Here is a 72,089-nt window from a genome sequence, read left to right on the forward strand (position 1 = left end):
GAATAAATAGAAAAATCATAGTTTCTTTAGGACTGGTCTTTAAATAAAAACGAGATGAGCCTCGCTAAATAAACAAACAAATTGCGGGGCCCTGGATAAATGTTGTTAAAATACTTAGAATTCGGGATGGGCCGTTTAGCGAATTTCACGGCCCTCTCCAAAGATAATAACGCGTTAGTCTCTTTAGGCACGTATTTTAATAACATTACCTTCCTAAATACGGGTGCACATTTATGTGACCCAAATCCAAATCTCAACGAAGTTGAAATGTGTCAAAAACCGCGGGTGCATTTATGTGACGTGGTTCGAGACGTGTTTTCACGACGTTGCAATTCTCTAAAAATAATAATAATAAAGCAGTTCAAAGTTAAAAAGCACATAGGTCAAAACATGTACTAAAATCAAATAAATAAGCCAAATATGACAGTTGAGCGACCGTGCTAGAACCACGGAACCCGGGAATGCCTAACACCTTCTCCTGGATTTACAGAATTCCTTACTCGGATTTCTGGATCGCGGACTATTAAACAGAGTCAATAATTTCCTCGATTTGGGATTCAACCGGTGACTTGGGACACCATAAATCTACCAAGTGGCGACTCTGAATCTTAATAAACAAATCCCGTTGCGATTGTCCTTCAATTGGAAAAACTCCTTTACGCCCTTGCGGGTGTAGTGAAAAAGGAGGTGTGATAGCTCTGGCGACTCTGCTTGGGAAACAAACCCAGAACTTCGGTTCAGGGTTTAAGAATTCGAGCTTAGAATAATTGTTATGTTTGGCTTTATCTGATTTTCCTACATGTTTCCATGCCTTATGTGCTACATGCTTTACCGCTTTGATATTATGTGAACTGTATATATAAACTGTGCCGAAACCCTTCTCTTCTCACCTCCGGGGATGTGCTCACTGGTGGAGACTCCCTATTCTGTTAGTGTCATACCTTGAAATAAGAAAGAGGTCGGACAAGTTACTAAGCCGGAAGATCCTGCGGGTCCCCGGTACGTAGCCCCCTCCTCGACTCGAGTTGTCCGCTCGGGTACACAGTCTAGAACCTATACCCAGGTTTTGAACCTAGAATAATTTGACCTCATGCCGGATCCCTAGTAGGAACGCTTATTTGCATCACGTGCATTTTGACTTAGGGGACTCAACACAGGGGTTGGGTCCGTCTAGGACAGGTGTACACGGAATAATGGACCATCCTGATGCATCCTACTTGTGCATTTATTTGTTTTGGACTCGCATGCTGACCGGCTTTGAATATCTGGAAAAAATTGAAAACGAAAAGAGAAAAAGAAAAGATAGCAGTGTAGAGAGTTAATTACCTATATTAGAAAAACCAATGTCCAAGTAGTGCCGAAATGCTGCCGGATTTTTGAGAAAAATGAAAGAAAAAGAAAAAAACTTTGTTTTGTTTGCCAATGGAAAAGAAAAACAAAGAAGAGTCTTGTTTTCAAAATAGTTAGATTTATTTGCCCGAACTATGCAGGTTTGATTCTCACCGGATGTGAGATACGTAGGCAACCCTCATCGGGTCCAACCTCCCCTTTTCAAAAATAGCCAAAAATGACAAAAAATTTTAATTTCGTCATGAATAAGTCGGGTGCCGCCATTCTTGTTTAAAATAAGTCGAATGTCCCCAAAAAGGGCGCCGGAAGGCTGGTTTTGCAAGAACAATCACCCTGAGTCAATTTCAACGGTTAGCAGGCACAGCCTTAAAATCTCCCTCCCGGAAGTGCGGAAAGGTCGTAACTGCAAAACCGGCTGTTTGTTTTAAAATTGGAAATTTGAACAAAAATAGTGTCATGTTTTTTTTTCCTTTTAGGTCAAAATAAGTGATTAAATCACCTTAATAAATGTGCAGGATGAGCACGATTCAAAATAAGGGGAACTTGCATATAGGCCCGCGGCGAGATCGAACGATGTCTCGCGGGCACCAGGAGCTTTAATGTATTCATGATTGTCTTTTGAGTCTGTATTTCCTTTTCTACCAGAGTTTGTCTTTTGTCGTCTGCTATTCCTTTTTNTTCCCATTTTGTTCACATTCCAGGTATTTTCCAGCTTCAACTGATGTATGATTGGGCTGAATCAGTCGATGTGTTTGGTTTATTGAAGAAATGTCATAGTGCTCATGTTAACTTAATGTCAATCTGCTTGAAGCCATATTAGTTCGAATGTTATAGCTGTTGAAATTTATAACATAGTAGTGATAGTTGAGACTAGGATGATTAGAACATGTTATAATCTATATAATTTAGACTGATTGGGACTGATTGAGACTGTTGGAACGTTTGGAATTTGTGATGTTTCATTTAGTGGTAGCTTTAGTATAGAATCGTTTAATATCATGTATAGCTTGATTTTGTTTTATTGAAATGCTAGGAACTTAAATCGAATTGGAAATCACGGATCGGTTTTGTAACTAATATGGGATAATCTAAATCGAGTTCTGAATCTCAACAAATTCAGGTGTTTAGCCTTCAGATGTTCAAAGCGCCAAAAATTATAATGATCATCTAATATCTCTCATCCGCTAGCTTATTGATTTAAACTTGAAGTGACAGCTCTGGCGACTCTGCTTGGGATCGAACCCAGAATCTCTGGTTCAGGGTTCAGAATTCGAGCTTAGATATATTGTTGTATTTGGCTTTATCTGATTTTCCTACATGTTTCATGCTAAATGTGCGGAATGTTGCTTTTTACCGCTTTGATATTATCTGAACTGTATATAAACTGTGCCGAAACCCTTCTCTTCTCACCTCCGGGGATGTGCTTACTGGTTGAGACTCCCTATTCTATTAGTGTCAATACCCTGAAATAAGAAAGAGGCCGGACAAGTTACTAAGCCGGATGGCCTTTTGGTTCCCGGTACGTAGCCCCCTCCTCGACTCGAGTTGTCCGCTCGGGTACACAGTCTAGAACCTATACCCAGGCTTTGAACCTAGAATAACTTGACCTCATGCCGGATCCCTAGTAGGAACGCTTATTTGCATCACGTGCATATGACTTAGGGGACTCAACACAGGGGTTGGGTCCATCTAGGACAGGTGTACCCAGAATAATGGACCATCCTGATGCATCCTACTTGTGCATTTATCTGTTTTGGACTCGCATGCTGACCGGCTTTGAATGTCTGGGAAAAATTGAAAAAAAAACAAAGAGGGAAAGAGAGAAAATAGCAGTGGAGAGAGTTAATTTCCTATATTAGAAAAACAAATGTCCAAGTAGTGCCGAAATGCTGCCGTATTTTTTGAGAAAAAACAAAAGAAAAAAAAGAGTTTTATTTTCATATTAGTTGTTTAGTTGCCACTGAAAAAGAAAATATAAAAAAGAGTCTTGCTTTCAGAAATAGTATATTTGCCAACAAAGACAAAACAAAAAAAGTCTTGTTTTCAAAATAGTTAGATTTATTTGCCCGAACTATGCAGGTTTGATTCTCACCGGATGTGAGATACGTAGGCAACCCTCATCGGGTCCAACCTCCCCTTTTCAAAAATAGCCAAAAATGCCAAATTTTTTTTTAGTTTCGTCATGAATAAGTCGGGTGCCGCCATTCTTGTTTAAAATAAGCCGAATGTCCCCAAAAGGGCGCCGGAAGGCTGTTTTTGCAAGAATAGCCACCCTGAGTCATTTTCTAACAGTTAGCAGGCACAGCCTTAAAATCTTCTTTATGAAGTGCTGAAAGGCCGTATCCGCAATACCGGCTGTTTGTTTAAATTGGCAGTTTGAAAAGAGATTGTGCCATTTTTCTCTTTTAGGTCAAAACAAGTGATTAACATCACCTTAATAAATGTGCAGGATGAGCACGATTCAAAATAAGGGGAACTTGCATCGAGACCGAATGATGTCCCGCGGGCACCAGGAGCTTTAATGTATTCATGATTGTCTTCTGAGTCTGTATTTCCTTTTCTACTGGAGTCTATAAAAGTCAGTCAGTTGATTAAGTCTGTATTTTCGTTTAAAGAGGAATAGGGAGGATGGAGTCTGTAGTTCTTTTCTGCATTAGAGTCTGTTAGTTGTCTAATCTGTCAGTTTTGAGTCTTTGTAATAGACGTATTTTCTATCACTAAAATTGAAAATCCCAAAAAATATTTTGCTTCTACTTTACATTTATTCTGCAAGAACTACGCTCGGTCTGATTCACGCGGGGTCGTAATACGTAGGCAATCTCCATAGGATTCGACCATAACCAAAAGAGAAAAAAAAACGAGAAAAGAGAGGAAAAACCACAAAAGGCAAAAAGAAAAAAGAGCGGAAAAACAAAACTCAAGAAAGGAAGGAAATAGGAACGAGAGAGGACAAAGGCAGGAGTGAAGAAAAAAAAAGGAAAAAGAAGAAAAACAAAGGAAGAAAAGTTTGCAATTGGAAATAAGGAAAAGCCGGGATGACGCATGCGCCCGATCAAAAGCTATTACCAATGTGTTATATGCCCTAACGCTAACGTGATGGTTTCATTTTGCCATATCATTTCAGACAGGTGGTTGGTTTGTGGTTTTAAAAGTAACTTTTCCCTGCAACACAAAGGCAAAAGGCAATGGCAGAGAACAACAGAACTGAGTTGCTTGATACCGATGTTCGGCAACAGTTGGTGGAACGGGGTAATGGGTCGGTTGAAGAGGTGCGGATGCTGAGACAACACATGACAAACCTGTATCAAGCCTGGATGACTGGAAAGGCGCCACGCCCGCCACCACCAATTTTCCCGGACGCTACCCAGACTCCCAACACAATGCCGGATGATCCTCCATATTCTCCAGATACACCCGCTTATCACGCTCACCCCAACTACCCTAGTAGCTCCATCGCTCATCCTTCAATCACTTTTCCCCAATATTGCCCTCCGGTCATATCCGTTACCCTAGACAATGAACATCCNCGGGATGGGCCGTTTAGCGAATTTCACGGCCCTCTCCAAAGATAATAACGCGTTAGTCTCTTTAGGCACGCATTTTAATAACATTACCTTCCTAAATACGGGTGCACATTTATGTGACCCAAATCCAAATCTCAACGAAGTTGAAATGTGTCAAAAACCGCGGGTGCATTTATGTGACGTGGTTCGAGACGTGTTTTCACGACGTTGCAATTCTCTAAAAATAATAATAATAAAGCAGTTCAAAGTTAAAAAGCACATAGGTCAAAACATGTACTAAAATCAAATAAATAAGCCAAATATGAGAGTTGAGCGACCGTGCTAGAACCACGGAACCCGGGAATGCCTAACGCCTTCTCCTGGGTTAACAGAATTCCTTACTCGGATTTCTGGATCGCGGACTGTTAAATAGAGTCAATAATTTCCTCGATTCGGGATTCAACCGGTGACTTGGGACACCATAAATCTCCCAAGTGGCGACTCTGAATCTTAATAAACAAATCCCGCTTCGATTGTCCTTCAATTGGAAAAACTCCTTTACGCCCTTGCGGGTGTAGTGAAAAAGGAGGTGTGATAGGCCTCCTCTAAAATCATCTCCTAGAGCCCATCCACATTAGGCACACAAACTCGACCCTGCAGCCTCAAAACTCCATCATCTCCTAATGTAACCTGTTTGGCACCTCCGTGCTGCACCGTGTCTCTAAGGACACACAAATGAGGATCATCATACTGCCGATTTCGGATACGCTCCAATAAAGAAGAGCGAGCAACTATGCAAGCTAACACACGGTTGGGCTCAGAAACATCCAACCTCACGAACTGATTGGCCAAAGCCTGAACATCCAGAGCAAGCGGTCTCTCACCGACCGGAATATACGCAAGACTGCCCAACCACCTTCTCTGCCTCAAGTTTAGCTCCTTCTGCTTGAACAAGTATTGCAAACTCTTATGATCCGTGAACACCTCACATGCCACGCCATACAGATAATGCCTCCAAAGCTTCAGCGCGTGAACAATTGCTGCTAACTCCAAATCATGGACTGGATAGTTCTTCTCATGAATCTTCAACTGACGCGAAGCATAAGCAATGACCTTGCCATCCTGCATCAATACCGCACCAAGTCCAATACGAGATGCATCACAATAAATTGTATATGGCCCTGAACCTGTGGGCAAAACCAACACTGGCGCCGTAGTCAAAGCTGTCTTGAGCTTCTGAAAGCTCGCCTCACACTCATCCGACCACCTAAACTGAGCACCCTTCTAGTCAACCTAGTCATCGGGGCTGCGATAGATGAAAACCCCTCCACAAACTGACAATAATAGCCTGCTAATCCCCAAGAAACTCCGGATCTCTGTAGCTGATGTGGGTCGAGGCCAGTTCTTGACTGCCTCTATCTTCTTTGGATCTACCTGAATACCCTGTGCTGATACCACATGACCCAAGAATGCAACTGAACTCAACCAGAACTCACACTTCGAGAACTGAGCATACAACTGACTATCCCTCAGAGTCTGAAGAACCATTCTCAGATGCTGCTCATGCTCCTCCCGGATGCGGGAATAAATCAAAATATCATCAATGAAGACTATCACGAACGAATTTAAGTAAGGCCTGAACACTCGGTTCATCAAATCCATGAAAGCTGCTGGGGCATTTGTCAATCCGAATGACATCACCAAGAACTCATAATGCCCGTACCAAGTGCGGAAAGTTGTCTTAGGGACATCGGATGCCCTAATCCTCAACTGATGGTAGCCAGATCTCAAGTCGATCTTAGAAAACACTTGGGCACCCTGAAGCTGGTTGAACAAATCATCAATCCTCGGCAGTGGATACTTATTCTTGATTGTGACTTTGTTCAATTGCCGGTAATCTATACACATTCTCATCGATCCTTCCTTCTTCTTGACAAACAACACCTGCGCACCCCAAGGCGAGACACTGGCCCTAATGAAGCCCTTATCAAGCAAGTCTTGCAACTGCTCCTTCAACTCTTTCAACTCAGGCGGGGCCATACGATACGGCAGAATAGAAATGGGCTGAGTGCCCGGAGCCAAATCAATGCAAAAGTCAATGTCCCTGTCGGGTGGCATAACCGGAAGGTCTGAAGGAAATACCTCAGGGAACTCACGGACTACAGGCACAGAATCAATAGAAGGGACCTCAGCACTAGAATCACGAACATATGCCAAATAAGCCAAACACCCCTTCTCGACCATACGTCGAGCCTTCATATATGAGATAACACTACGGGTAGAATGACCAGGAGTCCCTCTCCACTCTAAACGAGGTAGACCCGGTAAGGTTAAGGTCACAGTCTTAACATGACAATCCAAGATAGCGTGGTAAGGTAATAACCAGTCCATCCCCAATATGACATCAAAATCAACCACGTCCAACAGTAACAAATCTACTCGGGTCTCTCCAACAGTAACAAATCTACTCGGGTCTAAAGACCCCCAATCACAACTATGCAGAATGATGAACACAATCTACCACAATAGAATCACTAGGCATGACCAGATACGATGCAAAATAAGATAACACATAAGAGTGTGTAGACCCTGGATCAGATAGTACTGAAGCATCTCTACTACAAACCAGAACAGTACCTTTGATAACTGCATCGGAAGCCTCAGCCTCAGGCCTGGCTGGAAGAGCATAACATCGGGGTCGGGCCCCACCACTCTGAACTACATCTATGGGACGGCCTACTACTGGCTGGCCTCCATCTCTAGCGGCCTGACCTCCACCTCTAATACCTCTACCTCCACCTCTAGCTGGCTGACCGGGCTGTGGAACACTCGGTGCCTGAACCATGGCACAGGAACCCTGATGCTGAGAGCTGCTCGATGCCTAAGGGCAAAATCTAGCAATGTGACCCATTTCACCACAAGTATAACAAGCCCTCGGCTACTGAGACTGCTGACCCTGACGGCCTGAATAAGTCCCTCAATGAACCTCCTAACTCTCTCTCTCTCTCAGTGGGAAGAAACTTCTCCAAAAGCAACTGAGAGATCTGATCCAAGTCAAAGCTGGTGATCCAACTGGTCTAGCCAAACGATAATCTCTCTACCAAGTCTCCGAAGACGTAGCTGATCTATCACCGATCTGTGCTGCTGCTCACTGAAGAAGCGGTACGTGACCTCGCCATTCACGAAGGAACAAGAGTGGAAGTACAACTAACATTGAGAAATCAAGTTGCACGACAGGAAAGAATAGATGTGAAGTTTTTCCTAACGTTGTAGCCTCTGGGGATAAATACAGACGTCTCCATACCGATCCCTCAGACTCTACTAAGCTTGTCTGTGAATTGTGAGACCTATGTAACCTATAGCTCCGATACCAACTTGTCATGACCCGGATTTCTCACCCTCGAGAGTCGTGATGGCGCTTACTAGAAAAAGCCAGGCAAGCCAATCAACTGAATTATTTACCTGGTTTCCATTTTTAATTGAGTAACAATTTAGAACCAACAATTAATAAACAACATAATTTAATAGGCGGAAGACTAAATTTCAAAGTTTTAATAGTGCTACCAATATCAATCCATAACAATCTACCCAAGACTGGTGTCACAACTTCACAGACTGTCTAGGAGTACTATAAATAAAGGTCTGAAGAAATAATACAACACTGTCTCTAGAAATACAAGAAATAAACAGGAATAATAGCTAGGAGGAGACGTCAAGGCCTATGGACGCCTGCAGGACTACCTCGGGTCGCCTGATGAACGCGAAACAGCAATCTCACTGCGGTCCGTAATCTACAGCACCGGGATCTGCACAAAAGAGTGCAGAGTGTAGTATCAGCACAACCGACTCCATGTGCTGGTAAGTGCCTAGCCTAACTCGGCGAAGTAGTGACGAGGCTAGGACCAGACTACCAAAATAAACCTGTGCAGTTAAATCATATACAACAGAACAATACAAGCAGAAATGTACAGCTAAGGATGGGAGGGGGAAACATGCTGCGGGGACATCGAACAATAACAGAAGAACAACGAATAAATATAAAGATCACCACAGTACAATTGAAGATAGGAAGGGGGATCATGCTGCGGGGTACAACAAGTATCAACAGAAAACCAACAATTAAATGTAGAGAAACCATAACTCAGTTATCAATAAAAATCAGGAAATCAAAGACAAGTGCACGACATCACCCTTCGTGCTTTAACACTCTCTTACCAAAACAATGCACGGCATCACCCTTTGTGCTTTACACTCTTCCTCACCCAAGCAAAAATCACAAAGCAATTTGGGCATGGGAATTAATAACATCACAATAAAATCAAGTAACAACAGGAAATTAGTAAGCATAAAGAACACCACAACTCAATTACCAGTAAAATCAGGAAAATCAAGGACAAGTGCACGGCATCACCCTTCGTGCTTTTACTCTCGTCCTCACCATGAAAATCAGTATAATTGGCACAGCATCACCCTTCGTGCTTCTACCTCACATAATCACTCATATAAAGGCATGGAATGGTACATCGTGCGGCACGGCATCACCCTTCGTGCTTTACACTCTGCCTCACAAAATCATACACGGCATCACCCTTCGTGCTTTAACACTCTCTCACCAAAACAATGCACAGCATCACCCTTCGTGCTTTACACTCTTCCTCACCCAAACAACAAACACAAACAATAAGGGCAAGGAAATAAATGAATCATAATAAAATCCCGGCAAGGGAACAACATCAAAACAACAACATTCCGGCAAGAGAACAATATTAAAAGCAGCAATGTCCCGGCAAGGGAACAATATTTAAAGCAACAATGTCCCGGCAAGGGAACAATATTTAAAGCAACAACGTCCCGGCAAGGGAACAATACCTTAATCCTCTTCTCTTTCTTTTTTTTCCACATTTACTTCACAACTCGATTCACAATTTGAGCCAATGCTCTATAAGGTTCAATTTCCAATTATCTTTCACAATTCAATTCACTACATGAGCCAACGCTCCTCAATGTTCAAATATCACCATTACTTCCACAAACTTAGCCCAACAATAGAAATCATCACAAAAAGGCATGAACAATACAAACGGTGTCATAATAATCATAATATAAGACTCACGGATATGCTTGACACCAACGTATAGATACTCGTCACCATGCATATACGTCGTACTCAACAAATAACACATAGAAAATAGGACACATCTCCTAATCCCTCAAGCTAAGGTTAGACCAAACACTTACCTCGATGTTACGAACACAATTCAAGCCTCAACTATCGCTTTACCTCTTGATTCCACCACCAACTCGCTCGTATCTAGCCACAAGTTACTTAATTATATCAATAAATGCTAAATGAAACAATTCTAATGCATGGAAATAAGTGTTCTAAAGTTTTTCCCAAAAAGTCAAAAATCGACCCCGGGCCCGCTTGGTCCAAACCCGAAATTCGGACCAAAACCCGATTACCCATTCACCCCCGAGCCCGGATATATAATTGGTTTTGGAATCCGACCTCAATTCGAGGTCTAAATTTCCAAATTTCAATATTCTTAGGTTTTACCCAAAATTCCCAATTCCACCATGAAAACCCTAGATTCTAGGATGATATCTTGTAAAAAGAAGTTAAGGAGTAAAAAAAATGAGTTAGAAATCACTTACTAATATTTTGGAGAAGAAAGGTTGTTTGAAAAATCGCCTCTTATGTTTTTGGGGTTTTGAAAAATAAAAAATAACTGAAAATCCCGTTTAAATATACCCCTCTCAGACCCCATGTGCGGACCGCACAAAAAGGAGTCCGGCCGCGGAGCTCACAATGCTGACTACAGTGACATGCTCTAGTATTTTAGCCATAACTTTCTCTACAGATGTCCAAATTGTGATTTCTTTACCTTTCTGGAAACTAGACACGAAGGGCTACAATTTTGGTTTTTGAATCATCTCAAAATTCCTTTTAGATCAAAAGATATAGGCTTCCGAAGTCGGACCAGTGAGCCTGTGCGGACCGCACAAAATCGAGTGCGGCCGCAAATCCCCCACCGCAGACGACACAAAATCAATGCGGACCGCACTGGCGGGTTCAAAGATCAGCACTTCTCTGAACCTGCAACAGCTATGTTTTAAGCCTAGGACATCTCGGAACCTACCCGAAACTCACCCGAGCCCTCGGGACTTCAAACTAAATGTGAATACTAACTCAAAAACATCATATGGACCTACTCGTGCGATCACATCATCAAAATAACATGTAAAACCATGAATTAAACCTCAAAACTCAACATTCTCATCAAGAACACTCAAAGTTCATAACTCATCAATCGGAAGTCCAACTCACGTCAAATAAACTCAATTTTTCACCAAATTTCACAGTTATCATTCAAATACTATAACAAGTTTGTACCGGGCTCCGGAACCAAAATACGGGCCCGATAACAATGGTTTCAAACATTAATTCTTTTCTTCATTTCTTAGATAATTCAGCAGAATAATTTCTTTCAAAAATTTATTTCTAAGGCTTGGGACCTCGGAATTCATTTCCGGGCATACGCCTAGGTCCCATATTTTACTACGGACCCTCCGTGACCGTCAAATTACGGATGCGGGTCCGTTTACCCAAAATGTTGACCGAAGTCAACTTAAAATTTATTTTAAAGTCAAAATTTATCATTTTTTACAGATTTTCACATAATGGCTTTCCAGCTATGCGTCCGGACTGCGCACGCAAATCGAGGTGATGCTGAAAGAGGTTTTTAGGGCCTCGAAACGCAGAATTTATTTCTAAAACAAGTGATGACTTTTTGGGTCATCACAAAAAAGCAAACTTCTTTCTGTTCCTTGGAGAGGTTTGGTTAGGATCCATATAACTGATGTTAAAACTAAGATCAATTTCATCTAACCCTGTGAAATATAGTTTTCTTTTGTTCCAACAACTTCTCGACTAGATTTACAAAATTTCCCTCTGGCACAATTGAACCTCTTGTCTTCAAAGAGGCAACCAAGGCAACTACTTTGTCCAAAACATTGTCAATCAAAACTTTGAAGCGGAGGATGAATTTCTAATGAAGACAAGTTTAAAGTCCTTAACTTCGAGTTCTAAGTTCAAAAGTTAAGGACATGTAGTCCTGAACTTAGAGTTACAAGTTCAAAAGTTAAGGACGGGTAGTCCTAATCTTAGAGTTACAAGCTCAAAAACTAAGGACAGGTAGTCCTTAACTTAGACTTACAAGCTCATAAATTAAGGATAGCTAGTCCTGAACTTACAGTAACAAACTCATAAGTTAAGGACACTTGGTCATGAACTTAGAGTTGGAAGTTCAAAAATTAAGGACACTTGGTCCTTAACTTAAAGTTACAAGCACAGAAATTAAGGACAGGTAGTCCTTAACTTCGAGTTCCAAGTTCAAAAGTTAAGGACATGTAGTCCTGAACTTAGAGTTACAAGTGCAAAAGTTAAGGACAGGTAGTCCTAAACTTAGACTTACAAGCTCATAAATTAAGGACCACTAGTCCTGAACTTACAGTAACAAGCTCATAAGTTAAGGACACTTGGTCCTGAACTTTATGAGCAGAAGGGTATTTTCGTTCGGGCGGGTAAAAGTTTATTAAAGCACTGGCTAAAGACTAAAGACATTGTAAACAATGGCTTAAAAGTAAATACATGTCTTATTACTGGCTAACTGTGCACTTCCCCCCCCCCCCTCCCCCCCCCCTAAATACCAATCCAAGAGTAGTATGAGCCCATATACTTGACGCGTAGAGAGCGAAATGCACAGATAGCCGATTTTAAGACCCCCATTTAAGTCATAGCCAGTTCCTAAATGTTTGCAAATTTAGCCATTTTAAATCAACTTCATACGCATGAGTTTAAAAATTCAAACATATGCGTTTGAATTTTGCTTGCCAAAGCCTAATTTTTGTCACGAACCAAACTGCAGGGTCATGACTAGCACCCAGGCCATATTTGCCGAGCACCAACGTATATTTTATCTAACCTTCCTTATTTTCTTTAAGGGCCGACGAGATCAATATAAATGGTAAACATGGATCATGAACAACAAACAATGAAAGATAATGGCATGAACATACATAACATGGGATGACCAGACAGCCAAGAAACTATATATAAGATACGAGCTACCACGCTGCCATGAAAGACTATACAACAAAAATCAGCCGACAAAGCATACCAAACTATACATGAGTTGACACCTGTCTATGAGCCTCTAAAGGAACATAAGTGCTGCAACATTGCCGGAACAAGGCCCCAACATACCCATAATATCTATAACAAAAATGCATACCAAGACCACGGCAAGTCCGGAGAAGGGATCTCGCCAATAACCGTTGAACTGGGCAGCCTACTGTGGTGAGGGAGCTGCGTATACCCGTCTATCAGGACCTGCAGCACGACATGCAGCATCCACAAACAAAAAGGACGTCAGTACGAATAAAGTATTAAGTATGTAAGGCAGGAAAGCATAAGTACGAGCAGTAATGTAAATAGGGATAGAGAATATACAACCTGTAACATCTAGGTACCTCTGAGGGCTACTGACATGAAATGCATGATACATACATATATATACATAAACTTTTAAAACATACGCCTCTGTGGGCATCATCATCATCATATCGTACCCGGCCGTAATAGGCTCGGTAAAACGTACCCGGCCACGTGGAGCTCGGTAAAACCCAACTGATCAGTGGTTGCACAATAGGTGCCGTACCCGGTCGTCTATAGTGCGGCTCGATAGAGTAATATATATATATATATANGTTACAGCATTCTCCCTTATCGGGACTTTATATCCAGTTAAGTATTGCCTTCTTCCAGTGAAGAGATATATATATATATATATATATATATATATATATATATATATATATATATATATATATATAATGCATGCTGGACTCATTAGAATAATATTCTGAACCTTTCAGAGTGACGTAAGGTCGGCATCCTGTGTACACGTTATTAGGACTAACTCTTCATCATGAATCTTATAAGAATCAGGAAGTACCAACAACATTGATAACATAAGAATAAGAGAAGCAACATCAACACCAATCGCTCCATAAGAAGGGAAACAATGTAAGTACTGCTAGCTTCTGAGAGTCGAGTATCTTTGGAAGCTCGTTCATTACATTATGTACAATCGGAGTCGTGTAAAAGAAGAAAAGGGATAGCCTCACATACCTTGTATATGTACTGCCCAACCTCAAGCTATGCAAATGTCCCGACTCCTTAGTCTACAATAAGAGAAATGACACTATTGTTATTTTTTAAGCGTCGTAACTATTATGTATCGATCACAACCTATTTTACGATGAAACGGATAGCACCTCCCCTATTTATATGACTTTCCACAAGTCAAAACAATCACCAAACAGACCAAACAACATCAATAATAATCATATTGAGCCTCCCAAAACAGTCCACCAACCAACAACACTACTACCAAGCCTTTCGATATATATTCCACAAGTTCTAGCTTCAACGACTTAGCCGCAACTTGGATAATCTTAAATACATGTAGAGTAAGAGGTCCCTTACCTTTAAACAGAAAGAACAACTCCAATTTGACCTTAATTAACCATGAAATATCCCTCCAATGCTGCCACAAGAACAAGGAAGCGAAACTAGCAATCAATTAGGGTTTTACGACACTAGAATCACTTTAGAAGACTTGAAATCACCTAGGGTTGATATTAAAAACTTGAGGGAGTATTTACAGAATATAAACCCCTTAAAAAAACCTCCCTCACGAGCTGGAACAACACAAAAATGAGCAACAACAAGAAGAGCAAGAAACTTACTAGCGCTACGGGATTCCCGACACTTGATTTGTGTTGTTTGCCCCTTGTTTGGGTCTTGGATCATGAGAGAAACTTGAGAGAATGTTTCTAGGGTTATAAGGTTTGAATATACTGAAAAAAATAACTTAAAACGGGTTGAGGCATCTTTTATATATATCCATATGTCTTAAACCGCCTATGTGGGGCCCATAGAGAGCTGCTTGGCGCAGTCTCGAGAAAACGCGAATATCTCTCTACTCCGAGATCGATCGACAAACGGTTTAATGCGTTGGAAACTAGACTCATAGATCTTCAATTTGGTGTGTAGATCATTCTATAATTCCAAGTAAATTGGGAGAAAAGTTTAGTAACATCTGACCTAAAGTTTAAGTAAAATTATGAACCTAAGTTGCGACAACTTTTGTCGACTTTTGTTTCATAACTCGTTTGACTTCAAACTTATGATACGGATATAATATGATTCAAATACCTTAAAACACGATCTTTTGAGTATATTAAGCACCTCTAGGTTTACCCAAAAATACGGGTTACAACATCCTTGATTCGTTTAACTTCTAATACTTGTTAACCACCCTTATACACCCTTGTATAATTTAAGACCAATAGGATTAACTTCTTATCATCTCAAAGATAATCTCTACTCAGATTTACGTCGACTACCTTATGGTATGGACTAACGTACGTGAATATGGGTTGTAACAATTTTAGACATTGATAATATGCCAAAACAGCAATAGTTTATATAGCCAATTTTATTCTTCTAATATTTTTAAGCTTTTCCTACGACACTTCTTGATTTAAACTCATTCCATATCACATCTTTCTATGCTCATTTTCCTTTTTAGCCTTTTCAATGTGCATACTAGAAAAAATTAAAAACACCAGACATATTTTCTGGACTCTATTTATAAATGCTGCATTCTTCTGATTCTTGGCATGCCTCTGGCGACTATGACTAGTGCCGATACTATTGAGTGGGGGATTAAAACTTCGCAAAAGATAAATAGCAGTATCAATTTTTTTTTTTGGTTTAAAAAGGTCATCAAGCACCACTAATTTGTGCAAATGCACAAAATGTAGGTACGGTTGCATTTTGGGCTACTGCTGATGCAAAATAAATATTATCTTTTGACGTGAAGATATCCATTTATGTAGGTGGTTTCCGTGCAATACTAACGGATCAAAATAAGCTTGTTGTGGCTGTTGGTGGCGTGACTGCTCTTGCAGCTGGAATATATACAACAAGGTATTTCATATATTTTCAAAATTATCAACGTAAAGTTGTTTGCATGTGCAATTCTCTTGTCTTCTAGTTTGAGGGGCGCCCAAATAGGGCGCCCCGTGTTTACCTTAACTTGCTATGGATGTAAAGTTTATTAAAAAGTAGCTGCGTCTTAAAGCAGAGTCAAAAGCCCAATGACCCAAGCCCAAGGATCGAGCCCATACTTCTTCCCTAACAAGAGGTGAAGCGTCAAACGTGGTCTGATGTTTGTGTATACTACATTGTTTTCCCCATAAACAGCTCCTACCTTCTTTCCGCATAGTCTCTCTCACTTGCCAGCAACTATTATAAATATCATTCTTGTACAAAAAATTCAGAAAGCTCATTCTTTTGCCTTTTTTTTTTTTTGTATTTGATTTTGGTCGCTTTCAAAAATATCTCTGACATTTCAAGAAAATGCAAGTAATACCCAGATGGCGTAACGTTTTGATCCTGAAGAATGCACTTATTCATTCCACAAAAGTTGTAACTTCTACGCAATCAGCAAATACCCATTTGGCTTCTTTCCATTCTACATCAATTTGCTCCGAGAAATGGAAAAATAAGTGGAATTCTGTGAGTTCTTTTTCTTCCGTAATAGACTTTGGTCAGAAACTGAATTCTGCTTTTTTGGACAATATCACTTATTCTGTAATTGATGTTTAATTAAGATATGACACACTAATGGAAAAATGGTTTGATCTTTCATTGTTGTAGCTGCAGAAGTAAACTCCTTTTTGGTTTTAGCTGCATCAGTATTTGTTTATTTCATTTTTTTGGTAGCTGCATAAAAAATATATCTCAAAGTTGTTTTAGATTATTGATTGAACTTGCTATAATTGGAGTAAAATGTGAGAGAAGATAGTATGTTTTTTTTTCCTTTTCCATTGTTAGTCAAAGTACTTGCTAGTTGAGTAATGAATACCGGATTGAGAAAAGAAGGAGATATACAGGCTTTAAATACTGAAAAAAGATTAGCTTTTTGTTTTGTTTTTTTTTTTTTGATTGTTGTGTTAGAAGCTGTTTTTTTTTTCTTTCTGCTAAGCGTTAGCTCAATGTTGATGAATTATATAATAGAAGAGGATTAGTTTGCAATAGCTTCAGTCATCTCTACCTTGTCCCTGATCATATGAAGAGGGAATAACTGGTCTTGCGAATTCGTGCAATTTTTTTTGGGGTTCAATAGTATGTATATTTTGCAATTATTTCGTCGGGGAAGTGCAAGTATCACCCTCAAGAGGTGCTTGAGGTCATTTAGAATAGCTTCACTGCATTTTTTTGCTTATGCTGAAATTATATGACAAAGTGAGATTTCATAGCGATTAATTTCCTTGTATCAGCACTTTTGCGGACAATGGCATTCATGCTTGTAAATTTTCATTTGCAAGAGATGGTAACCTTTTCAGTCTGTGTGTTCTGCATGTGTACAATAGTTTTTTTCTTATGTAGATCACCTATATTCTTCAAAAGTTTTGGAGAGCGCATAAGCTTTTACCTCTTAACAGGTTTAGAGCTAGGAAATAAGCAATCTTATTTCATGTGAAGGTATCCTATGATCTCTTGAGAGTTACCAGCTTGTGGTGGAATCAGTTAACTAAGTTTTTCTTGTCTTCAAAATGTTCTTCTGAAATGACTTCGGCAGAGACTGAAACCTTCATCTTTAAAAGTAGTTAAATAGATTTGAAATAGTTCAGCAATTTGACGTGCTACATTTGCCCCCTTTCAGTCTCCACTCATCTTTACTGTCTTTACACCCACACCACTTAGCCACTAAATCGCTTACCAAGTTGTCTCTAATTGATCTACTAATAGATAAAAGTTGCCTGATTCTATTCCTTGCACCAACAGACTGAAGTACCTCTATGTGAGAGCAAAGATATGTAGGTCTAAGCACCTGTATAAATTGTATCGCTTCAAATTAAGAAATATTTTTTGATATTCCGTAATATTCTGTGTACCACAAAGGAAGAGGCCTTGGAGATGGTAATCTGCCAATTTGCCTTCTCTTAAGTCAACAAGGCTTATGCTGTCAATTTATCGTGGTCTAGACAATCTGATCCTTTTGGTTAATAGGAACTCTTCACTCCCTTTATTGGTGCAAAAGAGGTCCGTTATAAACACATTGAGGCTTGCTCACAATTTTCTTCCATTTTCTTCCAGTAGTTATGAATCTTCGGAGGACACTGAATGATGTCACCTCACTTTAGTCACTAGAATTGCTCAGGCAATCATGCATAGCAGATATATACTCAGGACCTCTCTTTGCATTCTCCCACTCAAATTGTCTTATCTGCTTAGACTGTTTACCCATCTCTAGGGGCCAGTTCATTAGCCCAAATCAGGAATTTGTCAAGAAATCAAAGGTATAAGTCATATTCTATTCCCAGTTTCATGGCTGGCGGCACGGGTTGTTAGTATTAAGTGATGTATGTAAAGTGTATGTAATTTATAAATTGAAGTGGAGAATAAAATAAAATAAAAATCTCCCTCGACATAGTACAAAAAGGTTTTTGCACATTGTCTATTCTTCAAATTAAAAGAGATAAGATAAATAAAATCATTAGATATTAGTTGATTACTCTTTTAAAAGGTTAAACTAGATTGCTTGTTATATTAATTATCAAGAGTCTTGTTATGCTTCCATAACTTGAGTAAGGATTTCATCTTTTTTGGTGTAGTATAACTCTACTCTGCGGAATGCATCTATAGAAATTAGAGACGTGCATCAAGTCAATCACTCTTTAGAAAATATTTGCTTAAATTTCCACCAAGAATGGAGTATATTCCCCCCCCCCCCCCCTTTCTATGTTTCCTTGGTTTGGGATGGGGCGGAGGTGGTGGTGTTCTATATCTGCTTGTATATTAAGTGTCAATACACTCCCTTATCCCCAAAAGAATAGTTTCAATATGCTTGTTCATCGAGTCCGGTATATATTAGGAATTTGTTGTGTTTCCGAGCTCAGTTTTAGCATTTTCTTCTCATTCACCACGAATTTCCCATGCTTGTTACTTTAAATTTCAAGCAATATTTTTCTACAGTTCGTATGTGACTTCCATAAATTGTTCCTGCAGGAGTTTAGAGGAAGTCAGCAGCCAACTAAGGTAAATATCTTTACCAGTTTCCAGTAGTATAGGGAGTGAAATTTCTCAGGATTAGCGGTATCCTTGTGAGATTTTTTACTTACTTGTCTCTGGTCGGTTAGATACTTTCCTGTTCATTTCTTTTTTTCCCATGTTATATATCTGCCAACTTCTCTTTTCGTTCTCTTTTGCTTATTTATCATCTTACATTTTCTTTATTTTTCAGAATTATATTAGATATGCAACACGTCAAAAGCGTGCTGACTCAAAAAAAGCTTTGAAAAATCTTCTCTTTTATGGGGCATCTGAAAGCTCTTTTGAGGTAAATATTAATCTTTTTTCCTTTCAGAGATGAGGCAAATCTTAATCTTAGTCATAACACATCAACTGTTACTATTATGGAGTGATATTAAATGCTTTTCATTTAAAATAATTTCTTTGGATTAGATTGTTTTCTGAATTATTTTCCGATGTTTTGTTGGACATAAGGTAGGTGACCTGAGAAAACAATAGAAGTGGTATGGGGTATCATTTTGAGTATTGAAGGTTGACAGTAATATTTACTTGGTAGTTGAAGTAAGTGATATGAAGTAAGAGTTGAAATATTTTCATGTGGGGCAACTTACACTCTCATTTTCCCCTTTTGGTGTCTGTTATTTTTTTGGTTGAAACTTAGCATATGAAAATAACCAAATAGTACATATTTATCAAGGACCATCTTCCAAAAAGACATGAATACATCCTAGATTGCTACACGGACCTTAATCATTGAATGCAAAGTCATTTTTGTATATTGGAACACTGAAGATAAGTTTGGCTATTCTTCTGCATCCCCAATTGGAGTTTCTATGTATATTGGAACACTGAAGATTAATTGATTGTATTTTTTTGATAGATAAAAGGTGATATCATTAGATTATCACCAAGGTTGCATTCCCATGTGCACCGGTGTATAAAAGAAACAATTACTACCCACATTGTGAAGCAAGGAACCAGTTCCTCCAAAAAGTGAACCAAAGCAAAAAGTCAACTGAGAGAATCAACTAAAGAAAGAAACCTCTTCCAAGAAGCTAATGGCATCATCATGTAAGGAAAAAATTTCTTTGCACCAAACGAATAGTGTTATCAGAACCGACAACAAAAACTATGCTTCAATACAGAGCTAGTAGACTCAGCTATATGAATCCTCATAATTCATTTTTTGCTGTTTGCACCAATTTCATTCCAATAGTCAATAACTTAGAGGTTCTCCAACACTAATGGTTTTCTACAATCTCGACAAACACACCTGTAAACGGACTAAAAAGACTCTTAGCAAATATTGAACCTAATATAGGCACACCATCATGACTAAGCCTTTATCCCTTGATATTCCGTATTTCTTCCAGACATATACTCCATACATGAGCTTAGAATAATTTATAAAAGTTTTTTCCTCTTCCTGTGCGACATTGGCTCCAGCTAGCAAACAGCCCGTCACTAATAAAGGTGTCACCGGTGCAATAGAAAAACCACCAAGCAGCAGCCCAAGCTGACAGATTCTCTTTCCAGTAATCTACATGAAAATACTAACTTCGGAATGAACTGCAGGGAGATTCTGAATGTGACGTTTGAAGTCTCTGATCATGTAATGTAAGAACCTCTGCTAATCAACCACAGAAGCTTTAGTTAGCGTTTGGATATGGATTTGATTAAAACTTGGAAAAATAGTTTTTGAAGTTGTGCTGAAAAATAATTTTTGAAAGTTGAAGTTGTGTTTGGACATGCATTTTGTTTGAAGAAAAGTTGAAGTTTTGTGAGTGGAAGAAAAAATTTTACCCAAAAAAACTGCCCTAAACCAGTTTTTGGGAACTTGGAAATATTTCAAATTTTTTTTTCCCAAAACATGATCATATTTCATAAACAAGCATTGTTTTCAATTTTGAAAAAATTAAGACAATCTATGGCCAAACGGGAGCTAAGTCTTTTGTCTAGGATCCTCACTTGTGATGTGTCAGCTTTGAAGCGAATAAGTTATCTCCTTAGGAGGATTAAAGGAAGATATATTGGGGAACTCCTCAATTGTGCAATTTAACATCTAGCCATACAATGATCAAAGGAAAAGAGTCTCAAGGTCTAATGAGGATAAAACAAGTTCAGTTTAGTAAGATGAATCACCTAGTATATAGAAGGAAAAGATGGATAAAATATAAGCAATGTTGAAACGTTCGCTTATACCTCATTACATGTATACTTTCTCTTAGTTCTCTATTGCTTTCCCTTTCTCCCCCAATGCACCTTTTTTGTGTTCATGGGAAGTTTCGGTCGACTTTAGTGTACTGGTGTAACTTCCTCTGTAGTCCAAGGCATGAATGTCCACTTTTTTTGCTTAAAGCCTACAGGTTATGATGTGTTCAGCTTCTGAACTTTAGTACCTGATCAATTGCAAGCACTCTATTTATATTAGAATCTATTCTGATTTCACTTTACTTTACCTTAAAGTTATTATACTTATGGTATGCTATTTTCTTGTTGAACAATTTACTAGAATGAATCTTCAGCAATAAATGATAAATGGGATGTGGATCGGGATGATCATTCAGAGAAGAAAAGTCAATTTAAGTCCGCTGCTCGTCGTAGAGATCGTGTAAGGAGAAGGATGCGTAAGCTTGTACTCCCAATTCACTATTAGCTTCTCTGCTTTGACTAGCACTGTCTAATGAAAATTCTTATGTCTCCCTGTGATAAATATCAGTGTGTTTTAACTTTTGGCCCCTTCTAAAGATTCTGAAATTCCAGATGAACTAAAACATATATTCCTATTGGATTTTGGTGGTTTGTCCTAATTTATTAGGCCCTTCTTGTTTGGAGCTGGGATAGTATTTCCTAAAGCTCCTTTACTGCTTACTTGCTAGCTAGACTAGTGGGGTTCCTATGAATAGACATACTGAAAACCGTGCCTTTCGAATTAAACGCAATACTCGTCTTCCAAATAAAAAATGGCTTATTGGCTTTGGGTTGGTTCCTATAGTGCTGCATAAAATAGGATGGTCCTGCCTTGATTTACATTTTTTCCATGTAGGAGTTGTATTGCAAGACTTTGAGCTGCTCAATGTAACATTTGTATTTGTACTTCTTTAAAGAAAAGATGGAAATTTGAATTGTCAAAAAGCTTTCTTATTGTTAGTCTCTACTATCTTTACATGACTGATGGTGATACGCAGGTGAGAACTAATTTACGAAAGGATGTAGGTAATATATTTATTGACCTGTTAATTGTTCTTTTTAGGAAAAATGAAGAAACGGAGTTTAGATGAAGACTTTGATGAATATCCTGAGACAGTATTTCAAGCAACTTTTGGTAATAAGTGGTACACTTGGTCTTTCAAGCCTGGTAAATCATCTACTTTTGAAGACCTATTTTCCCGAAGACAAGAAACAGACTGGTCAGAAAGGAGGCATTGCAGATGGGATAATGAAACTGAACGTGAGACTGAGACAGGATCCAACTATGGATCCTTAAATGTAGGTTCTTACTCTGAAAGAACAATTCTCGGCTTGCCCCCAAAAGGTCCTCTGAAGATTGAGGATGTCAAGAATGCGTAAGTTCTGAAAGTTTTGTGCTCTCCTTAGTCGATACTCAAGATATATGGAAGACTAATATAAGACGCTATGACCTTCCCTTGCAGTTTCCGTTTATCAGCTTTGAAGTGGCATCCTGATAAACATCAAGGACCTTCACAGGTCAGCTTGTAGTTATATAATTCCTTTCTTTCTCCTCTTATGTGATAAACTTATTCTTGTAAGAACCAATCAGATTCTTTTAAAGTTTATTAGAGGAGGAGCATTTCGTTGGAGGTCAAAAGGAAATATATTGAAGTGTGTATAAAAAATGGTCAGTAGAGACATCATTGCTGTTCATGGATCTGGCTTGTGAAAACCCTTGCAAAATGAATGGTTGATTTTGTTGTTAATGTAATTGTGGCGAGGGTGATCCATAGAGTGCATTCTTGCTGCCTTTAGTTTCAAGCAACCCATCATCTGCTAGTCGGATTCATTGAGGGAGAAACATGTCATAAATTTGAAGCAACATATAAAGCAGCTATTTGACACAGCGTGATGGTTGTCTGTTCTGAGGCATTTCTAAATCCATATTGAATTCACTTGTCTAAAAACTGAAATAACTATGGCATGTTCAACATATTTGCGACTGCAAGTCAGAGGGAGGGACGGTAGGAGGAAGTAGAAGACTGCTAATTACAGATGTAACTTGCTTTGTAATAAAGATGTATCTTCTAATGCGCAATGCATCAGCCTATCCTTCTTTTTCGGTGTCAATGCCTGTGTATTGGAACTTTATTATACTGTTCTAAGATTTAGCTACTCATTATCGTATTCTTAAGAGCCCTCACAAGATAAGTCATTGCATATGTGCAGGCAGCAGCAGAAGAGAAATTCAAATCTTGTGTCACTGCATACAAATCATTGTGCAACGCGCTCTCCCCAGCTTAACGTTTGATCTGATACATTTATGGCTTCTGTTTTTCGAGCATCAGAAGCCAAAGTCAGCATTCATTCTACTAATAGCTCAGTGTTATGTATTCTAATTTAATTCTGTATGATAAACTTACTTACTCTGAATGAAGGCTGTCTTTCCCAGCAGAGCCATGAAATTTACTTACATATGAGGTTTATTAGCTCATTGAATGTTAATTCCCTCATTCTATTTTGGCATATCTTTTTTAACTTCTTTTGGTTGAGTTGCTTTAATTATTCTGAAGGTGCATAGTTTAGCAGTAAGCCAGTAATGATGATTGCGTGCTCCTAAACTTGGGTGACTCGGTTACTAAAATCCAAACCAAGCCGCCCATTTTGTAAGAAGTTCATGTTCCAAACTGTATCAAGCTTTTCGGGACAAAGTAATTATATACACATTATTTACTGTAAGCAGTTATAAAACACAGTCGTTTGGTGTAATGTATACTAATCATGGTGGCAAAATGGATTAAAAAATATTTATCCACTCATATTATGGAGTGGATAATGAACTTTTTAAAAATGGGTTAAATATGGATAAGATCCATATTATTCACTTAACCAATGGATGAGTTTAACTTTTATATTTGCAAAGACTCAAATTAGGGGTCCTAAAGTTTTGGAGCCTAAAAATTCTCCTAAAAGTGATCATATTCAAGAAGCCATGGTAATATAGATATCTATATTATCAGCGGGTTTTTTCTATCCGTATTAATTATGAATCGTGTCGTATAAATTATATAGTATACTTTTACTTCCGACCCTGTCACGACCCGGAATTCCCCACCCTCGGGAGTCGTGATGGCGCCTACTAGTGGGAGCTAGACAAGCCAAACCTTAATTACTTTTTTTTTCTGTTAACAAATATCGGCAATCGCATGCAAACGATAGAATTTAACAATTATGCGGAAGTCTTAAATTAAAGAATCTAAATAAAATGCAGAAGTACAACATAAGTCTCTACCCAAGAACTGGTGTCACAGTGTCACAGACTATCTAAGATCTACAATAAACTGTCTCCGAACAAAAGATAATGAAACAGTGAATGAAGATAGAGGGAGACGCCAGGGCCCGCGAATGCCTGCAGGTCTACCTTGGGTCTCCGGGAGGACTGAAGGAAGCCCTCCAACTACGGATGCTGTCCAATACCTGGATCTGTGCAAAAGAGCACAGAGTGTAGTATCAGCACAACCGACCCCATGTGCTGGTAAGTGCCTAGCCTAACCTCGGCGAAGTAGTGACGAGGCTAGGACCAGACTACCAGATAAACCTGTGCAGTTCAAATATACATATATACAACGGAAAGAAATACAGGAAATAAACAGTCAATAAGGAAGGGAGGGACATGCTGTGGGGAGGCAACAGTTACAAATAGGAAACCTCAATATAAAGATAGAAGCAGCCCAAGAATTTACAGCGAACCAAGAAACGAATATCAAAAATAAACACACTTGAATCAACAACTGTTGCGGCGTGCAACCTGATCCTAATACATAACAACATTGTTGCGGCGTGCAACCCGACCCATATATATCATTGTTGCGGCGTGCAACCCGATCCATAAATATCATTGTTGCGGCGTGCAACCCGACCCATAGATATCATAGATATCATTGTTGCGGCGTGCAACCCGATCCACAATTATCACTGTTGCGGCGTGCAACCCGATCCTCAAATATCATTGTTGCGGCGTGCAACCCGATCCTCAAATATCATTGTTGCGGCATGCAACCCGATCCACAATTATCACTGTTGCCGCGCGCAACCCGATCCTCAAATATCATTGTTGCGGCGTGCAACCCGATCCTCAAATATCATTGTTGCGGCGTGCAACCCGATCCTCAAATATCACGTGGTAGGCGTACCACACGATCCCATTTCATAATACTACGTGGTAGACGTACCACACGCTCTCATTTCATCAATCACAATATAACAAAATAATCCCGGCTGGGGGACAACAATGTATAACTTCCCGGCAAGGGAACAACAACATAATAACTTCCCGGCAAGGGAACAAAATGTCATATCAAATGTCCCGGCAAGGGAGAAACATCTATAACCGCACTGGTCCCAACATCTAACTACCGCAGCTACAACCGATCCTGTTGCAACATCTAACTGCCACAACTATAATCAATCCAGTTACGACACCTATCTACCACAACTATGATCAATCCTATTACAACATCTAACTACCACAACTATAATCAAACTTGTTGCTACACTTAACTACCTCAGCTATAACCAACCTATTACAACACTTAACTACCTCAGCTATAACCAACCTACGACAACACTTAACTACCTCAGCTATAACCAACCTATGACAACACTTAACTACCTCAGCTATAACTTTAGTCATCACTCAACACAAGGAAGCATTAACCTAAGCGTCCGTAATATCAATTAAGAACACAGTACAAGGGAACCACAAATCGACAATGGCCCACCAAGGGACAACATAATGATCTTTTCTCTCCTCACTTTTTACTTCACAATTCACTTCACAACTCGAGCCAATGCTCTAGAGATTCAATTATCACTTATACTTTCGCAATTCGCTATATGACTGGAGCCAACGCTCCTCAATATCCATAAGTCACGATTCTTTCCACATCATTGCACAACAAATAGAAATAATCACCAAGGCATGAATAATACAAGGAAGTCATGGAAATCACAATATAGGACCCACGGTCATGCTAGACACCAATGTATAGATACTCGTCACCATGCCTATATATCGTACTCGACAATTAGCAAGTAGCAAATAAGACTCTACTCCTATTCCCTCAAGCCAAAGTTAGACCAAACACTTACCTCGAATGCTCCAAACTCAACTCAATCCTCTAGTATAGCTTTACCCCTCGAATTCACCACCAAACCGCTCGAATCTAATCACAAATTACTTGAATGTATTAACAACTGCTACTTGAATCAATTTGAATGCATGAAAATGAATTTTCCAAAGTTTGTTCAAAAATTCCCAAAATGCCCCCGGGCCTACGTGGTCAAAACCCGAGATTCGAGCCAAAACCCGTTTACTCATTCCTCCATGAATTCAGATATATAAGTTATTTTGGAATCGGACCTCAAATTGAGGTCCAAGACCCCCAAATTTAGGAACCCTAGTTCTACCCTAAATTCCCAAATTCCCCCATTAAAAATCCTTGTTTTGAAGTTGAAATTATGTTTAAAGATGTTAAGGAGTAAAGAAAATAAGTTAGAAATCACTTACCAATCGTTTTGAAGAAGAAGAATCGTTTGGAAAATCACCTCTTATGTTTTGGGTTTTGAAAAAGTGAAAGATAACCATAAATCCCGACCTTTTATACCCTACTGGAGGCTCAGCGCGGACCGTGCAAAAGTGCATCGCGAACGCGCTGAGGGACTGGAAATGACCCTCTCTGAACCCACCAAGCGCGGACCGCACTGATTTGGTGCGCGGCCGCGCTGGAGGAATTGACCAAAACTCCCACTCTCTGAATCTCCCAGCGCGGACCGTGCTGATATGGCACGCGGCCACGCTGGGCGACCTAGGACTACTGGCCCTCTGAACCCAAGCCACGCGGACCGCACAGAAATGTACCGCGGCCGCGCGGCTTCCAGCGCTGACCGCGCGGAATTGACCGCGGGCGCGCTGGGGGCCTGCAACCCCTGAACCTGCAACTTCAGAATGTTTCTAAGCATAAGACCTTCCGGGACCCACTCAAAACTCACCTGAGCCCTCGGGGATCCAAACCGAACATGCAAATGAACTCATAAGCACACTACGGACTCATCCGTGCGATCAAATCGCCCAATCAACATCATGAATCATCAAATTGGGCCTCAATACCCATGATTTCCCTCCAATTTCCATAGAACATCAAGTCTATGTTTTCTAGCTCACCACACGTCAAATGACGTCCAAATTTAACCAAACTTTACAGCAATTGTTTAGACCACATATAACACTTGTACCGGGCGTCGAAACCAAAATACGAGCCCGATACCTTCTAAACGGATATCACTTTCCAATTTCTTTAATTATTTTCAGAAAACAATTTCATGTAAAAATTCATTCCTCGGACTCGGGACCTCGGAATTTGATTCCGAGCACACCCCCAAGTCTCACATTATCCTACGGACCCTCCGAGACTGTCGAATCACGAGTCCGGGTCCGTTTGCCCAAAACGTTGACCGAAGTCAAACTTAATCAATTAAAACATCAAAATTTATTATTTTTCTCACAAATTCACATTTAAACTTTCCGGTTACGAGCCCGGACTGCGCACACAAGTCGAGGCAACCCCCAAGTGAGGTTTTCACGGCCTCAGAAATAGAGAGTGAGTAGGAATACAGGTGATGACCCTTTGGGTCGTCACAGACCCACCCATATCCGACCTGGATCGGCCGGTACAAGTATAACTCGCGTAGACGATCCATGTGGAAGGGCTAATTCGGGAGGATAGAATAGTAGATTTAACAGCTCTTTTAATTGTTATGGTACACCTAAATGGAAAAGAAATGGAGTAGTATTTTTATTTATTGAATACATTAAATAGCTTTACAGTAAGGTCATGAAAGAGACAGAAGGGAGATTCTACGAGGTGAAAAACTACAAGCACATTCTGGCTGTCTTTATTATAGCTAGAAATGGAACTACCAAAGTACTTAATGGATATATGTGTTACTCTGTTTTCCCTGCAGCTTTCTCATTATTGCTGAGCTACACAAGTGTATGATTTAATGCACTTCGTTTTACGTGACACTGTTTGCATTTACCTTTATTGAACAAAGAATTCAAAAAAGAATGTACCCATTTATCCAAAGGACCAAAATGAATAATTTAAAATCATTCAAACTACTTAATGGCTTCTAGATAATCAACTTTAGTTGCCATTTCATATTGGAAACAGATCAACAACTGAAATAGCAAGAATAAAGTACTGGTAAATATTGAAAAAAGGATCCAACCCCATGTCCAACAAGTGTGAACAATGTCATGTAAAATGCAACAAAAGACAAATATACCAAAAAAAAAAAAAAAATCTCCATTTTCACCGAAATAACATCCCTTTTCAAAAAAATAATAATAATAATAATAATCTTGTCGTCTTATATCTATCGGAATTTAAGTTTATATATTGACTACTTAAGAATATATACGCAGTCACCTCACTTCTAAGATAATTACCAATAATTTTTTTTCTTGAAAAGATTCTGATAATACAAATAAACATAGTACTAACTACACGGACAGTGTTATAAATAGAATTGTATTTAAGGTGAATGTCTATATTTTAGAAAAAATTTAGGGTTTGTTACTTGGTGGCTAAGTCACTTTTCCCCTATAAATAGAGGAGTTCTATTTCATTGTAATTAATCCCAAAATCAATAAGTATTCTCTCTCTACTTTTCTCTGCAATACTCTTCTTCTTCTCTTATTGTTTTATAACACGTTATCAGCACGAGACTCTAATAAATTGAGTAGAGGCTTTGGAATACGTGCATGGTGCTCAACTTGTACATAATATTGAGCATAGTGATAGTCAATTGTTCCATGAACTTCCTACATGAATAAATTTTGGATTTAAGATAAATATTTTACCTTATTTTTCTCTTTTAAATTCTTGAAATTCTATATTTTGATTTTAAATACAAGCAAAGATAATAAATGTTGATTATAACTCCAACGGAGTTTGTAAGAAATTATAACCACCCAAAGTGGTAAAATTTCTATGCATTGTCATGATCAAATTCATGTATGATTGTGGGCATAAAAAGTGGAAACTCGTCCAATTGAATTTGTTTCATTCTTATTCCCTTAAGAGAATATGGTAGCAGTATGTGATAAGTCTGAAAGAACACAAAATTATTACCATGAAGGTATCACTATATGGACGTGGCAATAGACGAAATTATAATCGTCATCATTGTAGTAATGAGAACAATAAGATTCTCAAAATAATCCTTCATCATGTGAAACTAATGTTTGTCATCAATTTGACATGAGATTTCGTAAAGCACATATAGATAATTATGGTCCATTCAAGGTGTGAATGTGACAATATGTGATTTATGAATACGTATTCATTCTTGAAAGAATATGAACGTACTAATGGTAGTGAATATACCACACTCACCTCCAGAAGGAGGTTTGAGATGATATAAGAAAATAATGTCACTATTATGGCATGAATGATCATTGGTCGCGTACCTATTGTACGCCAAATTATTTTGGCAATGTGATTATTAAAGGACAACTGTAATGCAAGAAACAGATCTTGCATATAATTTTGATCATGACCATAATTCTATAACTTTCTCTTTGAAAGAGATATTCACCATATGGATGTTGATGAATATGTGGTAGTATAAAATTAATTGAGAACTCTAGAAGAGTCAATTATACTATTTTGGAGAAATACAATTGATTACCAATAAGGTATTGTGACGCAATATGTCTCAAAGAAACTTATTGAGTTTCTAAAGTATTCGCAAAAGCGATTGGTTATATTGAGACTATAATAAAGGAAATATTCAATATCTTCTATTACTACAACTTGTAGCGGGGTAATATGTATATGAAAAGCTGCCCGCTTTATTCTCCGATTTATACTACACAAATAAAGGAATCCACAATAAAGTAGAAGTTTGTTGATATAAAAAACCTATATCATAATAAACTTGGAGTTTATTGATAATTGCACACGTCATGGTGTAAACCTGAAGCTTATCAATATTGATAATTTATCCAGTTGGCATAACTAGTTTAGTCATATGAGTTTAAGTATGATGTGCAAAAATAAAAGAGAACTCACATGGGTTAATATTAAAGAACTAGAGAGTTCTTTATATAGACCAACTAAAATTGGGATTGAATCCCATAAATGCTGGAAATATCAAAGGTGAATATTGGCTCATTCACCTGCCATGTATATCACCTAAGATGCATCTATGAGATGGTTACATGTGTGATTATTATTAACCTGCAACCTAGTGTTTGCGAGGTAACTTGCTCAATAATTTTAGAGCATAATTTTCAGACTTTCTATTCAATACAGTTCATCTTGATAAGTTGGTTTAAATCACAGTTGGTTTAGCAACACGATTTATTGAGTGTCTCCACTTAATAACTAAATTATTGCTTATGAGAAGAAAGTAATCTATATCAATTTGATATTCGTTATATACGAAAGTATATTACATTCTCCCCTTATAAGTAGTTCGGGGTCAGGAACCAATAATTTTTTATTAAGTATTATTATTGATGTGCGGTGTATATTTTGATTAACACTATAATGCACAAAGGTGAATTTTCAAAGTTGAGGAAGCAAGTTAGTTTTTCTAACATGAGGGGGAGACATGATAAAAGTTACGTGGAATGCATTTGTACATCTAGATCCTCGAATAGGATAATATGAACTTGAAGTTCATAAAAGGATAATTCACCTACAATATACTACAAAGCATGTCAGAAGCATTTATTGATCCAAAGAAAGTAGCTATATTCTCACTGCAAATGCTCATATTAGAATAAGTCCTACAAGGGCAATGTCTATAGTACGCTTAAAGCGTATAGACCAATCGGTTTCAAATAAAATTCTTGATAAAGAAGATGAGCACATGATCAAATTGATCATAATAAGGAGGCAAGTGATCTAGAAGATCACATGACATAACACTTCATAAAATCTTAAGAGAGATTGGGGTACCTGAAAATATAAATGAAGAGATCTCTATGTTATGTCTTTATGGAAAAAAAGAAGAAGTTTGGAACCGATATAAAATATTCGTCGACGACATCTATGATAGCGCTAAGCATAGGTGAGGATCGTAAGTATATCGCCTACAGACACAAAAACATTGGCCAAATAGAAGAGACACAATTCAAATAGAATTGGTTTCATATGAAAGACATGTAGTTCAAATACTTGAAAGTATAAAGTCAATTATATGTACAATCACTTCTATCTATCTTATATGTCTAGCATGACATGATAACTTGATATGTATTTAAAGTCGATTTGTATGGCTTAGATGACAATCTCTGAAGGATTTAAATCGCTTAAAGCATATACAATTCTTGGTCTTGAAGTACCGCATCCTAAGTGCAATTTATGCACATAAGTATCTTACTATAACTATAAGCATGATAATGTGATAGCCAGAATTTTTACCTCTATGGAGATATTGAATATGCCATATGAAGACATTATATATCTATCAAGAATGATGATTTCAAGGTGCAACATAATCATTCAAGCTAATATGGTTGATTTGTTTATCAAATCTCTACCAACGATCTTTTGAAGATGGTGCACAAGATTGGAATGCGAGGGCTCAAAGATGTAAATTGATTGTCTCATCAGGGGGAGTTAATACGTGTTGTACTCTTTTTTCTTACAAGGTTTTGTCCCACTGAATTTTCCTTTCAAAGTTTTAACGAGGCAACCAAAAGGCATATTGTTAGATATGTGTACTCTTTTTCCTTCTCTAGAATTTTTTCCCACTGGGTTTATTTTAGTTAAGATTTTAACGAGGCACATTATCTATTGAATAGACATTCAAGGGGGGGTATTATAAATAGAATTGTATTTAAGGTGAATGTCTATATTTCAGAGAGATTTTAGAGTTTGTTACTTGGTGGCTAAGTCACTTTTCCCCTATAAATAGAGGGGTTCTATTCCATAGTAATTAATCCTACAATCAATAAGTATTCTCTCTCTACTTTTCTCTGCAATACTCTTCTTCTTCTCTTATTGTTTTATAATAGATAGTTAAAAATATAACTATTCCTCATAGGTAGTTTGGTAGAGTGCATTAGAAAAAATAATGCATGCATTAACTTTGTATTAGTAATACCCTATTTGGTACATTTTTTTCAACCTATGTATAACTAATACAAGCATTAGTACACACCCTATTTGATATTATCCTATTTATAATAATGCACTACAAACCATGATATTAGCAATACCAAAGTTATTAATACATGCATAAGCTTAGTTAAAGACCTAATTGTCCCTCAAATTCCTCAAAACCTTTTGCAAATACTCTCTGCCATGTTTTCTATATCTTTTTATATTGTAATATTGTAATATTTTAATTAATTTTTTCCCTTTAATATTCTACTATAATAACAAAAAATCATATTTATGTACAAAATTTGATTTTGAATTCGGTTAAAGTATAAATTAAAGTTTTCTTTATTTGTCAAAGATCTACCTATTTTTTTAATAATTAATATTTTTTTATTATAAGTCATAGCAATTAAATTTTTCTTCTCTTCTAATTGGCTTTAAAGAGAGTAAAGAATGCGAAGGATAATAAAATTATTGCAATAATAATAGTGTACAGAATTAAAGAATGTAAAGGATATTTTTGTAAACCACCAATTTTTAAAAAAATTATGCTATGCTTTAATGCACCAAACCAATTAGTTGATACTCCTTCTGGTTCACAATAAGTGTCCAATTTACTTTTAGCACGCCCATTAAGAAAATATTAATTTCTATACAAAAATACCTACTATGACTAAACTACCCCTAATTAAACATTTAATGTGAGGAGTAAGAAAACTTTTTAGGGATATGTACATAGGGGTTATTTTGTAAAAACAAGTTGAATTCTTCTTGATTACATAACTGGACACTTATTTTGAACCAAAATGAAAAAGTAAATAATCTCAGCCTAACTAATATCAGCATAATTAATCCCATACTAATACATCATATTCAGCACTATTGATATACCTCCTACCAAACAGCCCCCAGGTATAGAAATCTAGTAATACAAGCATACAAAACAAAACTTTACAGAAATCTATGAAACATCCACAATTTGGATAATCAGGCCAAAGGAATCAAAACCATAAAACTTCAATCAATTGCAAGAATATTTCCCATTAAATTCTCAAAATTGTTCCTCCCAACCCTAATCAAAATTTCCACAATCTACCCCTCAACCAAACTCTAGATAATTGAGCGCAATCCTATTAGAAACAAAGGATTACAACAGAGGACGAAACCATGAACCCATAAATGAAAATCAAGAATCCAAAATGCAAAGCCCAATTCCTCTTAAACTTACCAAAATAACTCTCTGGTGGTTCTTGATAATGTATCTCAAATTCATCCCCAATTTCCTCAACCCCACCATTCCCAATTCTCATCTTCAGTTGCCTTAGCCTTTCAGTAGCCAAGCCCAATGTCAGCTTATGACATCTCCTTTGGTACTTAAACCCATTAATGCATCTCAAAGTTTGAGCCACAGATACATAGAAAATCAGATGGGCTAAAGAAAGAAGCCCAATGGGTATCCAACAATGGCGACATTGGAGCTTAGGGGAAAGAGCTTGACCCAAAAAGACTAAAGCCAAGAAAAGGAAGAAAAGCTGAAACATTCGCCAGAGTTCTTTTTTTTGTAAATCTACAGCTCTTTTTTTCTCGAGGGTTTTTTCGAAATGGAGTTGGATTATGGTGTTGATAGCTTGTAGAGCTGTTTCTTTTTGGATGAGACTTGGGTGGTGGGTGGTGGTGGTTACGGCGTCGTATTCCGCCATCGGAGAGTGTGGAGAAGAAGCTTTGGAAGAGTTAAAAAAGAGAAATGGGATATTTGGAGTTAAATGGTGGGGGGTGACAGAGGATACTGAGGTAGGGCATGTGGAGGATAGTTAGAATATCAAGGTATAATTTGATACTGATATTTCTGCTTATTGTTGCAACGGTAGGGAAATGTGGTAGGGTGGGATGGGGCCCATGCTGCATTGGATTTGGAAGAATTTGTAACTTTTGCAGGGGAGGGGTGGAAATTCTAAGTTAACTTTTTTCATAGAGATCCGTTCGGGCTCCACAATATATCGTTGGAAAACTATTTCAAAGAGCTACAACTTTCATGTTTTACAGTTTCTCAAATTCCCAACAGTTTTTCACGTAATACTTCTAGAAGACTGACCTTCTATAAACTTAGTCGATTTTATCGAATCTTATGCACCTCACGCTCTGTCTTGATTCCAAGATGTAACTATTTTCACACATAATCATCCCGATAGGACTTCATATTTCTAAGATGTCACATTAATACTCATTTAACATGTCCACACCTAGTCCAAATTTACGGAGTGTTATAACATATATATATATATATTATATTATATATATATATATATATATATATATATATATATATATATATATATATTGTGGCTACCAAATATAAATAGTTCCGGTCCTAGACTAAAAGTGATCTTTGCCCAAAAATAAATAAACAAACACTTGACTGTCACTGGACCTCTTTTGGACTGCCGTCTAACCATAAGGTAATAGTTGGATCAGTCTCATGCTCGGGGGGGGGGGGGGTTGGGGGTTTGCATCTATACCCGCTTTTTGGGTCACGTTTTAACTTGTGCCCGCTTTGCAAAAAAAATTGCAAGCGTACCCACTTTTTCGCGTAACTTCAGCATACGGGGCTGAAGTAGCAAAGGCAATCACGCAAAACTTCAGCATTCTAGTAGACGGGACTGAAGTAGCAAGTGTGCTCAACCAAGTGTGCTGAAGTTTTTGTTTGTAATTGCTGAACTTAAGCATAGTAGCTGACGTTTTGTTCTCTATTTGCTGAAGTTTTTGTTTGTAATTGCTGAAGTTTTTGTTTTTGTAACTGGCGAACTTCCGCTCTAAAGCTGAAGTTTTTATTTTGTAACTGGCGAACTTCCGCTCTAGAGCTGAAGTTTTTGTTTTGTAACTGGCGAACTTCAGCTCTAGAGTTGAAGTTTTGTTTTGTAACTGGCGAACTTCAGCTCTAGAGCTGAAGTTTTTGTTTTGTAACTGGCGAACTTCCGCTCTAGAGCTGAAGTTTTTGTTTTGTAACTGGCGAACTTCAGCTCTAGAGTTGAAGTTTTTGTTTTTGTAACTGGCGAACTTCAGCTCTAGAGCTGAAGTTTTTGTTTTGTAACCGGCGAACTTCAGCTCTAGAGCTGAAGTTTTTGCTATTTATTACTATGAATCCACAATAATCTTCAAAGCGGGAATCACATCGTATGGCAATCCACGACGATTTGCAAAGTGTGAATTCACATCGTATAGCAATCTAAGTCCTTGTGAAATCAAACAGCTAGTATTCTTGCCAAATTACTTGTCGCGTTTGAGTTTTTAGTACTTACAATTAAAAGGAATTCTGAGTAATAGTAAGAAATATTTATTTAAAAGAGATAGCTGAAGAATAAACTTCGTCAAGAATATCTCGACAGCCCATGTCAATTACTGAAACATTTTCACAATCAGCGACTTCAGAAAGGAGTGGCCTATCGGATTGAGGGGGAATATAACTTTGAGGAGGAGAAGGAGGAGGAGAAAGGGGGCTGAAGTTGTTTAAAAAGTGGGTACAAGTTAAAACTTTTAAAAAAATGGGTATAGGTTAAATGGGAGCGCCCTATTTTTACTCTTATGGGTCACCCAATATAAAATGGTTAAGCCCAATATAGCCCTACTATTGAGGGGAAATAATATTCAGTTTAGGGACATGACATTGTTGTTTTTAGAACAGTTACTGACTTTGATGTCAATGTGTCATTTGATCGATTTTCAATATCACTAGAAATTACATGGATAGCTGAATAAGAGGGAGGCCAGGAGATGGATTGATTCCCTTTTTTTTTAGGTCAAAACAGAGTTAATTGTTGTTGGTTAACCTTGGATTTATCTATAGCGATGACAGTTAAGAAGGTAAAAAAAGAAAATAAGAGAAGGCTTAACAAACATACCATAATGGCTTAAAAAAAATGTGCTCTTAAGAGAAGACGCATCGTAGGCCAACCTCGACCTTTTTCGCTTTTGATGGAAAGAAATTTTATATCTCAAAGTGTAAAGGAAAAAGGAGAAGATTAGCTGAGGATATTGTTAATGTGTGATTGTCTTCTACTGTAGAACTTATATAATCATCAAGTGTTAAGATTATCCAGTTCATAGTTCACTAGTGGTAGATTGGTCGAGCGCTAATCAAGAGTTACCTATGGGGAGTTTGAGCATTTTATCTTCTTGATTTTCGAACTTCAACAGGTTCTTAGGAAAGTACAGAGAGCGTTAGAGCATTTTTGCAGGTAAAAATTGGAAATGGTAAGAAGAAATATAAGGTCAAAATTGAAAATTCCATAAAGTGGAGGTGAAAACTATAGGGTAAACTGCAGCATGAATCATTGAACTATTCGAGGTTATGGGTTAATATAATTAGATTAATTGTATAAATTCAATACATATGGATTAAATAAATAAAGTCAATTTCACTGGGCTAGCCCATTTAATTGGACTACATATGATGGACCTACTTTACTAAGCCCAAGATGTCATCTTCCTAGATGCCCAATTTGTGTAGAAGAAGGTGTTACTTAGTCAAGGGTATAATTGTAAATAGCAATATAGTTGGTTAATTATGTTAGTTGTCATTAGAAGTTGGTTAACACTATTAGCTTTCATATAAGTAGTTAGTGGATGTACTAGTGTCAATATACAGAACATTTTTCTGCTTATCAATATACAGAGCTTGTTCTCTTGTTCTCTCCGTCTCTCTCATCTCCAAATCTAGGTATCTCCATTGTTGATCTTGTTCAAACTTGACATGGTATCAGAGCTTTTAGCCACAATTGTGAGCTAATTATCTTCGACTTTGCTGTCAATTGTTCGATGGTAGAATCCGATCTCGAAAATTCTTCGATCTCAACAATGGCGAAACCAGATCTCGATCACAATCACATTTTGTATCTTCATCCTTCAGACACTACCGGAGCGCCGATAGTCTCAATTCAGTTGATCGGAACTGAGAATTACTCTGTTTGGAGCCGTGCGATACGAATCCAGTTGTTAGGAAAGAACAAATTAGGGTTGATCGACGGAACTCTGAAAAGAGATAATTTTGAGAAGGATCTAGGTCATCAGTGGGACAGGTGCAATGCAATTGTGCTTGGATGGATAATGAGTTCTGTTTCGAATGAGTTGTTAACAGGCATAGTGTACGCAAAAGATGCATATCGTGTCTGGGAAGATCTGAGAGAGCGTTTTGATAAGGTCAACGCATCTAGGGTTTATCAGCTCCACAAATAGATTGCAACACTTTATCAAGGAACAAACAGTGTTTCTGTATATTTTACCAAACTCAAAGAGTTATGGGATGAGTACGAAAGCATGACTCTCCAAGCTGTGACTGTAGGAGATCTAAGGATTTCAATGAACATTTACATAGACAAAAACTAATGGAATTTCTGATGGGACTTAATGAGAATTATGAGCAGGCAAGGAGTCAAATCCTTATGACTAATCCCACTCCAAGTGTTAGCAAAGCGTATTCCATGATAATTGAGAGAGAGAGTAAGAGATCATTTTCAAATGTATCTGTGGTAGGAGAAGGATCAGAAACCACAGCTTTTCTGTCCACGAAAGGAGGCAGTTATCCAAAACCTAAGAAGAATTGGAACATTCAGTGTGATTTTTGTAAGATGAAAGGGCATAGTAAAGAGAACTGTTATAAAATAGTAGGTTATCCTACAGACTTTAAGTTCAGAAAGAAAGGACAGGGCAACTCAACTGCCTACAATGCCAATGCAGGGAATGATGCACCAAATGTTCCTGGACCTAATGCGGGTAGAAATAATGATGGAGATGCAACTGCCTTGAATGAGATGCCGAGGCCACCAACGTTTACAACTGATCAATACAATCAGATCCTTAGAATGCTGAACAAAGAGCCTTCTCAGGAAAATATGGCTAATATGGCAGGTACTATTCATTCTTTTATGGCTAGTGTAGCAAAGAAGGATTGGATTATAGATACAGGTGCAACAAATCATATGATATCTGATTTAGATATGTTGCATTCTGTTCGCAAAGCTGATTACTTAAGCAGTAAGATAGTGCAAATGCCAAATGGTCAGGTAACTTCAGTGTCTCATATTGGGGACTGTTTACTTTCGAAAGATGCAGTAATGAAGGATATATTATTTGTTCCTGATTTTCAGTATAACTTGATATCAGTATCAAAAGTAACTAGAGACCTTCATTGCTCTGTTACCTTTTTCCCTGACTTTTGTTTGTTCCAGGACCTCTCAAGTGGGAGGGTGAAGGGGATTGGTAGAGAGAAAGGAGGCTTATATCTCTTTGTTTCTGATGCTGATTCAATAAGCAGAGGACTAATTGTTACTGCAAAGAAAAAGAATATTGATGTTTCATTGTGGCACATGAGATTGGCTCATGCTTCTGGAGGAGCTATGAGGGAATTGCTTGGAGCAGATACTCAAGATTGTAAGAATGTAGTCAATAAGTGTGGGATATGCCCCTTAGCTAAACACACTAGATTGCCTTTTCCTTCTTCAAGTACTAGTAAAACTACTGCAGTATTTCAACTATTATATTTGGATGTATGGGGTCCTTATCACATTCCTACCTTTGATAGTAATAAGTTTTTCTTAACTGTGGTTGATGATTTCTCTCGTGTGACTTGGATTTTCTTAGTGAAGTTTAAGAGTGATGTGCTACTAGTCTTGAGAAATTTCTTTAAAATGGTGCATACTCAATTCAGCACATACAATTTGTGAGGTCAGATAATGGTAGTGAGTTTGTGAATGCTAAATTCATTGCACTCTTGAGGGAATTGGGCATTGTCCATCAGAGGACTTGTGTCTACTCTCCTCAGCAGAATGGTGCGGCTGAGAGAAAGCATAGACACATCCTTGAAGTTGCAAGAGCCATACGATTTCAAGGCCATATTCCTTTGAAATTTTGGGGGCATTGTATCCTAGCTGTTGTTTACATCATTAATAGATTACCTTCTGTCATTTTGCAGGGTAAATCACCTTATGAGCTATTTTATGGTAAGAAACCTATGGTTCATCACTTTAGAACCTTAGGTTGTCTTTGTTATACTAGTGTTCTACCAAGAGGTGATAAGTTTGGTGCAAGGGCTGTGAAGGCTGTCTTCATGGGATATTCCAATGTTACAATAGGATATGTCCTATATGACTTACAGAAACACCAATTCTTCATTAATAGAGATGTCACATTCAGAGAAACAATCTTTCCCTTCCAGGACAATTCGACCAGGGATCAATCTGTTCCTATACCCTCTGATATTTTTGATTCTGCAGACACAGCTCCACTTATTTCTAGCTCCCAGGATGCTTCTCCTTTTGCAGCTGATACACCAGTCCCAACTGAGTCTCCTTCTACAGTTTCAGTGTCATCACCAATTATCCCACCTTCTGATTCTCATTTGCTGGATGATTTATCCTCCACTTTTGCTGACAACTTTGAGGAGACCTTAGCACCTCTACCATTTGAAGAGGATACTTCTCTTAGAAGATCTCAACGAGTCACCAAACAGCCCTTATGGTTAACAAATTATGTGACTACTACTTCTACTACACAACCATATTCCATGTCCCATTATGTGTCTTATACTCAGTTGTCCAGCCCCTATAAAGCCTATTTGGGTGCTCTCTCAGCTACATCAGAACCTAAATCTTTTCAGGAAGCCTCTAAGGATAGTCATTGGGTTGATGCTATGAATGCTGAAATTCAAGCTCTGCAAGACAACAAAACTTGGGAGTTAGATCCTTTACCACCTGGGAAATCACCAATTGGGTGCAGATGGGTGTACAAGGTGAAACTGAAGGCTGATGGGGAGGTTGAAAGGTTTAAGGCCAGGTTATGGCCAAAGGATACAGTCAAACTGAAGGTCTTGATTATCATGAGACGTTTTCGCTTGTGGTGAAGGTTGTCACTGTTCGAACAGTTCTTTCTTTGGCTGCTATGCAAGCTTGGCATATTCATCAACTAGATGTGTATAATGCCTTTTTGCAGGGTGATTTACATGATGAGGTGTATATGGAATTGCCTCAGGGATTCTCAAGTCAGGGGGAGTCTAAGCTAGTATGCAGACTTCTCAAATCCCTGTATGGATTAAAACAAGCGAGCAGGAAATGGAACTTAAAACTCACAGAGGCTCTACTGCAATCAGGTTTCAATCAGAGTAGTCTTGATCACTCTCTCTTTATCAGAAAAGAGGCAAGCAGTATAGTGGTGATACTTGTCTATGTAGACGACATGTTAGTTACTGGGAACGACCTGAAGATGATACAAGACACAAAGGAGTCATTGCACAAAGCTTTCAAAATTAAAGACTTGGGAGAGTTGAAATTTTTCCTAGGAATGGAATTCAGCAGATCAAGCGAAGGGATTCTAGTGAATCAAAGGAAATATGCACTAGAGATTATATCTGATCTGGGCCTGGGAGACGCAAAACCATCTTGGACACTATTGGAAGTCAATGTGAAATTAACAGTACAGGAGTATGATAAACTGATAGAAAAGAAGGATGATCCTCTTCTTGCAGACAGAAATCAGTATCAAAGGCTGATAGGAAAATTGTTATACCTCACTTTGACAAGGCCAGACATGCTTATGCTGTACAAACATTGAGTCAGTTTTTACAACAACCAAAGAAATCACATTGGGAAGCAGCCATGCGAGTAGCAAGATACATCAAAAGAGAGCCTGGCTTAAGAGTCTTGTTCAGCAGTAAAAGATCCAATAAACTCATTGTATACTGTGATGAAGACTGGGCCTCTTGTCCAAATACAAGAAGATCAGTTTCAGGATTCGTAATCAAGTATGGGGATTCATTGGTATCATGGAAGTCCAAGAAACAAAGCACAGTTTCTAAAAGCTCAGCAGAAGCAGAGTATAGAAGCATGGCAACTGCAGTTTCAGAAGTTGTTTGGTTGACTGCTCTATTGAAGGAGTTGGAAGCAGATGTGGTACTACCAATTGATCTGTTTTGTGATAATAAAGCAGCTTTGCAAATAGCTGCAAATCCAGTATACCACGAGAGAACCAAACATATTGAAATAGACTGTCACTTTATTAGGGAGAAGATACAATTGGGCCTAGTGAAAGCACAACATGTTGGATCAAAGGATCAAGTAGCAGACATATTGACAAAAGGATTGAGCAGAGTACAACATGAATACTTGACAGGCAAGCTGGGAGTGCTGAACATCTTTACCTACCAGCTTGAGGTGGAGTGTAGAAGAAGGTGTTACTTAGTCAAGGGTATAATTGTAAATAGCAATATAGTTGGTTAATTATGTTAGTTGTCATTAGAAGTTGGTTAACACTATTAGCTTTCATATAAGTAGTTAGTGGATGTACAGTTGTCAATATACAGAACATTTTTCTGCTTATCAATATACAAAGCTTGTTCTCTTATTCTCTCCGTCTCTCTCTTCTCCAAATCTAGGTATCTCCATTGTTGATCTTGTTCAAACTTGACAATTTGATGTCACGTGTCAAAGACGTTGCTTGACAAGTAAAATAAAAAGAGCCAATAGGATCATGCTATTTGTCAAAATGACAAAGGCATGCCAAGTCAAATTAAAAAGCCAATGAAACTGTGTCACATGTGCAAGTGACGTGTTCTGGCCTATCAAATGCGGTCTTGTCACACTTCAATATGATTGGTCGAAAACACTTTGTTCTCATCACAACTCTTCTCTTCTACAACTATAAATAGGGGTCTTCATAACTAAGAAAAAGACACCAGAAATTATAACAAGAAGCAGGAGAGGGCTCGTGGATCAAACGCCGTAAATTTCTCTACAAGCTTCAAGTTTCAAGCAATCAAGTCCAAGTGCAAGAAAACAAATTCAAGAACGAAATTAAAAATAAGGCGTTCAAGATCAAGATTACTTGTTCTTAACACATTTACTATCCGTGGCGACCATCAAGGCGTTCGTGACAGATAAACCAAATTAAATTCAAGATCAAGTTCAAAGGCCCTTGAATTTATATTAAAAAAATCAGCGGATTCATAGAGATGGTAACACTCAAATTATTTGAAACAAAATACTATGATTGTTGCAATATTTTTTTGTCTTGATTATTTTTTTGACGCAAATTTATTGTCTACAATATTATAAAAAAATTAAATTGTAAATGCATATAAGTTAAATCTTACTCCTAAAATAATGAATTTTGTCCATATCAATTTTTTTTAAAAGAGTGTACTACTTAGAAATATTAATCAAACGTTCTGGTCGACTTTTAAGAAACAAAAAGTATTTTACCATTTCATGACAATCGGAAGATTACAATTCAATCGGATTTTCACTCAGGTGTGCAACAGTGCAAGTTATAAACTAATGAGTTATCCATATAAAATTATAAATACAGAACTCACCTTTCTCTGCCTTTTCTCATATCGGCAAGTAAGATCCAAGAAAATTACCAAGATCATTAACTACATTAATCAATTTCCTCTTACTTGTATAAGATTCTTCATTTCTTTTCACTTTGTCCCATCTCATAGGAAGTAAGTAATATTTCATGATTCCTTCTGTAAATTTTTATTCAATTCTTCCTATTGTGTGGATAGTTACATGTATTTTGGAGTCTATTTATTTTTTTCATTTTTTTTGTAGCATTGATAACCTTAAACATTGACATGCGACTAGTGATTCAACTAGGGGACAAGGCTTGACAATTTGAGCTAACTTGTATTTGTGTTGGACTAAAGTAATTGCAACCAAATTTGTTCCAAATAGAAATGAAAAAATAAAGGGTGAATGACACTATATAGCCGCTCTTAAAATAATAGGCAAAAAAATGTGTAATATATGTGTGTGTGTGTGTGTCACGCCCCGAACCTGGGCCTAGACGTAACACAACACCCGGTGCCTGACTACAAGTGACCGAGCGAACCAACTGGCTGGCTGAATCAACATGTGATATCATAACACACTGAATACGGAAGATAAACTAGCACATGTTGATATATTAAAAGTCTGAATGATATAAATCAAAAGGCGGAAACCATAATATAATTATGGGATATATATGTAGCAAACATTGCTTAAACATAAAAAGCCTGCGACTCTGTCTAACTGTTACTCTAGTCTATGAAGCCTCTAATGAAGTACTGAAAATACTGAAAGACTCTAAAGTAATGATAATGCCCCGAAAGAACTGAGGATCACCAAATAGCTGGTACGAGAATCCTAGCGCTCTAACTCGTCAACCTGTAAATCATTGCCTGCGTCGTGAGATGTTTGCCCCTAGAAAAAGGGACGTCAGTACATTTGAATTGCACTGGTATGTAAAGCAACTGAAAGAAAGAACTATAAATGCTGAAACTGATACTGATATGATAACTGAGAATTGATAATTGATAACTGAAATGATAACTGTTGAAACTGAAACTGAAACTAAAATGATAACTGATAACCGATAACTGATAACTGATAATTGATAACTGAAATGATAACTGAACTGAACAAAGGAAGTAAGGATATGAATACGCCCTCTTCTGAATGATGAACAACCTGTTTATCTGAATAAACTACGGTCTTGGGCCTAACATATATGTGTACAAACTACGACCTCAGGCCCAAGTATATGTATACATAACTACGTCCACAGGCCCAAAAATGCATAAACTACGGCTCAGGCCCAAACATGCATAAAACATAAACTACGGCTTCAGGCCCAAATACAAGTGTTCAATATTCAGGGATTTAAATTTAGGAACTGAGAATCATACTGCAATTTGTGATGCTGAAACACTGAAAAGTATTGAGTTATATGATACTGGAATACTAAATAGAACTAGATTGAGACATGTATTCATGAACTGATTATGAAAACTGGACTTCAACTTTTTATGACATGTTGAGTAATCTAGACTAAGATTCATGGGCATCAAACCCAAGACTATATTGATTACGCATTGAGCTCACAACGTTCAGAATGAAAGTCATGAACGAGTTATGAAGTTAGAGAATAGAATATCTGCAACTATTCAAGGATCTAGGCTTAACTATAATTCTGAGGCAATTAGTAATATCATAAAAGAAACGTAGTGTAGGGAAAATTATTAACATTCCCAAACATAGAGAGTTAGCCTCACATACCTTAACTTCCTGCTCTTGAATGTAATACCATATTCGCCAACCCTTTCAACTTTAATTTATAGCAATACAAGTCAAAGAGATTCCATATTAGCAATAATACTCATGTTTTGGTCACTTAGGCATTTTCTCAAACACTTGGTGGGCATAAAGCTTCATAGCCCTTATTAATGGTGTTTCTACACCCGACAACCCATTCTCTTGCTCATAGATAAATTCTAAAATCTCAATTTGCTATAATCAATACCATTTTTTATCACCCATAAAATAAACAACACCCTTAATAAATAATCAACAATCAACAACCCAAGCCTATAATCGTTCATGGTTTTCTATCAAACCCATCAACTCATATCTCATGAAAATATAGTCTATAATTATTAATCCAATGGTATAATCAACTAGAGGGTGAAGATATTACCTTTTTGAAGTTCAGTCCTCTTGAATTCGAGTTCTAGGATTTCTTTTCTCAACCAAGATGTCCCAATCGAATATCTAATGATTTGGAGGATTTACCCATGTTAATAAGGTGTTGGGGAATTGAAATTAACTTAGAATCACGATTAGAACTTACCTTGGATGGTGGAGGGACCTTTGAGGAGTTAGGTTCTTGAGAGCTTCCCTTTCTAGAGCAAATTTTTATATTTTGGGGTGTGGGGGACGAAGTAGGGCTTTAAAAATGACCCCTCGGATGCGCTTCCGCGCACCTGGACGCACAGCAGGCAGTAGCACTGCCACAAGTGCGTGGGCGCTCACCTGGGCACGCATACTGCGCATTGTCCAGCAAAACGCACATAACTTTTTTCACAGAGATCCGTTCGGGCTCCACAATATATCGTTGAAAACTATTTCAAAGGGCTACAACTTTCATGTTTTACATTTTCTCAAATTCCCAACAGTTTTTCACGAAATACTTCTAGAAGACTGACCTTCTATAAACTTAGTCGATTTTATCGAATCTTATGCACCTCACGCTCTGTCTTGATTCCAAAATGTAACTATTTTCACCCATAATCATCCCGATAGGACTTCATATGTCTAAGATGTCACATTAATACTCATTTAACATGTCCACACCTAGTCCAAATTTACGGAGTGTTATATATATATATATATATATATTATATTTTTGTGGCTACCAAATATAAATAGTTCCGGTCCTAGACTAAAAGTGATCTTTGCCCAAAAATAAATAAACAAACACTTGACAGTCACTGGACCTCTTTTGGACTGCCGTCTAACCATAAGGTAATAGTTGGATCAGTCTCATGCTAAGGGGGGTGGGGGGATTTGCATCTATACCCCCGCTTTTTGGGCCACGTTTTAACTTGTGCCCGCTTTGCAAAAAAAATTGTAAGCGTAGCCACTTTTTCGCGTAACTTCAGCATACGGGGCTGAAGTAGCAAAGGCAATCACGCAAAACTTCAGCATTCTAGTAGACGGTACTGAAGTAGCAAGTGTGCTGAACCAAGTGTGCTGAAGTTTTTGTTTGTAATTGCTGAACTTAAGCATAGTACCTGAAGTTTTGTTCTCTATTTGTTGAAGTTTTTGTTTGTAATTGCTGAAGTGTTTGTTTTGTAACTGGCGAACTTCCGCTCTAGAGCTGAAGTTTTTGTTTTGTAACTAGCGAACTTCCGCTCTAGAGCTGAAGTTTTTGTTTTGTAACTGGCGAACTTCAGCTTTAGAGTTGAAGTTTTTGTTTTTGTAACTGGCGAACTTCAGCTCTAGAGCTGAAGTTTTTGTTTTGTAACTGGCGAAGTTTTTGTTTTGTAACTGTCGAACTTCAGCTCTAGAGCTGAAGTTTTTGCTATGTATTACTATGAATCCACAATAATCTTCAAAGCGGGAATCACATCGTATGGCAATCCACGACGATTTTCAAAGTGTGAATTCACATCGTATAGCAATCTAAGTCCTTGTGAAATCAAACAGCTAGTATTCTTGCCAAATTACTTGTCGCGTTTGAGTTTTTAGTACTTACAATTAAAAGGAATTCTGAGTAATAGTAAGAAATATTTATTTAAAAGAGATAGCTGAAGAATAAACTTCATCAAGAATATCTCCATAGCCCATGTCAATTACTGGAACATTTTCACAATCAGCGACTTCAGAAAGGAGTGGCCTATCGGATTGAGGGCGGATATAACTTTGAGGAGGAGAAGGAGGAGGAGAAAGGGGGCTGAAGTTGTTTAAAAAGTGGGTACAAGTTAAAACTTTTTAAAAAATGGGTATCGGTTAAATGGGAGCGCCCTATTTTTACTGCTATGGGTCACCCAATATAAAATGGTTAAGCCCAATATAGCCCTACTATTGAGGGGAAATAATATTCAGTTTAGGGACATGACATTGTTGTTTTTAGAACAGTTACTGACTTAGGTGTCAATGTGTCATTTGATCGATTTTCAATATTACTAGAAATTACATGGATAGCTGAATAAGAGGGAGGCCGGAAGATGGATTGATTTCCTTTTTTTAAGGTCAAAACAAAGTTAATTGTTTTTGGTTAACTTTGGATTTATCAATAGCGATGACAATTAAGAAGGTAAAAAAAGAAAATAAGAGAAGGCTTAACAAACATTCCATAATGGCTTAAAAAAAATGTGCTCTTAAGAGAAGACGCATCGTAGGCCAACCTCGACCTTTTTCGCTTTTGATGGAAAGAAATTTTATATCTCAAAGTGTAAAGGAAAAAGGAGAAGATTAGCCGAGGATATTGTTAATGTGTGATTGTCTTTCTACTATAGAACTTATATAATCATCAAGTGTTAAGATTATCTAGTTCATAGTTCACTAGTGGTAGATTGGTCGAGCGATAATCAAGAGTTACCTATGGGGAGTTTGAGCATTTTATCTTCTTGATTTTCGAACTTCAACAGGTTCTTAGGAAAGTACAGAGAGCGTTAGAGCATTTTTGCAAGTAAAAATTGGAAATGGTAAGAAGGAATATAAGGTCAAAATTGAAAATTCCATAAAGTGGAGGTGAAAACTATAGGGTAAACTGCAGCATGAATCACTGAACTATTCGAGGTTAGCGCTTTACTACTAAGGGGTTGTTTGGTATGATGGATAAACAAAAGTAATCTTGGGAAATGTAGTACTACCTTTTTCCTTGTTTGGTTACTGAATCTGGAATAAGTTATCGAGGATTAAAAATATCACAGGAATAACTTATACCTACTAGAGGGTGGAATAATAATCCCAAAATAAGTTATCCCAGGATAAAGCAGTAAAATTGATAATCCCAAAATTAATACAACATACCAAACAGTCAATAAGAAATAATCCCAGCATAAGTAATGTTCAAACCAAACGACCCCTTAAGATGGTTGCAATTAGACCATCAATATACGAGGTCCTTTGGTTTAGCATTCCCCTGAAAAAAACTAAGAGAGAGACTGTCAGCAAGATAAATTTCGTATAACAGATGTGCAACAAAAATTCTACCACTTAAATGGGTTGATTGAGTTTAACTTTTACATACTAATGTCGTAAAAGAAGTTTTAACGATTATTTTATTTTAAATGATAATTATAGATGACCCCCATGCTCAATGAAAATAATAACTTGAAAAATAAAACAAATAATCTGTTGTAACAAGTACCTAGAAAAATTACACTACCAATATATATAAGATACTCCATATCCTTACCAAGATCCTAATATGACAAACTTGCAAAAGTATATATCAATTCATACAAACAGAATCAACTATTTTAAACTATTACACACATGGGGATGGTGGGAAAACCAAAGCCTCAAAAGGAGAAGAAAATGTATACTATGCTATATATTGTCTAAATAAAAGCTAAACTATTCCCTCTTTCACACTATTTACCCAACGTTGAATGATTAAATATACATAACTAGAAAGAAAAAGATGCCACTTCTTTGTGTGTGCATTTTTAGTAAAAGTAAATTTCCGAATAAAAGTCCTCCTCACACTTTTCCAAGGGACATTAACTCCAATGATTTTGCCCCACTTCACAAAAATGGATTTATAGTAAAATCTTGTTCCCTCAATCCATTATAGTTACTGAAGAAGGATTTATAGGAACTATTTGATAGCATCAAACTTTATTGTCATCCTCTTCTCTTCTTCATCATCCTCATCATTTTATTGACTTTGTTCAACATTTTGTCTCTGAATATTTTCTGCTTCCAACTGCTGCTGCTGTTGTTGTTGGTTCATTATTTGCATTAGTAACTCTCCAGCCTTGATACTAGAACCTGGATTTTCTGAACTTAGCAATTGTTTCTTGGACTTGTTTTGATAGATAGAATCCAGTAGATGAAAATAAGGACATGTTTTTGAATCTTCTGGCCTCCTCTTTTGGCTTTCTTTAACTCTCCTATAATACTTGTTTATGTTCTCCCATTTCTCTTTACACCTCTTGGCATTTCTATCATATCCAAGCTTCTTCATACCAGTTGAGATATCTTCCCATAGAGGCCATTTTGGTGATCCATTGTCTTGATATTGCAAGTCAACGTTCGTTCTTAACTTGATCAATGCTTCGACTTCTGCTTTAGGCCATCGACCAGAACTCATATGAAACGAATTCTCACCAGCACTGTCTATATCTTGTTTCTCCAACATGTTCTCTTGCTTATCATTGTCTTGCTGCAAAACATTTTCTTGGCTTCCAACAGTTTTCACCGACGAATTCTCAGTCTTCTTCTCATGAGATAAGTCCATTGGCGACTGTACTTGAACGGTTTGCTCTGAGATTTTCTGCAAGAAAGCAATCACTGCTGCATCTTTGGCAGCAGAAATTGCTATTTCATTGGCTAGTGCTTCTTTTTCTTTCTTTAATCTTGCTATTTCCTGCATCTTCCAAGCTTCTTCCCTCGCTATCCGATCCCTCTCGCATTTTTCTATCGCTTCCAAGAACTTGTTTTGCAAATCCTCTTGCTTGTCCAACACTTGCTTCATCAACCTCTCGAAATAACCAGCCAATTTCCTTTTCTTCTTCACACTACCATCGGATTCCTTACCCGAGGAAGAGGTTGTGGACGTGGACGTAGACATGAACTCCGGATTGAAACCTTGGTTTTGACAACTGAAATCTTGATATCCACTAGTGGCTGGTTTTATCATTGTCATCGGCATAGGCATTGGTACTGGCATTGAAATTGATGTTGTTGTATCCATCCTATTATTCTGGTTGTCCAAAAGTTCTAATTGCTCGAAAAATCGATAGTTTTTCCCAGTTTGTCTACCAGATCTACCATCTTTTGTTCTCTTGTGATACTTATAAATGTTCTCAAATTTCTCCCTGCATTTCTTTGCATTTCGATTATACCCTAGCTCACCCATATTCCTGCCAAATAATAAAACAAAAAATTTCCCATTGTGCCTTCTCTTTCAAAACTTCAAATTTCACCTCAATTACAATTTAAAATATATTCCAACAGCCAAACAGAAATACTGCTTAAAAAGTTAAAAAGATACTCATCTAGTTAAAATTCAAAACAATTACTCTTACCCAGTATAACAAAATTGAAAATACCTGAGGCTTATAAATATGTGCAGGTTTACTAAAAGTGATGAACTAATAATACAACTAATTAGATGGTTTGAGCTCAATATAACAAAACAAGTTAACCAAATATGAATTGTACATATGCTAATTAAGAGAGTGATGTTTGTTTGTACCTAGAAATTTCATCCCAAAGAGGGCCTTTGAGATTGGAATCACGAAATGCAAGGTCCATTTGAGACCTTATTTTGAGCAAAGCCAAAGTTTCATCGTGTGGCCAACGATTCCCACCAGATATATTATTCTTTTCACCTTCTATTTCCCCTCTGCTTCTCTCTTCCTCTTCTGAACCTCCACCGACACTACCACCGCCGCCGCCACCGTCATTACTCAGCTCCACCACCTGAGTTACGGCGCCGCCACCAGCAGCAGCGGTAGCTGAATTCTCCAACAAGACTGAAGTTTCCAGCATTTTCTTTTGCTTTACACACTAGTACAAGTTTACAAGAAAGTTCACAAAGGTGAACTTTTTTTCTTGGGCTTAGTAGTAAAATAATTGAGGAGTGTCACTTATCCTCTCCTTTTATTTTTCTTTTTTCTTTTCGGTTGATTTGAAATTTGGGGGTTTACTCCTACTTTCTATATTTTTAACTTCACCCCACTATTTTCTTTTCCTTTGTTAAGGGGTCAAGTAAGTGTAATGGTGATATGGAAAAATAACGCTTTTTCCGAATGGGGTTTTATGCGGCGTGTATCTGGATATAGTCGAGTTTCAATACGAATATCGGACATTGGATGGAAAACCAACAAAAAAAATATAATGATGAGTACTAGGGTAGTAGCATACACAAGAATTTCCTAAGAGGTTTCAATATTTAAAGAAGTAAATAGATGAATAAATTACTGTAACAAGCGGTATTATTTTTTATGTTTATACTTAATATTTAAATTTTAATTTATTTATTATTTAACACATATTAGAAATAAAAATCGACGAAGCAATGTCACGTGCCTATGCTCTCGGGGTGCTGAATTAGGGTTTTTTACTTTTTAAAGAGACAATATTAAAAATTAGAGTGGGACATGTTAATGATGTGACTTGGATTAATTTAATTTGCGTTGTGTAAGACCTATTAAAAAATATACTACTCTCTTTATTAAGATTTATTTTGTTTTCAAATTCGAATCCTATATAGCAGGTTAACAATGAATAAATCATATCCATTCAACTATAATCTTTAATGGTTTATAGAAGTGATGGTCCAATAAATAAATTATACAGCTTTTCAAGGCTTAATTGGTTACACATGTATAAGTTGAATTTTTCCTCTTGATTTTGACTTTTCTGCTCATGCTATAAATGGCTAGTCAACTTTGCTATGGTGGAGTCCAAAATTACAGCTAGGATACACCGTGTTGAAATAATGTGAAAAGTGTGGTATGTTGTAAATTACAGCTTGGATACACCATTTTCGATATTTTCTCCTACTATTTATGATTTAAAGTTAAAATCATTTAACAAGCTAATGTAGTTTTAGAAATATTATATGCTCATGCTTTTCATTTGCTTCGCTTTATCAAAATATATTCCTGATAATTGTGATAGATATTGAGAAGCGAAGAAAAAAGAGCCTTCTTTTTTTATTTAGGGAAAACCTTGGAAGATTTAATTTTGGAAAGAGGGAATAAAATAGAGAAAAAAAAAAAAGGTCGAGATGAGTCATTGTTATCAATTTGGCAATTTGAGGAGATACCAACAAGTGGAAGATAAAGATGAAGCGAGATGGAGGGATAAGTAAATTGAAAGAGTTGAAAAAGAAAGAAATGTGTTCAATTTCCAAGTTGGGATTTGTAAGTTTGTGCCTTAAAAGCTAAATTTTAGTTAAAAAGTCGGCCATACAGCCCACGTTTTGGCTTTTGGACACTTTCTTGTTTTCATACCAAGGTTTTATTTATGCAACTATATGGGTGAAAATGTGGTATTGCCTTTTCCTTGTGAGTAGTGTCCTTATAACGACAAGAATTTTTTTTTTTTTTTTTAATTGTTATCATAATAGGGACCCATAATTACGGCTGGAAAAAAAAAAATGAGGGGTACAAAGATTTGTAAACAAAAAATTATTGTTGGTTAAGTAAAAGCAACTTTGGCTGATCTAAATCGGATAATTAAAACGATTTTTGAATAGTTGATTACTGGTTAAACAAGAAAAAATTGTTTCTGCATTTTGGAATAAACTTGGTATGGCTTTTGCTTATATCATGATATTAATAATGATAGTAATATTGTCAACTTACATATAGCAAAGTATTTAAATTTTTCCGCAAGGGTTGGCTGAGTTGGTTGGGTGATTGGTTTTCCATGTGAGATCTGTAATTGATTTCCTCCTCAGTCAGAGTTCGTCACACCGGATTGCTTAGTGCAATTTATATCTCCTGTATAATTTGCGAGCTATTGTATAATTAGCTCGCAAATGACTCAATCCGCATTCGAAGGATAGCGATTACCCAGGGAGTTTTCCAGAAGAAAAAAAAAGGTACTCAAAACTTAAAATTTTCTTTTCAGCTAAAAAAGGAGCTAGGTCTTACTTTTCTTTAGTTAGAGATTTTTTTCTTTACCAAGTTTCCTTGACTTCAAATTTTCTTTAACTCCTTTTATATCTTTCTTATTTTATTATATATTTGGGGTTTACTTTTGGAAAGGGGGAAGAAGGGGTTTGGTTCAAAGGGGATGATGATAAGTTTGAGTTTTATGTATGATTAACTGCCTTGTAATAATAAAATGAAATTAATGTAAGAAGATGAAAGAAACATAAAGTTGGCCTTTGGGAAAAGGAAAGAGACACATAATCATAGAGAGGTCAATATTAGATGGAATTCATTTACGTTAACTCGACGCCATGTCACTTTCGTATAAACAAAATAAATTATTAAATATGTGCAGTAAAAATTATTATTATTAGAATAAAGAAAAACAAAAAGGAATCTAAGAAAGTGTGTCATTTTCAAACTTGCTAAAGAGTGAAGTAATTATCTTTGAACCAATTTTCAACCACTTGGAGTGAATCTGTGGTTGTAACTTGCATGCTGTCCCACACGGTATACTTTTATAATTATGAAAAGAACTCTAATAGTTATTAAACTATACAAGTGAATAGTATCTGGTTGGTCGTCCATTATATATTAACTCTCATCCATAAATTTCAAGCATTTAGGATGTGTATGTTATTTAAGCATTTTCTCTTTAATTTTTCTTTCCTAAGTTCTTTCAAAATGAAAAACATCGTATTTGTTTCTAATCAATATACATATATTGTGAAACTAAACATTACTTTTTGACATTTCGATTAAATTGAGGGATTAGAGAAGGAAAAAGAAGAAAAAAAACGAGAATCAAACTCACCTAATATATGGGGGACTTTCATAAATACCATCAGACTATGAACCTTGATGATTGTGTTTAAAATCAAGCAAGGGCAAAGAAACTTATCTATTTATTTTCTAAATTACTTCACTATTTATTGTAATTTTTTCAGAGTAAAAAAGGTTCAACTATGAGTAAACGAAAAGATGAACCTTATTCGATATTTGACTACTACATTTGTAATCTTATCATACAACTTAATAACACTGCTAGAATTACGCGGATTACCAATGGCCAATTCCGTTACAAAACTACCCAAGAAACGAAAACTTTGATGACTTATTAGAGTGATTGTTTGTCGTCAAAAATATTGTCTAACATCGAGTTGTCGAATATTTAGACAAAGTATGTTACAACTGAAAATCCACTATACATCGCAATGGCGCCTAACGTCGCCATCATACGTTGATTTATCAATTTATTTGCTCATTTTATTACTTCCGAAATCATAATCTTCATTGATTTAATGGTATAAAATAGAACTTTCAGGGTAAAATGATAATAAATGCGCAATTACAACAACGAACAACCCGTAAGAAGCCCCCAAAATCCGGTGTCACAAGTACATGAGCATTTTCTAAGGAGTACAACAATAATACAACATCTGTCTGGAATGTAATTAAGACAGGATAAAATAAATGGTACAATGGGGACTCGGTGGACTGCGGTGCGTAACCTGAATTGCAGCTAACATAAAGTCTCCTCAACAGATGCACCTACGCGCCAAGATGATCACCAAATGGCCAGTCAAATCCTGCACATTTAGTGCATAAGTGCAGCATGAGTACGTAAATCAACGCATACCCAGTAAGTAGTCTAGCCTAACCCAGGAGAATAGTGACGAGGGGTCGACATCGATACTTACTAGAGGTCCAAATAAATAAATAATAATTCGTAACAGGTATGAAGTGCACAACAATAGTGGAGTAAATCTGCAATATCATAATGTTCCAATTATTCTTTTCAGAGCATACTTGTATTCTATCTTAATATCTCAAGAAAAATATCAAGTGTCAATACCAAATAAATAAGAAATACCATAAAATGCCGGACAACAGTGGAAGATTTATCTCGCGAATATTCGGACTACTAGCGATATGACGCACGATTCCGCCGAGGTCGTTCGGCCTAAGGGTGTTAAACAGGTGGGCCGGGCCGGGAAAAAAATGAAATCGGCCAGTTTTCAATCCGGACCGGTTACGGGTTAGTCTTTACCGGGCTTAACGGGTCTGGGTCCATCCGGGTAAAAAATAAACCGTAAGGGTTACGAGTCCAAGGGGCCGGGCCGGGTTAGTGTTATTTATTTATTTATATTTTTTTGTTATTTTGTATAACTATCGTAATTTATATTAACATAAAATAAAAATTAAAGAATACAATGAAGATGAAAAAAAAATTGCACTTATAAATTGCAAGTGCTACATTTATTTTAAAATTCAAACTTACAAATTGAAAGGTTTTCATTTAACAACAAGTAAATTAACGAAAAAAGAGTAAATTCAAAGGTTTTGCATTGCCTTAGTAAGTTCTTCATAATCAATATGAACTTCTTGGCCATCTTCTGGAGTGTTAAATTCAGATGGGTTACCATGTGTTAATATATTTCCAAGTTCCTCGTCTTCTGGGCTATCAACATCTTCACGTCCCTGATTTCTTCGTTCCAATCTAATCCAATCTCTGAAACATACTAAAACTTCCAAAGCATTGCTTCCCAATGAGTGACGGGTGTCTCCAAGTTGTTGTCTTGCTTGACTCAATGCACTCTCTGATGCAACAGTTGAAATTGGCACATTCAGCACGTCCCGAGCCATAGCGGAAAGAGCAGGAAATAGCTTTCCATTCTCATGCCACCATCCCAACTGTGAAAATTCCTTTGTGCGTGGCTTTTTTTGCTTTTGCAAGTAGAATTGAAGTTCATCAATGTTCCTGCTACTGGTTTGAGCATTAGAAAATATGGAAAAAATATTAAAAAAACTATCAAGGCTTTCATCATCATCCATAGTAGTAGAAGTGGTACAATGCATAGTGGGATTAACATTGCCTACATTAAGAGCAGCATCATCAAATATATTTGCATAATAATTATATAATTGTTGTAAATTATCATTTTGCTTGTTCATACAAATATATATCCGGGGTTTTAGTTGATCCAATCTCCACATAAGTATATAAAGCATTGATTAATTGGTGACAATCAGACAGAATGACTTAAAACAGCACCAATTAAGTAAATCGGAGGAATTGGAAAGAAATATTTTTTGAATTTTGCTTGCATTTTTTCAACAGCATCCTTATATTTTTCTTTCTTCTTAATTTGAGAGAGTAGAAAAGAAATTTTAGCTATATGTACTAAAGCCATAGTAACAGTAGGTTAATGTGCTCCAAAAAACTCAACAGTAGCTGTATAAAATTTATGTAAAAATTTAAAAGCATCATTAATGGCCTCCCAAGTAGTAGTGTTAACATACGATTTGGATCAGTACAATGCGCATTACCAACTTCAGTTATTGGCAATCTATATTTGTAGCAACATTTTAAAAATATATATGTATAATTCCATCTAGTAACAATTTCATCTAGCATGAATCTGGGATTAAGGTTATGCTCGGAACACTTATTCTTAAATTCCCTAATTCTAGATTGTCTATTATTTCCTTGAATAACACCAACGGCTCTTCTAACATGAGTAATCTCAGTTGAAAATAAATCAAGGCCACTTTTAACAATTAAATTATAAACATGACATGCAACTTAACATGAAAAATTTCGTCAAGTGGTGGTTGCAAATGCAGTTTTAATATTGAAATTGCGGCATTATTGTTAGAAGCATTATCAAAAGACATACACAATATTTTTTTCTTAAGATTATAAAATCCAACTTCGCAAATAGTAGTACTTATAAACACAGCAGTATAACTCTGATCTTCATCATATTTAAAAGCGATAATACGTGTTTGCATACAATAATTATCATATATCCAGTGACATGTAATTGTCAAATAATTATTTTCATTAACAGCATGGCCAATATTAGAAGTTAGAGAAACTCTACAAGGAAGGTGGTCAAACAAATAACGTACGTATGTTTGATATTGTCCATGAAGTTTAAAGATATCAGATCTATAAGTACTTCTAGGGATACCTTTAAATAAAGGATTATAAATCATTTGAATATACATAATAAGATATGATGAAGAAGCAAAAGAAAAAGGTAGACAACCCAAAGCAATCATTTTTGCTAACTCCTCACGATCCTTTATTTTATCATATTTCATTAGTCCTCCAGTAGTAGGGTTTAGAGTTGCTTGTTTTTTATCTAAATCAGAGCCCCATTCTGTAGGATGCTCAATTCTCATATGTCTACTAAGTGTCCCATCCCCCCTAATTGTCCTCCAGTCTTATGTTTAAAATCATCATAACAAAGTCTGCATTTAACTCTATCAGTACCTACTATTTCGTCAAAAAAATTCCAAACCTTACTTCTTTTTCTTCGATTAGTAGTCGGGGCCACAGGTGGTCTACTACTAGCACCACGACCACCACCCCTACTACCAACTACTAGGTGTAAGTGGTGTCTTATCTTTAATTTTCAATTCATTATCTTCTATACCGAAATCTTCCTGTAATTGTTCATAATCTATATTATTATCAGAGAATGTTTCAGAAACATGTGTAGAGTCATTTAAATTACTACCAGATGTTGAAGTAGTACCTCCTTTTCTATTTTCCCGATTACCCCGATTAGTAACCTTATTACAAACTCTTTTAGCATCATTAAACATATTGGGAAAATTTAACTACTAGCAAAAATTAAATATGCAAATAAAATAGTAAATAAGAGAAAGAGTTGGAGGGAGTGCACCGAATTCGGCAATAAATTGAACATGTGATGATTTCGTAACAGTCAAGTTACTAACATGCCATACTTACACAAATTTCTCCGTGGCATACACTCCCACGACCTTCCATACCAGGTAGCAAGGTTCGCACATCCATACCACCAGCCGTTCTAATTCAGTAAAGCGAATCAAAAATCTGCAAGTCAATACACAAAGCCTCTCACACAGAGCACCCTTATCAGGTGACGCTAAAGAAAATACCAGTTTACTCTAAACATTTGAATTCTTTCTTGCTCATCTGAGTCGTGACATTCTCATCAACACCGAGCCACAACCTTGATTCTTAACTTCAAGTTCTTATGCCCCTCACCGCACCTATCATGCCGCTATACGAGGTTACCAGAACTCATCATAACTCCTGAACTACTAGTATAATAAACACTTCCTTGGCCAGAATACTTTTCACTTAGCTCATTTCAGAAGAACCAACGCAACACGCAACTGAATTCTCAAACCGCAGAAAATCCAAACCTCAAGTCGTGATCCAAACCGCCATAACTCTCCTGGAATCCATTTACAAAGCAATACCATTCGAATCACATACCTCCCAAATCAACCAAGTTGTGGTGGCGCTCAAGCCCAAGTGTACAACCACAAACTACATAAATAACTTCACGCTGAAGAAACTGATCACTGCCACGATCCTACTGATTCTACCATTACTAACCGACCCAACTTCTTCCAATTTATTCTCGACTTGCCTTAGAAATAATAATAGCTATTCAAAAACGTAACGAACCAAATCCGCACTTGTCCTGAGTGACCCGCTTCACGAGACCACACCGTCTCATTACTCATGAATCATCTCATATTCTCCTTAAGCGCACAATAGCACCTCTAATTGGTACATCCGTTCTACAAGACCTTCTGCAAACCCGAGGCTTTTTATTCCTTTCTCCGATACTGCACTGCATACCCAATGATAACATAGGATATTCCAAGTCCTTAGGCATTGCACTTAGATTCTTGAACCCACTAGCACCACTGTTGAGAGTCACCCACTATGACTTGATCCCGAATATAAGCCAAACTCTAGTGCGATGCTAGCACGTCACACTATCAAAGAAGCACCCGGCTGAATTCTTTTCCTTGTACATTACACCCTCAAGAAGCATAAACTCTGAGTCTTCCCCAAACCTGAACATTATTCGATAAGGCCAAATATATAGCACACATTCCTCAAATCCTTCCCTCGAATTAACGCTAATGTTTTCTTTCCTTAGTCATAATAACCCACCAATACGCCGACGACCAGAAACCGCACAAGCAGACAACCACGCGATCTAATCGTAGACGTTGGGGCTCCCCTACTTAGCTTGAAGCTACAATTACATAACCCTGAAACCCACCGAGATTCCTCCTTCCCAATTGATCTCGCACAATTAACCCGCCAAATTTCTTGTAGTTTCTAATTTAACTTTTCATGAACGTTCCGAATTATCACCCATGGTCGTCTGCTCGACCTCCCGCAATAGTAAGTAGAGATTCTTTGTAGATTCTTCATCAAAATCACGCAACCGCTAATCTGCTTGGAATTCCATGCCGACATCTTTGAACGGTGCTGCACTAGACACAACTACTAGGAAATCAGTAGGCCCTCTTGAGCCTGTGCTCATCCACCAGTTGTACAAGTCTGTTCATTTCCCATTGATATCAACTGAAAGTCCGGCAGTACATTCCACACTCGAAGTCACATTGCATTCCCCTCCATTTCAAGCAAACTCCTTTCTTCCTTATTCAATGTTCCCCGGTGAAATAGCCACCATCCCAAATACAATCCGCAGACCTAGTCACTTTCCCACCATGATTCCCAAAATCGCTCTAAACTTTCAAACAAGTGGCTTCCTACAAAAAAATCCATATGCTACTCTGCCACTCCCACTTCGGCTAAACCATCTTCTTTAAGTAACTGCTCGACCTCTGTTTTCATACTTGACCTGCTAGTAATCCAACCACCGCGAGACACCTCCCACCATGTCCTTCCTCATCCTTCGCTACCTAAATGCTGCCTCAAATCAAAATCAATCTCTGTAGCACCTGAACTAATAAATTGCTACCAACTCTAAACCTGCTAGAAGATCATCTTTCTCGAGCCATTAATATTAGAAATGCCGATTCGATCCTGAAACCGCTACACACCGCTATCTCTATCAACCGCATCTCAAGCACCATTTCGCAGCACCCTGCCCCGAAGGCAGCCCCAAGAAGACCATAACACCGGCGAACCTTAATACATTCAACAAGGACGATGACATCGCATCCCCAAATGAGAATTCCACCACGCTCGAAAATACCAAGTCTCGTTACTCCATCAAGTCAAACCTAAACAGCTATAGTCTGATTGCCTTTCCTCTGCTGGAATTAAATGTTGAATCCTCTAAATCATGCTCTGAGAAATCCTCCTTTCAAGTCATTCACCCATTGGCACATAGACGATCACCCCATCATTACATCAATACTGTGAGATAACAACTCATGAACATCATACCAACTTGTGTATAGCCTCAAAACCATCATAAATACAACTACTGAGCTAAAATGACAGAAAATCCTTTTGCAAGAAGAAGATAATAACTTGCTCGAATGCGCTGGGAGAAACACCCTGCTCCACTTCCGTTGTACCACTGCAACTCCTTGGTGCCCAATTGACACGAGCGTTCAACATCGTATAAGAATGAGTAGGAAGGAAATAAAGGCATAAGACTCAAAGGGATCAAATCGCATGATAAGGAATTAAGAAGGGAAGTGCTCCTAAACAACTCTGTTGCCACTCGAAGATAAGTACAGACGTCTCTATACCGATCCGTAAGACTCTACTAGACTTGCTCATGACTCGTGAATCCCAAGTGAACCTAATGCTCTAATACATAGATCTCACGACCCAAAATCCACTATAGATCGTGATAGCGCCTAACACCGCCGTCAGGTAAGCCAACGTTGATTTATCCATATATTTACTCAATTTTTTTACTTCCGAAATCATAATCTTCATTGATTTAATGGTATAAAATAGAACTTTCACAGTAAAATGATAATAAATACGCAATTACAATAACGAACAACCCAAAAGAAACCCCCAAAACCCAGATTCGAAGGAGTACAACAATGATACAACATCTGTCCAAAATGCAATTAAGACAGGATAAAATAAATGGTACAATAGGGACTCGGTGGATTGCGGTGTGTAACCTAAATTGCAGCTCACATAAAGTCTCCCCAACAGATGCACCTACGCGCCAAGATAATCACCAAATGGCCAATCAAATCCTGCACATTTAGTGCAGAAGTGCAGCATGAGTACGTAAATCAACGTGTACCCAGTAAGTATCTAGTCTAACCCCGGAGAAGTAGTGACGAGGGGTCGACATAGATACTTACTAGAGGTATAAATAAATAAATGATAATTCATAACAAGTATGAAGTGCACAACAATAGTGGAGTAAATGTGCAACATAATAATGTTCCAATTATTCTTTTCAGAGCATAAATTTCTCAAATCTTGTATTCTACCTTAATATATCAAGAAAAATACTAAGTGTCAATACCAAATAAATAAGAAACACCATAAAGTTCCGGGCATCAATGGAAGATTTATCGTGCGAAATATTCGGACTACTAGTGATATGACGCACGATTCTGCCGAGGTCGTTCGGCCCAATCAAGAATTATGTATACACTGCCGAGGGTCTAGCGGCACTAACCATAGATGCATCTATCTACTGCCGAGGCGTTCGGCCCGCTCCACAAGAAAAGAAGGAAGTTTTCGAATTACAAGATACGTATTTACATTACAGTACATGCGCACAAAGTGAATATAACCCTTACCGTTTCTCAACTTTTCTTGCCAACAACTCAAGTGATCAGGGTGGGTCTAAGATGCATTAAATTTCTAAATCATGCTCAATCTTATTTTCTATTCATTAAGTCAATAAAATAAGTTCAATTAATTCAAATAATGCATGATAAAATCCTAAGTCTATCCGGACATAAATATGTTTTAGCTACGTACGGACTCTCGTCACCTCATACATACGTAGCACCCACAACTAGTAGCACATAACAATTAATATCACCTAGGGGGTAGTTTCCCCCTCACAAGGTTAGACAGGAGACTTTCCTCGCTCCGAAGTTCCATAACCGGCTCCAACGCCTGTCTAACACCTCAATTCCAAGCCAAACGTTTCAAAACTAATCAAACCATGTGCAAACCAATGAAAATATACCCTAATACTTATAATAAAACAATTCATAATAATTCCCAACTCCGCTCGAAAAGTCAATAAAGTCAACCCTCGGACCCACGTGCTCGGAGTATGAAAATTATTGAAAATAAACTTTACCCATAACATTACAAACTCAAATATATGATATATTTCCGATTCCATGTCCAAATTCGTGGTCAAAATCCAAAAATATTAATTTCTAGGTTTTCTTTGAAAATCCCACAGTTTTCTATAAATTTCATGTATAAATCCGTATACAACTCATGTATTTAACTCACAATAGGTGGAAATAGCTTACCTCACAATGGATGACAAAAATCTCCTCTTCGAGAACTCCAATGGTCGCCCAACCAAGTGAAAAATGGGAGAAATGAGCAAAATCCCCGATTTATAATAATCTGCCCTAGGTGTTTCCTTCTTCACGAACGTGCAACTCGCCTCGTGTTCGCGAAGCACAAAAATCCACTGCCCAAAAATCTTCTTACGCGAAGGCAAGGTCCCTCTTCCGAACGTGATGCACACCGGGCCAGACCTTCGCAAACAGGTTCCTTCTTACGCGAACGCGAAGAACAACATCACTTGCCTCACCAGTAACCCTTCGCGAATGCGGGTCCTCCTTCGTGAATGCGAGCGAAGGGTAAATTCCAGTAGCCCTCAACTTCCTTTACGCGAACGCGGGAACACCTTCGCGAACCCGTAGAAAGAAACCAGAAACCAGCAAACTTGAAGCTCCAGATATCATCCAAGTCCAAATTCCAATCCGTTAACCATCCGAAATGCACCCAAGGCCCCCGGGACCTCAACCAAACCTGCCAACTAGTCCTAAAACATTACACAAACTTGTTCGAGGCCTCAAATCACATAAAACAAATCAAAACTATGAATTGCGCATCGATTCAAACCTAATGAACCATTGAACTTCTAACTTTCACGTCGGATGCCGAAACATATCAAATCACGTCTGATTGACCTCAAATTTTGCACACAAGTCACATTTGGGAGTACTGACCTACTCCAACTTACAAAATCGGAACCCAAACCCGATATCAAAAAGTCCACTCCCGGTCAAACTTCCCAAAACCCTTCAAATTCCAACTTTCACCAAATGACCCCGGAATGACCTACGGACCTCCAAATCCACATTCAGACGCTCTACTAAGACCAGAATCACCATACAGATCTATTCCCAAGCTCGGAATCCCAAACGGACATCGATAATATTAAAATATACTTCAACCCAAATTTATGAAATTCTTCCAAAATGCCAACTTTCCACAATAAGTGCCGAAATGCTCCCGGGTTATCCAAAACCCTATAATGACCCGACCGGTCATTTTGAGTTCTAGCGTATCGCTAGTAGGTTCGAGTCCATGAGCAGCTTCACTTCAGGTATTATGACTTGTACGCGTGGTCGAAATTTAATTTCGGAAAGTTCGGAGTTAATTTGGAAAGAAAATTCTCATTTCGGAAGCTTTAAGTTGGAAGAATTGACTAAGGTTGGATTTTTGAGTAGACGACCTCGGAATCAGGATTTGAAGGTTCCAACAGGTTCGTTTGATGATTTCAAACTTGGGCGTATGTCCGAATTGGGTTTTGGATGACCCGGTAGCGTTTCGGCGCCTATTGTGGAAGTTGGCATTTTGGAAGAAATTCATAAATTTGGATTGAAGTGCATTTCAAGGTTATTGATGTCCGTTTGAGATTCCAAGTCTGGGAATATCTCCATATGGTGATTCCGGTATTGGGAGCGCGTCCGGATATGGATTTGGAGGTCCGTAGATCATTTCGGGATCATGTGGCGAAAGTTAGAAATTTGAAGGTTTTTTAGAAGTTTGACCAGAAGTAGAATTTTTGATATCGGGGCCGGGTTCCAATTCCGGAAGTTGGAGTAGGTCCATAATGTCGAATATGACCTGTGTGCAAAATTTGAGGTCAATCGGACGTCATTTGATAGGTTTCGGCATGGAATGCAGAAGTTTGAAGTTCTAAAGTTCTTTAAGCTCGAATTGGGGTGTGATTCAAAAAAATTCCAAACCTTACTTCTTTTTCTCCGATTAGTAGTCGGGGCCACAGGTGGTCTACTACTAGCACCACGACCACCACCCCTGCTACCAACTCCAACACTACTAGGTGTAAGAGGTGTCTCATCTTCAATTTCTAATTCATTATCTTCTATACCGAAATCTTCCTATAATCTTTCATAATCTATATTATTATCAGGTAATATTTCAGAAACATGAGTAGAGTCAATTGGATTTCATATATTAAAAGGGATTAAAGAATATCGTAATAATAATTATTTGAGAAATTCTATGTGTAACCGCGTCGCAATTATATTTCGCGAGCGGGGTAAATTTCCACTACTCTGATGGGAGCGGGCCGTTCACCTCGGTAGGTTAAATAGATGCATCTATGGTTCACGTAGTTCGACCCTCGGCAGTGCACAATTTATATTTATATGTTGGTTCGGGTCGTTCGACCCTCGGCAGTGCTCTGTTTATATTATATGTTGGATCGGGTCGTACGACCTCGGCATGATTTGCGCATGATTGAATTGATTGCTCTGGAATTTACAAAATAGTGATATTGCCTCTTTGGCCTGAGATAAATTGTTAAATGATGAGAAGTAAATTTGGAGATTTCCTCAATTATAAAAGAATTGCTTGCTTACTTCAAATTATTGAGCTTACAGCCATTTTATATAATTCATGTTTAAATCGTATCATTGGCATTTTATATATAGCCCATAGTAAGTGTCGGAGTCGACCCCCCGGCACTACTTCATCGAGGTTAGACTGGATACTTACTGGGTACGCGTTGTTTTCGTACTCATACTACACTTGCTGTACATTTTGTTGTACAAACACATGTATGTCTGGTGGCCTTGTGGGCGCAGCGGCGCGGTTGATATGGGGACTTAGGTGAGCTGCATCTTATGTTACGACCCGCAGTCAGTAGAGTCTCCTTTTGAGTATTTATATTTTTCTTTCCTGTCTAATTTTGTATTCCGGACAGATGATGTATTTGATTTTGTTTTTCCTACTTGATGCTCATGCACTTGTGACACTGGGTTCTGGGATGATTATGGGTTATTCAACATTGAAATTTGCTAAAAATATTATTATTTACTCTGTAAAGTTCATCATTTACTATTTAGTTGAAGGAAATTATGATTTCAAAAATATTAAAATGAGAACTAAATTAACTATTTGGTGTTGGCTTGCCTGACAGTGGTGTCCGGCGCCATCACGACCATTAATGGATTTTGGATCGTGACAACATGGTATCAGAGCACTAGGTTCACTTAGTTCTCACGAGTCATGAGCGAGTCTAGTAGAGTCTTGCGGATCTGTTCGGAGACGTCTGTACTTATCTTCGAGAGGCTACGGGGCTGTTAGGAGCAGTTCCCTTCTTAGTTCCTCGTCGTGCGATTTGATTCCTTTGAGGCTTATGCCTTCATTTCCTTCCCACTCAATCTTATGTGACGTGAAGCGCTGACTATAAATCGGGAATAGAGGAATTGTAATGGTACTACAGATGTGGTGCAGGATGTTTCTCCCTGCGTAATTGATTGGGCTTTTGTCATCGTCTTGCGGAAGGATATCCTGTCATTTCAGCTCAGTAGCTATTCTTCTGAGAGCTTTGAGGCTATGCACATGTTGCTATGATGCTCATTAGTTGTTATCACACAGTATTGATGTGATGGTCGAATGCTTGTCTATGTGTCGGGGTAGTGAATGACTTGAAAGGAGGTTTATTCAGTGCATGATTTAAAGATTTGGTATTTTATTTCTGGCCGAGGAAACGCAATCAGACTATAAATGTTCAGGTTTAGGTTGATGGAGTAATGAGACTTGGTATTTTCGAGCGTAGAGGATTTTGTTTATCTGTGATGTGGAGTCGTTGTTCTTGTTGGACGTGTTAAGGTTCGCTGGTGCTATCGTCTTCCTCAAAATCTCCGTCGGGACAGGGTAGTGTGAAATAGTGCGAAAGAAGCGGCTATCAGAGATAGCTGAGTGCAGCAATTTCAGAATCGAATGATTATTTCTAATGTTAACGGCTCGAGGAAGATGATCTTCGGAGGGGTTTAAAGTGGGTAGCGATCTATTAGTTCGAGTGCTACAGAGATTGATTTTGACTTAAGGCAACAACTTGGCAGCGAAGGATGAGGAAGGACATGTGGGAGGTGCCTTGCGGTGAATACACTTCTAGAAGGCCAAGTGTGAGAAATAGGAGTAGATTAGTTGCTTAATGGAGTGAGTTTGACCCAAGTGGGAGAGTGGCAGAGTAGCATATGGGTTCTGTGGTAGGATGACTACACGCCTTGAGAAAAGTTTAGAGTGATTTAGGATTCACGGTGGACAGTGACTAGGTCTACGGACTTAATTTGGTATATTAGCTATATACGGGGGAGAGTGGATATGACGGGAAGGAGTTTCCTCATAGGAAGAATATAATGTGACTTTGGATGGGAATGTACTGTCGCACCTTTTAGTTGATGTCCATGAGGAGTGAGCGGACTTGTACAGCTGGTGAATGAGCACGGGCTTAGGATGGTTTAAGGATTTCATAGTACAGTGTAGCATCGTTGGAAGATGTCGGCATGTAATTTCCACAGGTGAATTATCTCTTGTGAGCAGGTTAGCGGTCGTGTGGTGTTGACGAAGCTTCTGCGAAGAATTTTACTGTCTACCCGGTAAGAGGTCGAATATGTGAATGTGGTTCATGATTCAGAGTGTTTATGAAATGTTTACAAAAATGATTTCAAGAATTTTGGCTGGTTGATTGTGCAAGATCATGTCAACGATGAAGAAAGAACCTCGGTGGGTTCCAGAGGTATGTAACAAGTGGCTCCAAGTTAAGTGGGAGAGTCTCACCGCCTATGATTGGATTGTATAATCAACTTCATTAAATTAAACTCTGAACAACAACATTCATGTTTCACCCATGACCCTAGAACAATAGGTTTTAGCCACTCATAGTAGTGTTCATCTCAATAATATTCAATTTCATTCAAATTGTAAAAACAAAAGGAAGAAAAGAAGAACTTGATGTTGGAATCTCCTCCTTGCCTCTTGCCTCTCTTTTTCTTGCACTAAACTATGAAAACCTCGATAAATAATCCTTGGGCGAGCTTGACTTTATATAGATTAAGTGAATTTTCCTCCAGACTTCCAATTTTACCCCTGACAATTATTTTCCGGAACTGGGACTAGCGCGACCGCTATACTGGACGCGCTAGTTGACTAACATTTTGCCTCCCGCATCTGGACTAGCGCGATCGCGCTACTGGGCGCGCTAGTGGCCGCGCTAGTCCAGGCCTTTATTTCTTCGATTCTTTGTCTAGTCTTCGCGCGCACTCAGCTCCGAGGGGCCTTTCTTTCTCCAATGTAGCTCCAATCACAACTTTAATGCCTCATATAGGCTCCGCATCCTGCAACGTGTAAAATTCACAATTAGAGCCCATTTTTCATCATTTGACCATATTATGACATTGGAACATAATCAAGCGGGAGCATAAACAATCGCCAAATTACCTAGATCTAGCCTATTATCAACACCCCACACTTAATTCATTGCTCGTCCTCGAGCAATCAAACTTTACTCTGTGAGGTTCATTCACTCAACATTATCCCCTAATGCATTACACCTAGAACAATTTACATACGTTACACCTAGTAGTGAACAATCCTAGCCTCAAAAGTCGACTCTTAAGTGCCATGCAATATTCATACTTCCTCAAACTACTCTACACAGAAGTCAAGACTTGCTTTTCCTTCACGAATCACATGCCCTCACAATCACGGCAAAGAAAGTAAAATCAATCCACACATTCGAATCTCATGCTCACATATATCAAAGAAAATTGATCACCCTCACAAAAGAAGTCACATGCATGTAATTGGTGCCATAAGCTTGCCCTTAATGTAAATCTCTACTAATGTAGGCTCGCTCGATCTAAAATCAATTAGGACTTTTTCATGGCTGTAATGTGGGCTAAGGGACGGGTAGGATATATTTAGGAATAGTGAGTAACCCTCCTAAGCACTTTAACACACCACATAATCAACTTTAAGCGCAAATTCTTCAATCCACTTTACTTCCACAAACGATATCACCCCAAAAATGCTCCCTTCTTCTTTAAGCACTACAATACTTCATACCCACTAGCAGGAACAAGACAACAATTTATTTATCCATATTTTTCTTTTTTCCTTTTTTTTTCTTTTTCAATTTCCGCTAGTGGTGTATTATTTTACAAAATAAGTGCACCTTTCTTCCTTTTATTGGTTCCACCAAAAGCCACCCCACACTTAGTTCCTTCTTACTTATTTTAGCACTCATCTCACAATTAAAAGTGCTTTAAGAGGAAAAAGGATCAAAACAATGTCAATTAAGAATAAAAAGGGTATAGGCTTGTAATGTGGGTGCCAAATAAAAGTCTATAGGCTCAAAAGGGTTGACTTGGGATAAATTTTATTTGTGGTAAGCAATTAAGCTAAAAAAAATCAAAGAAAGCCTAAAATCGTTTTTCAAACCGAGCATCACCTAAAATTTCGCTTCGACTCACATACCGGGCAAGTTCTAGACACAAGTACAATACATGGACTACACAAAAACCTCGCCACACATGGCATATGACTCATTCCAGATTAGCTCATCGAGACATTCCATTATGAGCTTTCAAGTCAGTGACAAACATACAATTTAAGGCACTTTAGTGAGATTCAACCAATAAGACTAAGCGTTACACTCTAGTGTCTATTGTGTTCAGGTGTGTCAACGCTATGGGTTCTCTTTTGATTTTTTAGCTCATAGCCCATTAAACCTAATCTAAATAAAAAGAAAACAAAATAAAGAAAAAACTACCTATACCCGGTGCAAGCTAAACCCTTGGAAAAGAACCGTGGCCCAAAGAAAAACCAAGGGGGAGTTACTACACTACCTAAAAATAAAATAAAAAAATATTTTGGTATTTTTTTTCTAGACTAACTTCCCTCAAGAAAATTGTCCAAAGGATCCGTCATCAGGAAGAGTCTTCATATTTTCCAAATTTTTTTTTTCTTTTGACTTAGTCCCTCAAGAACCCCGCCGAAAGAGATCCGTCGTCGGGACAAGCCACTTACCTATTTTAAACTAATGAACTCTTACTCAACACCAAAACAATCAAAGCCAAACAAAACAAGCATTCGAATGATACAATTACATACATACAATGAAGTATCCCCCACCCCACACTTAAAATGAAGACATGTCCCCATGGCTTAAGAGTTGAAGGAATAGTGAGGTAAAGGAACTTCCCTGAAGGCTCACTCCTGGTCGGAGACGGTGTCAGGGTTCACATGGCATGCACGACCCAAGGCTCTCAGCCAGCCCAAAAATTTCTTCTCAGACTTCGTCTGCTGGGCAGCCACCGCGTCTACACGAGTACCCAACTCAGTCACGGAGGAGCGTAACCCGGCCACCTCCTGCTCCAAAGCGGTGAAATGGGACATTCTGGCAGTTCCTGAAGATGATGCTACCCCGGACGGTGCTGCAGCTGCTGTACTGGGCTCATGGGCCTGTGTTTCGCCCCCATATTCACCTAATCGGCCTCCCCTTCCTCCGAGTCATCAGAGCCACTCCTATCCGCTCCACCTGTTGCCATTGGCTCCTTGCCTGTGGTGACCTTGTCGGGCCTGAACTTGTGGCCTTTTCATACTAGCCCATCCACACGGAGATTTTCGGGTACCCGAGCTTGCCTGCAAAGCTGAGTCACTAAAGAAGGGAAAAAGAACCCATACCAAATTATTGGGCAGCGAACGAACATTTCGTCGTGCATCACTTTGGCTACATCGAAGTTAAGACCCCTGATGAAACACCAAATCAAAGCAGCTCGGGGTCCATTTACCTCCGTAGTGNTATATATATATATATATATATATATATATATATATATATACATATATATATATATATATATACACACACACAGCGGAAAAACAAACTGGAACGAACAATTTAAAAGCTGTATATATATATATATATATATATATATACACACACACACAGCGGAAAAACAAACTGGAACGAACAATTTAAAAGCTGTATATATATATATATATACACACAGCAGAAAAACAAACTAGAACGAACAATTTAAAAGCTGGGAAGGGGAACATGCTCGGGGGATAACAGATAAAACAGAATCTCAAGAGAAATATAAGGAAACCAAAATTCAACTTCTAACAAGGATAAGGAAAACAAAGGCAGATTTCACTTTCGGTTCACATTTCGTTGCAGGCGTGCAACCCGATCCCATTTCTCATATCTTGTGGTAGGCGTACCACCCGTTCCCATTTCATAGTATCTTGTGGTAGGCGTATCACCCGCTCTTATTTTATCATATCTTGTGGTAGGCGTACCACCCGCTCCCATTTCATTATATCTCGTGGTAGGCGTACCACCCGATCCCATTTCATTATATCTCGTGGTAGGCGTACCACCCGCTCCCATTTACAAGCTAACACAAAAACACAAGGAATCCCGGCAAGGGAACAAAAGCAATATAATGACTTCCCGGCAAGGGAACAACAATACCAAAACAAACATCCCGGCAAGGGAAAATCAGCTATAACCAATCCTAACTCAATTCTTACTCAGCTCAAATAGCACTAATACTTAATCATAAATAAAATCCACGATAATAAACCAAACCTTTGCCCAATATCGAGAACCATCAATTAAAGCATCCATAGCAACATTTAAGAACACAATATCTGTCAATATAAGACTCACGGTCATGCTCGACACCAACGTACAGATACTCGCACCATGCCTATACGTCGTACTCAACAAGAAGCAATTAGCAAATAGGACACGACTCCTAATCCCTTAAGCTAAGGTTAGATCGGACACTTACCTCAAACTTCCACGGCCAACTCAAGCCTCAAACACCGCTTTTCCTTTCAAATTTGGCTCCAACCCAATCGAATCTATACATAATCGACTTAATAACATCAATAAATGATAAACAATCCAATTTCAATGCTTAATTATAGCTTTCCAATCATTCTTCCCAAAAATCCAAAAATCGACCCCTGGCCCGCTTAGTCAAAACGCGAGGTTCGGACCAAAACCCGATCACCCATTTAACCACGAGCCGATATATATAATTTGTTTTCAAATCCGACCCCAAAACGAGGTCTAGATCACAATTAATCAAAATTCCCTAATTTTACCCAAATCCCTAATTTTCTACCCTTAATCACATGTTTTAGGCCTAGAAATTTAATGGATGTTGATAAAAGTGGAAGAAAACAAATTTAGGATTACATACCTATGAAGTTATGGTGAAGAAACTCTTCAAAAATCGCCCCTAAGAGGTGTGGAGAAGAAGGAGTTATGAAATTTGGTAAAAATCCCGAATGGCTACTGTTTCTGAACATTTAAAATAACTGGGCGGATTTGGCCTACGCGATTGCGGACAAAAGGATGCGATCGTATAGAATAACTGAGGCTGAACACTGCGACCGTAGACTATACCATGCGATCGCATAGAAGGAAATGAAGGCTGGGGGCTAACACATCGCGATCGGGGAGTGGACAGTGCGATCGTATAGAACAAAAGAAGGACCTCTCAGACTTAACCCTACGCGATCGTGGGAGAAACTATGCGATCGCATAGAACAAAACTGAACCCCTGAATATTACACTATGCGATCGCGGACTTAGCTATGCGATCGCATAGCACAAATGACTGGACACCAGCAGACAGTAGTTCTGCAATTTTTCTAAGTCCAAAAACACTCCGACACCTATCCGAAACTCACCCGAGCCCTCAGGGCTCCCAACCAAATATACACACAACCTCAAAAATATCCTACGGACCTATTCGAGTACTCAAATCACCAAAATAACATCATGAACATCGAATTTAGTATCAAAATCAAGGAAAATTTCCAAAACTTCCAAAATCTCAAACTTTGCATTTAAGGTCCGAATCACGTCAAACGATATCCGTTTTTCACCAAATTTTACAGGAACGTCTTAAATCATATGTAAGACATGTACCGGGCGCTGGAACCAAAATACGGGCCCGATACTAACATATTCTAATCAAATTTCATTTCCAATTTCCTTAAACAATTTCAGAAAACAATATCTTTCAAAAATTCACTTCCTGGGCTTGGGACCTCGGAATTCGATTCCGGACATACGCCCAAGTCCCATATTTTCCTACGGACCCTCCGGGACCGTCAAATTACGGGTCCGGGTCCGTTTACCCAAAACGTTGACCGAAGTCAAAATAACTCATTTTATAACCAAATTTTACCATTTTTCACAGATTTTCATATTTAAGCTTTCTGGCTACGCGCCCGGACTGCGCACGCAAATCGAGGCGAGGCTAAAAGAGGTTTTCAAGGCCTCGGAAACACAGAATTAGATTTAAAAACAAGCGATGACCTTTTGGGTCATCACATCCTCCACCTCTAAAACAACCGTTCGTCCTCGAACGGACATAAGAAGCAAGTACCTGAGTCGGGAAAAAGATGGGGATAACGGCTCCGCATATCGGACTCAGACTCCCAGGTCGATGCCTCAGGAGACTGACCCCTCCACTGAACA

General features: G+C 38.0%; 3 protein-coding genes across 3 annotated transcripts; 1 reads left to right on the forward strand and 2 right to left on the reverse strand.

Moving 5' to 3' along the window:
* The first annotated feature begins 16,159 nt into the window (after positions 1–16,159).
* LOC109244713 lies at positions 16,160–23,716 on the forward strand. Its single transcript, XM_019411848.1, has 7 exons — positions 16,160–16,503; positions 19,000–19,029; positions 19,235–19,330; positions 21,536–21,650; positions 22,277–22,589; positions 22,677–22,731; positions 23,425–23,716. Exons 1-7 carry the CDS (start codon positions 16,345–16,347, stop codon positions 23,497–23,499), a joined length of 843 nt encoding a protein of 280 aa, XP_019267393.1. The 5' UTR covers positions 16,160–16,344; the 3' UTR covers positions 23,500–23,716.
* Positions 23,717–33,196: 9,480 nt separating this feature from the next.
* LOC109244708 lies at positions 33,197–34,180 on the reverse strand. The gene has a single exon (XM_019411842.1). The coding sequence runs from the start codon at positions 34,073–34,075 to the stop codon at positions 33,509–33,511; it is 567 nt and encodes a 188-aa protein (XP_019267387.1). The 5' UTR covers positions 34,076–34,180; the 3' UTR covers positions 33,197–33,508.
* Positions 34,181–48,082: 13,902 nt separating this feature from the next.
* Positions 48,083–50,576, reverse strand: LOC109244714 (trihelix transcription factor GT-2-like). Its single transcript, XM_019411849.1, has 2 exons — positions 50,115–50,576; positions 48,083–49,779 (listed from the first exon to the last, which is right to left on the reverse strand). The coding sequence occupies exons 1-2, from the start codon at positions 50,408–50,410 to the stop codon at positions 48,573–48,575; spliced, it is 1,503 nt and encodes a 500-aa protein (XP_019267394.1). The 5' UTR covers positions 50,411–50,576; the 3' UTR covers positions 48,083–48,572.
* Between the last annotated feature and the right edge of the window lie 21,513 nt (positions 50,577–72,089).

This window comes from Nicotiana attenuata, unplaced genomic scaffold (genome assembly GCF_001879085.1).
Source record: "Nicotiana attenuata strain UT unplaced genomic scaffold, NIATTr2, whole genome shotgun sequence".
NCBI classification, from domain to species: domain Eukaryota; kingdom Viridiplantae; phylum Streptophyta; class Magnoliopsida; order Solanales; family Solanaceae; genus Nicotiana; species Nicotiana attenuata.

What these genes read in the sequence shown, in the direction of transcription:
- LOC109244713 (XM_019411848.1), top strand. Translation starts at nt 16,345, where the DNA reads ATGCAAGTAATACCCAGATGGCGTAACGTTTTGATCCTGAAGAATGCA. An exon ending in GAAGTCAGCAGCCAACTAAG is followed by an intron (nt 19,030 to 19,234) that starts GTAAATATCTTT and finishes TTTATTTTTCAG; the next exon opens with AATTATATTAGATATGCAAC. An exon ending in ATTGAGGATGTCAAGAATGC is followed by an intron (nt 22,590 to 22,676) that starts GTAAGTTCTGAA and finishes CTTCCCTTGCAG; the next exon opens with TTTCCGTTTATCAGCTTTGA.
- LOC109244708 (XM_019411842.1), bottom strand. Translation starts at nt 34,075, where the DNA reads ATGGCGGAATACGACGCCGTAACCACCACCACCCACCACCCAAGTCTC.
- LOC109244714 (XM_019411849.1), bottom strand. Translation starts at nt 50,410, where the DNA reads ATGCTGGAAACTTCAGTCTTGTTGGAGAATTCAGCTACCGCTGCTGCT. An exon ending in CTTTGGGATGAAATTTCTAG is followed by an intron (nt 49,780 to 50,114) that starts GTACAAACAAAC and finishes ATTATTTGGCAG; the next exon opens with GAATATGGGTGAGCTAGGGT.